Source organism: Pistacia vera, unplaced genomic scaffold, assembly GCF_008641045.1.
Source record: "Pistacia vera cultivar Batoury unplaced genomic scaffold, PisVer_v2 Contig188, whole genome shotgun sequence".
Classification (NCBI taxonomy): Eukaryota; Viridiplantae; Streptophyta; class Magnoliopsida; order Sapindales; family Anacardiaceae; genus Pistacia; species Pistacia vera.
Window position 1 is genome coordinate 1,451,822 of NW_022195981.1, and position 72,089 is coordinate 1,523,910.

The window sequence follows — 72,089 nt, forward strand, 5'->3', positions numbered from 1 at the left end:
ATATATCAAACATTACTTCAGCAACATTCAACAGTAAAATCAGTCAGCATCAACCACATCAACCAAATCTGTATCACACCATCTGAACTGAGCAATTTATATAACCATGCCATTTTAATTCCTGCATTGAGCTTCAAGCTACAACAACTACACAACATCAGCAACTCAACAAACCAACCATAATAGCAGTCAGATCAGTAGCCAGGTTTTTAGCAAAAAAAAAAAAAAAAACCAGTGCACTTCATGACTCAGTTGCCAAGTGTACTGAAACCACTATAAGCTTTTGTTTTAATTCCTGAAACTATGAGATAGAAAGAGCCTTTGTCAAAACATCAGCAATTTGTAACTTGGACGGAACATATTGCACTAGAACCTTTTTGGCTAATACTGGATCCCTTATATAGTGGGCATCTATCTCGATATGCTTTGTTCTAGCATGAAAAACCGGATTTGCTGCCAAAGCTCCTGCACTTATGTTATCGCACCAAATTATGGGAATGGAGTTCAACTTCACATCTAATTCAGAAAATAAGCTATTCAACCATGCTAATTCAGTTGCTATTTGAGCTAAAGCCCTGATAGTACAACCACCTTTTGCTTACGAGAACTCCATTGCACTAGATTGGGACCAAGATACACACAATACCCATTTGTGGATCTTTTATCATCCAAATTACTACCCCAATCCGCATCAGCATAACATTCAACACACAATGAGGCAGCTGGTTTAAAAAGAAGACCATGGAAAGAAGTGCCTTTAATGTATCTCAACACACGTTTACAAGCTTGCCACTGAAATTCTGTTGGAGCTTGAAGGAATTGGCTTAGCTTATTGACTGTAAAGCTAATGTCAGGCCTTGTTAACGTTAAGTACTATAATGCTCCAATGGTGCTACGATAGAGACTAGGCTCCTTAAATAATTCATTATCACCAACAAAAAGTTTTGTCCCAACAGCCATGGGAGTAGGACAAGAATGAGCATCTTGCATTTTTGTCTTGATAAGCAAATCAGTGACATATTTGGACTGCCTTAAGTGAATTCCTTCATCTGTTCTTGTAGCTTCCAACCCCAAGAAATATGTGACTGATCCCAAGGTTTTTAGTGCAAATTGATCATTTAAATCAAGAACCAACGTGCTAATGGAAGAGTTGCTGGATCCAGTTATCAAAAATGTCATCAACATAGATAAGCACATAAAGAACTTGGCCTGGCTCTTTGAGAATGAACAAACTGGAGTCAGAAACTGAATTTTGGAAACCTTTTTCCAGTAATGCTTGCTTCAATCTGTCAAACTAGGCCCTTGGAGCTTGTTTCAGGCCATACAAAGCTTTATTAAGCTTACAAACATGTAAAGGACAGGTTGAGCTCTCAAACCCAGCAGGTTGCTGCATGTAAACAATCTCACTCAATGTTCCATTCAAAAAGGCATTGTTTACATCAATCTGCTGTATGTCCCAGCCATAAGAAACAGCAAGCGTAAAAATAATGCTAATAGTGCATGGTTTAATGACTGGACTAAAGGTTTCAAAATAATCTAACCCAGGAGTTTGCTGAAACCCTTTTGCTACCAACCTAGCTTTATATTTTTGTAAAGTACCATCAGCATGAAACTTGGTTCTAAATACCCACTTATTTTCAACAACATTCATATCAGAAGTTTTAAGAACAAAAGTCCAAGTATTGTTCCTTAAGAGTGCATCAAACTCATCTTACATAGCGTTTTTCCACTCACCACTAGCCAAAGCTTCAGGTATGGAATTAGGTTCTGGTTGTATGACTAATGATTTGGAAGAAAGGAAGGTTGTGGTTGTTTGTTCAGCAGTCTTTGAACGAGTGAGCATAGGATGAGTGTTGGAAGATTGAGTCTGATTTAGTTGTGACTTGTGAGGGCAGGTTGGTGCTGGTTGATGTTGATGAGAGTGGGCTGGTTCTTTTTGCTGTTGGTGAGAGTGGACTATTTCTGTTTGATGTTGGTGAGAGTGGGCTGGTTCTGTTTGATGTTGGGAAGAGTAAGCTGGTTCTGTGTGATGTTGGTAAGAATAGATTGTTGAATTTTCGTTGGAGGGTGGCTGATTAGTGTGGCTTTGTAAATTAGGGACTGAAGTATCCTAATTAATGTGTTCTATTTGAAGCTGTGATGATGTTAGATCAACTACAAGTGGACAAGAGGATAATGTCCCTGGGTTGGTTGACTGAAAATTGGAAATATTTGCTGGTTTGTAATAGGTGAGATCAATTGCAAAAGAATAGTTTGTGGGTAATTTATGAAGGGCAGATGGAGAAGTGTGTAAAACAGTTTGAGAGGTGGTTAAGATTTGAGACCTGTCTATTTTTGAAGAGATATTATCATGCGTTGGAATGATTGATTTGTTGAAACTATCACTACAAGGATCAGCTACAGAACATTCATGATGGAATGAGGATTGTCTGCCGGAACTGTGATCAGTTGTAGTAGGCATTACAGTGAAAGGAAAATGTGTCACTGGATCATCAGGATTGACATGGCTGACTTGTTCTAAGGATTTTTTTGAAGAGGACATACCAGGAAAGTGAGACTCAAAACCCTTCTTAAATGGAAATTCAGACTCATTAAAGTGGACATTTGGAGTGATAAACATTTTACCTTCAGAATTGACACACTTATATCCTTTGTGAATAAGACTATAACCAATAAACACACATTTGGAAGAATGAAAACTCAGTTTGTGTTTATTAAAATCTCTAAGGTAAGGAAAGTAAGCACATCCAAAGGTTTTAAGAGAAGAATATAATGGTTTTGATGCAAACAAGACTTCATATGGTGACAGAAAATTCAATACAGATGTAGGCATTCTGTTTATAAGGAACACTGCTGTATCAAATTCAAGCCACCAATAATGCAAAGGCATGGATGCATGGGCTAACAAGGTAAGACCGGTTTAAGCAATGTGTCTATGTTTTCTCTCACTTTGCCCATTTTATTGATGAACATATGCACACGAATGCCTAAATTGAATGCCGGTAGTGGTGAGATAAGAAATGAGACCCTTATATTCTCCACCTTGGTCTGATTGCAAGCATTTGAGCTTGCAATTAAACTGCCTTTCGACCAAGTGATGAAACTTGACAAACACAGAATAAACTTCAGCTTTTGTTCTTAAGGGAAATAACCAAGTGAATCGACTATAATCATCTATAAAATGGACATAATATCTATATCCCTCTAAGGAAAGGACTGGAGATGGACCCCAAACATCATTATGAACAATTTCAAGAGGATGAGTGGCTTTAGAGTGAGAAATCGAGAAGGTATTCCTATGAAGTTTACCTAATTTACAAGCATCACAAAAGGGTAACTGTGACATATGACCAGCAGATTTTTTTGCATAGAAGATAGGATCTTATGTAATGATTCAGCATGCGGATGTCCTAATCTATTGTGCCAAAGTGATAGTTGATTCTCTGAACTATTGCTAACTTGAAAAGCACATGATGAATTATGCAATGAAAATGTATCATGAAATGGAGTTGCATTATGTAAAGAAGATGCATTACTGGTGATTTCATTCAATTTATCACACTGCTGAGATAACAAGCAAGGTAATTGCAACAAAGTTTTATTTAAAGATGACACATTACAAGACAAAGATGGTTTACAAGAATTTGAGTCAGTGACCTCTGACTTACAACTGTTTTTAGAAGACTGTATTTCAGTCATAGTACAACTGTTATTAATCGAACTAGCCTTATTTTCTTCATGTAAAGTAGGTCCTAAGGATGTTTTTTCAACAGCAGTAAAATAAGTTTGAGGAACTGAAACAGACTGACTACTAGATGTAACAGCAGGTGATAGCAAAGAAGGAGAACTATATGATGACAGGTTAGATGGTATTTGCAACTGATACAGCCCAGCCTTAAGTCCTCCCTACAACAGAACTGTTCTGGAAGCTTTATCCTTTACAGTGCAATAATCACAATCAAATTCAACAACAACATTATTATCTTTGGTAAGTTTTGAGATACTAAGTAAATTTTTTGTAATCCTAGGCACACAAAGCACATTTTTTAAGTAAACACATTTAGATTGCAAGGAACTAGGAAGCAAAGCAAAGCCAACATGAGAAATGTTTAGAGACTCACCATTGCCTACTTGTAATTGATCATACCATCATAGTTACGGCTGGCTGTTAACTGATTTGGATCTAATGCAACATGATCAGTTGCACCAAAGTCCATATACCAGGTTGGATCAGGTGGTGAGTTGGAAGTGATGATAGTAGGCTGAAATGAGTTCCTGTTTGGAAATGATGTAGCTGAATGGGCAGCAAAAAAGGCTTGGTTTGGAGGTTGCATTTGTGAGGGTTGTATTTGTGCTTGGTTTGGAGGTTGCATTTGTGAGGGTTGCATTTGTGGATTGGGAACCCTGAAGCCTGGCTGTTGCGTTGAGTAAGAGAATTGCTTTTGCTGATCAGACTGATACTGTTGAGACTGGTGATTGTGGCTTCCATGTTGCTATGTATGATGGTCATAAGAACTATTTCTAGGACCAAACATCTGACCAAATGAATTAGTGTTAACACTGCCAAGATTAGCACCAAGATCTTGAGAAAAACCATTAAACTGCTGTGGTGAATTGAAGTGAGCTGAGGTACCACCTGTATAACTGGTATTAAACTGTGGAGAAGAACCATTATAGTTGAATGAAGAGCCATTGTAGCTGGTGTTATAACGATGATAGCACTGAATGGCTGTGTGTCCCATTTTACCACAAACTTGGCAAATTTGTTTGCCTCTCCCATTGTTTCTGCCCCTGCCTCTGCCATTTCCAACATATCCAAAGGGTCTATAGGCAGGTAAATTTGAAAGCTGACTTATAACCTCAGATAAGAAATGAGGAGAATTCTGATTTATTGGCAGACCTCTAACAATCAATGGATAGCTCTGTGATGGTACAGACAAAGCATTCTGTAGCGGAACATTATGGTTGACTGATCCAAAAAGTCCAGATCCAGTACTTCTAGAAGAACCTTCAACAGAATTTAAATGTCCTAACGCTGAGTTGTGACAAGGAAGCTGAGACTTAGTTAAGTTTGGATTAAGTGATGCCACATTGTTGAGCAATTTGGAAAGTCAGGAGAATTAAATTTCTCAAGTCTCAATTCATATTTCTGTAGCAGGAATTGAGCCTCTTGTAAAGTAATTGAATCAAACTTGGATTCAATCCTAGAAGTCAGATTGACGACAATCGCATCAAACTCTGGACCTAATCCATCTAAGACATATTGTAACACTTCTTCATCTGAAACAATCTGACCACTGGACGATAAACTCCCAGCAATTCCTTTCATTTTCTTCACATATTCACTCACACTCAGATTGCCTTTTTGTGTGGTTTGAAGCGAGTTTTTCAAATTCAAAGCTTTGGCTTTAGAATCAGCCAAGAACTCGTTTTCAAGTGTGAACCAGATATCAGTAGAAAACTTGCATTTCGACACTTGACTAAACATGCATTTAGAAATTGATGCTAGGAGCCAGGTTACAAGAAACTTATCAGTCTTTTTCCAGATTATATACTCCAGATTAATCTTCTCTTTTCCTAGGGTTTCCTTAATTTCACTTGAGCTTAGCTCTTTCAAATCATCATCACAAGCAATAAGAGGTTCTGGACATGGAATCAAACCTGTTAGGTGTTCTTCAAGATCGTGAGCTCCTACTGTAGAGAGAACTTGAGACCTCCAAAAACGATAATTGTCTCGGTAATTATCTATAGTCAATTTTGGAGTGATGACTTGAAGACTGGAACTGAAAATTGAAGAGTGAGCACTGGTTGAGCCGTTAAGCATCTTCTCTATACTCTTATTTGACAGATTGTTACCAGGAACTCTAGCCATTGATGTTAGTCCTTTGGCTCTGATACCATGTAAATCTCAAAGAAGAATAGATGATGAAAGAGAGAAGAATCTCAATTGGTTTTTCATTAACTAAAATCAGTTACAATCAACTCATGCTTTATACTCCAAAACGAGCTTAAGCAAAAATAAGCTGAAGAAGATAAGCTAAAAGTAAAGTTGCTGAAGTGTCGTTACAAACAATGTAAAAACCATCAAGAGCAAAACGACACCATTACAAGCAAAGCAAAAGACAAATTACAAGAAGACCCTCAACTCTTTTCACCAAGAATCACTAACAAATGCGTAAACATGAACAAGGTGGGGGATACCGGGAAAAATCTGTTCACCAACGAGAAAAATCTGCGAAACAAAGAGAAAGCATAAACTTGCTTTTAGACTTGCCAAGAACCTAATAGCAGTAGATGATGCGTTGATTGCAGAACTCATGCCACCAATGTCATCACCTGATGATGATGAACAAGGAAATATTCGAGCTAGAGCACCGATTGAAGAAGATTCTAAGCCAAACCCTTTATTTATGGCAACTGAAAAAGGAATAGTAAAGATTGTCAAAGAGATACTTAAATTCCGTCCCCAATTAGTTGAGTATAAGAATCATCTAAAGCAGAACATATTGCATGTGGCCATTAAACACCGTCAAAAGAAGATATTCGATCAGGTGAAAATGATGAAGATACCAATGACAAGGTTAGTCCGAGGGATTGACAAAAATTTCTAAACCATTTTGCACCATGCTGCAAACACGAGGGATGACACTAGAGAAATTCAACCTACAGGACCTGTATACGAACTGCAGGATGAGCTAAAGTGGTACAAAGTAAGCCCATCTTTCTCCTACTTCAAGAATTTTAATCATGTACGGCTAAACTGTGTCTTAGGGTATACATAAATATCTATTCTATTTTAAATTTTATTTCATTATTCGAATCCGATAATTAACAATGAAATTTTAAAACAGTAAAAATATAAAATTTTAGAGAATATAATTGACAATACCCATTGTATGTACTCTAGTTTATGCATTAATTACGGTGGCAGTGGCAGATTTAAGAACCAATACATGTTGCTATATGTTTATAATTGACAATACCCATTGTATGTACTCTAGTATATGCAACGTGTATTGTCTGATGATACTGTTAAGATCAAACGCTTATTATCAGAGCAAAAACTATAACTATTATAACTATTAATAAAGATGCAACCTCATAGTTTGAGATGACTCGATCCACTAATCTCTGTCACAAATGTAATTTTATTTCTTTTAACTATTTGTAATCAAAAATTTGATTATGATCTTATTTACCATAGATGTAAGGACAAGAAATTGGGTCCACGAGACCAAGCTGGACAATTACTTGACAGTGAACACCTGTACACTGATTTCAGTCTCTTCAGATCATAAATAATGGCGCCTCGATTGTTGAGATTTGTCTGTATCCGTTGGATTGATATTATTTCCCATGGTGGGATAAAAAAGATCTCATCAAGCTTTTGATTAAAATAGTATAGAAAAACCATTTCAATAGTTTGTCTCCTTTCTCCTCACTCTCTATTCAAGGAAGATAAAAAAGCTTTCACATTTCCAGGTATTTATATTTACAAATTGTTTATAGATTACTAATCCTTTATGATATATACAGGATTTTTAGTGGTTTTATAAACTCTGAATTTGGAAGAGTTTCACATATATTGCCTTAATTATCAAGATTTTGTTTGATAATCCAGGCGAGCTTAGTCTCAATGTTTTTGTAACGAAAGAGTTGATTGGTTGTTGGCAGTGATTAGCTGAGCCAACCCAAACTGATGGAGTAAAAAGGTTGGACATTGGCATTCTTGCGTTTCCGAAACTATAGATTTCTGAGTCAACATAGAATTGTTAAAGAAATATCTAGAGTTTTTTACTGTTTAGATTAACAAGTATTCTGCTCTTTTTCCAATTTTAGTTGGAAGTCATGGGATGATGTTAAAGAAATTACAGTGTTCTTTTTTTTTTATTTATTTAATGTTAAAGCACTCAAGAATGGAGCTACATGGGTGAGTGGGGGCACCGACCCCATTTTTATAGACATGGATGATGCCCCCACTGATCTCATATAGCTTATTATATATTTATAATTTCGTTAAAGTTTTCCTAAATTATTAGCATTTAAGTGGCATTTTGGAGGTCGGATTAAATTAGATTAACTCTTTGGAATATATTTAGACTAGATTTAGATATGATTGGATTGTACATAGTGTTGCTGTCTTGTGTTTGGTATAGTATGAGATTAGAATATATATATATATATATATTATCTTAATTTCAATAATAATTATCATAAAATATTTCTATTTATAATTACTTTATCTATATAATTACTTAATTATAATTAACTTGAGTGAGAAATATATTAATTATTAACACGTTAATTTCAATTAATGAATTAAAATTTTAAATAATTATTTTATANTTTTTTTTTTTTTTTTTTTTTGTTATTGGGGGTGTTTGGACTATCTTACGTGCACCTCGATTAATTCCTCAATCCTAGAAAAAGCTTTCGAAACAGGGCAAACCCTATGGTCCGTGACCAATAATATTGACAATCGTTCTTATGATTTGAACTTGGAACTATAGGGGGAGCAAACTCCTTGATCCCAAACCTTTAACACTCGGCCAACTCATTGTTGGTTTTTATTTAATTTTGTTAATGTTTTCTTTTAACTTATTAATACTTATAGTAATAAGTAATAGTATAATATGCACTCCATTGGTCGCAATTGTACGTTAAAATTAAATTAATGTTAATTTCTATATATCATCAATTACTTTTATGTTATGTTAATTTAAGCATTCTTTGATATACATATGTATTAGTCTATTAGAGACAAAATATTTGTAATTAATTAAATTTTGAACAATAAACTATAAACTTAGAGGACAACATTAATCTTCCCTGTAGGTGGAAAAAATTCATACGTTATATATAATATAAAAAAAATCGTAACTTGGACAAGGAGCCCCCTGCCTCCCAATGGGATTCTTTTGTCCCCATAGATTAGGACTAAGGAAGGAGGATGTGATTATGGACAATCCTATTCCATTCTTCCTAAAACAAAGCCAAACATTGGGATATGACAATTTTTAAAAAATTACCAAATCTCACCTTTAATCCCATGTCCTGAACACAACCTACAATAATAAATAATTATTAATAAACTACACACTACATTAGCTCTCATTCTGCAACCAAAACTTTAAAATTACAAATAAACGTTAATATATATATATATAATCAAATATTTTTTTGTTAGGTCAACCATTACTTGATATTTATATGTATTATTGTATTAAAGATATTTAATTAATAATATTTTGAACGATAAACTATGAAAATAGAAAATTATATTGATTTTCCAGTAGGTGGACCCAATAAATAATAGCACCCTATATATGTAAACTTAATAAGAGAACAATTTTGCAAATTTTTTGTTGGATGATTCTTCATTAATTCTTTTCTACGACAGGGATGGCGACGCCTTATCAGTTGGCCCTGGACGAGGAGTGGGATGAACTGAAGAATTTCTACGACAAAGAACGTGTTTTTGCTGTGACATTTCTTCAAACAGCCGCCGAGGACAATGTATTTCACTTGGCAGCGTTCAGCAAAAGTAAAGAACCGCTTGAAAGTTTCCTTAAAATTGCTGAAGAGGATCCTATGGCAGAGTATGCATATTCGGCAAAGAATATCTACGGAAACACGGCTCTTCATGAGGCTGCCGCCGATGGTAACATTGAGGCGGTAGAGCTCTTGGTGAAACACGATAAGAAGCTCCTTGAGGATAGAAATATAGAAGGCGAAACCCCGCTGTTTAAAGCTGCTGCATATGGGCAAACAGAGGTGGTCCGTTATTTAGCTTCAGAATCAGAGTGGAGAAAGTTGTGCAAAGCTGATAGACATTCACCGCCACAGAGTATCGCGTGTAGCTAACCGAAGAGAAACCATTGAAGTGACTGGGGCCTCCATTCTGCATGCTGCCATCCAAGGAGAGCACTTTGGTCTCTCTCTGATCTCTCCCCATGCCATTTAGCTAGTTTATTTTTGCTTTAAATTGAAGTATTCAACTGGTGTCTGATGTGCTAATTTCGGCACAGAAACGGCTTTTGAGTTACTGAAACTGGATAAGTCGTTAGCAACATTAGAGGACGGAAATCGCATGACCAGTCTTCAACTACTATGCCCTCTGTTTTCAGAAGTGGATACCGAATGAGCATATTGAAAAGACTCCTCTACTTTTGTACGTACTGCACAATTTCCACGTTTACACTAAAATATACAGTAACTGTTTGAATTTAATATATCCTCTTTATATTTTTCATCCTAATTGGTTAATAAAGAAATATGCGAATAGAATTCTATCCAGAACTTTTATAGAGTGATTAATAGAGCAATAGTTCCAACTCTAGGGTATCTCGTTGACTAATGCTATGTATACTTTATTTTCTGAAATTCACAGGTCCTCTGATTGATGCAAAACGAAGAATAGGGTTGCCAATACTGAGAAGAATCTTGAAAGATAAGAGAAAGCATAAACTTGCTTTTGAACTCACCAAAAAGCTAATAGATCAAGATACTACGTGGCTGCAGATTGTTGATACAAGATTGTCCGAAGGAGGTGAAGGTGAAGGTTCAAAACCAGGAAATATTCAAGCTGACCAGGTAGGAGAAGGTGAAGGTTCAAAACCAGGAAATATTCAAGCTGACCAGGTAGGAGAAGGTGAAGGTTCAAAACAAGGAAATATTCAAGCTGACCAGGTAGGAGTAGGTGAAGGCTCAAAACCAATCGCATTATTTCTGGCTACTGAAAAAGGAATAGTAGAGATTGTCAACGAGATACTTAAACAAACGCCCCAGTTGGTCGAGTATATCGATGATAAGAATCGGAGTATATTACATATCGCTATCATGCACCGTCAAATGGAAATCTTCGATATTGTGAAAGAGATGAATATACCAATGAAAAGGTTAGTCCGAGGGATCGACGTATGTGACTATACCATTTTACACCATGCTGCAGACATGACCAATGATAATGCAGATATTCACCGTGGTCCTGCATACCATCTACAAGAAGAGTTAAAGTGGCACAAAGTAAGCATCGTACAAATCTTTACCACCATTTTTTTTTAATAGAGTAATGTGATTGTTTATAGGGTTTATAACAAAATACCCCTCAGATATAATCAAATAACTAAAATTCCCTTGTGGTTGAAATAATAACAAAACCCCCTTCTCCCATTAAGTTATTGGTATAAAAATAAACGATAGAAAAGTAATTTTGTAAATATTTATTAACTCATCATGTTAAAAATTATAGTAATACTCTAACGGTTTACTAACGGCATGAAAATTTTGGTTATTTCTGAAATCTCAAGAGAACATTTGTTATTTGATTAAACCTCAAGGATTGAGGAAAACTCATTGTTTATATTCAGAATCTATGATTCTAACATAATCTATTAAATGATCTTTATAATTTTTATCGGAAATGTTAATGTGTTTTGTAAGAGCATATGATAAACTAGAAGAAGATAAAAAATTGATTATTTAAGGCATGAAAAGGCTTATTTATTTATTTATTTCATTTTGTTAATAATAAAGTGCATTGGTATCACAAAATATTCACCTCTTCAATATCACTTTGTTTAGTAATTTTTTTGATTTATATCTAGAAAAAAAACATGATACCTTCTTTTTATTGAATCGTATTTTCCGGTCTCTTTTACAAGTATCATAAGGACAAAAATGACTATTTACAACAAAAATTAAATAAAGTAAACTTAGAGATAAAGTGCATGTGTTGCAAAAATTGGAGACAATGAAGATGAAAGTCTATTGGATGTTTAGGAGACCAACATAAGGATTGGTAGTCTTCTATACATACAAATTTAATGATGAGTTAATTAATTAAGTCTTCCATGGAATGTACTCTTATCTTTTCTTATATTTGTGCATATATGCAGCGTGTGGAGAAGCTAGCGCCCACCCATTTTGCCGTGTTCCTTGTAACTGCAAATGATGACAATAAAGAAGACAAGAATTGCAATTGCAAAGAGCTGTTCGAACTGAAGCACAATAAACTACTCAAAGAAGCACATAAATGGGTAAAAGAGACTTCTCAATCATGCTATGCGGTGGTTGTTCTCGTCGCCACCGTGGTGGTTGCAGCTGCCTATACTGTACCTGGAGGTTCCAATGATAATGGTTATCCAGTTTTCCTCAACAACAAGTTCTTCTGGGTTTTCACAGTCATGGACGTTGTTGCTTTAGCTTGCTCCTTGACCTCGGTGGTAATGTTCTTATCTGTCCTCACTTCACCTTTTAGTTATGAAGAATTCCGTCAGAGGCTCCCTCGAAAACTTACGATAGGCTTCTCCTTACTCTTCTTTGCATTGACTACAACAATGCTTGCATTCGCGGCAACATTATTGCTGATCGTTCGTTTACAAAAGCCACGTTGGACCTCCTCTCTCATTTACACAGCTGCATTTTTTACGGTCAGTATATTTGCACTCACGCAATTCCCTATGTATGTTGCATTTAAGGCAACTTTTCTCAAGTTTTACAAGTGGATTAAGAAGGTTCATCGTAGTAAATGGTTTAAGAAGCGGCTGGCGACCAAGTTTCAATGTTATAAGAAGAAGCTTCTGATGAATGATGTGTTGTCCAAGAAGAATGATGATCTAGTATGACGGATTTAATTTATATAAGTTGCTTGAAATGGTAAAGGAGGCTAATGTGTCACCAATGCAAGAGACTTTTATTTGAATTTAATAAAAGGCTAGTATATTTATTAATTTCCGACTGAATATTTATTAATGGTGTGTGTCTTGTTGATCATGCTTGATGTTGCTAAATAACTTGAGAGAATAAGTTGTGTGTTTTCAAGGTAGTTTGCCAATTCAACTTACTTTTTAGTCTACTATTAATTAAGTTAGCATTTGATAGGGCAACAAACTTTTTTTTTTTTTTAGTAAATGGAAATAGTATAAAGAATGAAAGAATGAGACCCCCAAAAAGAGAGTCTCTACCAGAGCTATTTCTCCCATAGACTAACTTGTGGAAGGAACTGCAATTCGAGGACGATGTTTGTTGTAGATTTTCGCAAGTGTACGAAATCGTGCAAGTAATAAAGTGTAAAATTACGGATATCGAACCCAAGGGAATTACTATTATCAATTACCAATTAAACTATCCTATCACTATTTGATCAATCGAAATTGTATCAAAGAAAATCTAAACTAAATTAACAATTGAAATTAAAAAGAAAACTGAATAGAGAACAATTAAAATAAACCTTTGGGTAAAAACAAGATGACTAGACCTAGGGCATAGACTTCACACCAACTCTTATTTATATATATCGATCTCTTATGCTAATTTTATTAAGCTCTTCCTATAGGTCAAACTCCCTTAATTTTCAATAATTTTCTCTTGAACAATTATCAAATTAAACCCTAATTACTAACGCGAATTATCTATAATCGGATTTAAGCAATTGGAGATCATTACGCTCTATGGAGTTTACCAAAACCTCACAAGTCACGGTAACCTATCTCTAGCGTTCGCTCAACCTATGGTTTTACTACCGTAGACCAACTAAGTATCATCTCTTGATCTCAACCTAGTCCATTAGTTCATTCAATTCTTGGGCCCTTAAGAATCAAAAGCATTAGGAATAATAGTAAAACTTAGGAAGAATTCTTAATAAACATTAATAATCATATATCAATACATAATCAAGAGATTGGGCTACATCTTAGCCCTAGAGAATAAATTTAGTTCATAATAAACATGAAAGAAACAATCATCTTTATTAAAACAATCATCATGAGTTTATAAGAAAACAAGAAGAACTTCTTTATATTGTCAATCAAAGCTCCAGAACTTCTGTTACTTCTCTTCTTTGCAGATTTTTCCTCCTTCTCCCCCAAAGAATCCCTCAAATAATGCTAAAAGACTTCTATTTATATCCCACAAGGGTTAGGGTTTTATTTTTCTTAATTCTATTTGGTTTAGGACTCTTAACCTTATACTCCTACCTAAAAACGGATAACCAGTTTTAACTTCTGTGACTGTGCCTCAATACTGTGCTACATCATAGTAGCTACTGGAAAAAGTGTGCCGCGGCACTATGCTGCGGCACAGTAGCTACTGGCCTTCTTCCCACATCATTCCACTATTTTTCAAAGATAGTGATTTTTGAACTCGATAACGATGAAATTTGGAAAGGTAGTAAACATATGAAATGTAGCGCTTTGAATCAAATTTCCAACAGTCCAAGAATCGTCTTAATCTGAGTTCTACAGCTCAAGATATTCTCAAAATACCAGGGCATGCTCAAGTTGGAACATAATCTAGAATCTTCTCTTTACTTCAACTTCCAAAACTTCTTCAATTCAACTCTGATTCTTGATCCGTTTGTTTCCACTTGTCATTCATTCCGTTGCCTAATTCTTCATCTGAGCATAACATTTAAGCACTAGTAGCCTGAAAAACACTCAAAAACACCTGTGATCCCGTAAAAGGCAATTATGAAAATATTAAGCAACTTTACCAAATTAAGCCTAATTTACCACAATTAATCCCCAAAAACCACTAACTAAATTTGTATTTTCAAGCTCTTATCAATGTTTTCCTCACTCGCTTCTACAACCTCACTAAGAAATATTTCTGAATCCAAAATTTTGTGTTCGCTCTTAATTGCCACAACCCTAGTCCCTTAACCAATGCTCCCGACCGAGGGGAGAATAGTAGAAGGGCTTATCGCAGATGGGCTAATAATGATCAGCGGAAAAGAAAGAAGCAGCGATTTGAGCCCAAAAAATCTTATGCCTAAGTTCCTGATCGCGATTGCGACAAAAGTCAATACACTCCTTTGAATGCCTCAGTGTCGGCTATTATGGATAAGTCAGAGGAGGCCAGCTTGCTCGGAGAGCCAGAACCCATGAAGAATCCTTCCTCAGCCAGGAATAGCAAAAAGTACTATTGCTATCATCGGGATAATAGGCATCACACCGATGAGTGTCGGGCTCTCAAACAAGCAATTGAATACCTCATCAAGCAAAGGTACTTTAAAGAGTATGTTGATGGTCCGACTCCCGTTTGGGAAAGGGATCAAGAGGAACAAGGAAAGAAGCGTATTATCTTTGGAGGACCACACCTCGCAGGAAACTCTCGAGGTGCCAGGAAAGGTATGCTCGAGAAACTCGTCATGACCCTGTGAGTGTAATGAGCATGGCGCCGTGATCCACTAAGGTTCGCAGGGAAAAGGAGATCACCTTCTCTGAGAAAGTCATAGTGCGATTGCATCATCCCCATGAGGATGCACTCATCGTCATGCCTGAAATAGGTCGGTGCGAAGTCCACAGAACGTTGGTGGACAATGGAAACATTGCAAATATCCTGTTTCAGCGAGCTTTCAAAAAAATACAATTAGACGAGGTAGACCTGAAGCCCGCCTCCATCCCTCTCTACGGTTTTACTAGGGATAATCTGATTCCTAGGGGAACGATCTCACTCCTGGTCACATTGGGTGAGACCAATGAAATGACCAAAATGACAGAATTTTTGGTGGTAGACTGCTGTGAAATTTCAAGCCAGTCACCTTCATCTACCATCTAAAAATTAAGTTCTCCACTCTAACGGGGATTGGGGAAGTAAAAAGATCTCAACGCGAATCTCGCAACTGCTACATAAGAGCAGTGCAGATGACATGCAAGGAAAAGGAAAGGCCAATAAGCATCCCAAAGTAGGCTATGACGATCAGCAGAATCGAGCCACAGCCCGACCCAGTAGATGACAACATGGATCCTTGCATCCAGGAGTGCCCTCATAGTGGGCCAATTGAGGACTTGTATGAGGTGTCAATCAATCAAAATAAGCCGACTTAAGTGTTGAGAATCGGGAGTAATCTCAACCCTCAGCTCGCCAAAAGCCTGACAAGCTTCCTCAAAGAGAATGTCAATGTTTTTGCATGGACTCATGTTGATATGATTAGGATCAACCCGAATGTCATATATCATGCACTCAACATTGACAGTGCAGTCAAGCCAATTCACCAGAAAAGAAAAGCCATAGACCCGAAGTGCTATGCTGCCTTGAAAACTGAGGTAGATAAGCTCATTTTGAATGGGTCCATTTGAGAGGCGCTTTACCTAAGCTGGATTGCAATCTGGTCTTAGTAAAGAAGCCCAATGGCAAGTGACGAACCTGTGTTGACTTCACTGACCTTAACAAAGCCTGTCCGAATGACAATTTTCCATTACCAAGGACCGACCAGCTTGTTGATGCCACCTCCAGGCATGAGCTGCTGAGCTTTATGGACTCCTATTCGGGATATAATCAGATCCTAGTGTACGCACCTGACGAAGAGCATACCTCATTCGTTATAGATCAGGGACTGTATTGTTATAAGGTCATGACCTTCGGCCTAAAAAATGCTAGGGCAACTTACCAGTAGCTGGTTAACCGTATGTTTTCTGAGCAAATCAAAAAGTCAATGGAAGTTTATGTTGATGACATGCTGGTTAAGTCGCATGTCGCTTCAGATCACATAGCACATCTCGCTAAGATGTTCGATGTACTCCGAAGATACAGGATGAAGCTCAATCCACTTAAATGCTCATTCGGAGTATCTTCAGGAAAGTTTATGGGGCATATGGTTAACCAAAGGGGAATCAAAATCAACCCCGAGAAGATCCAGACTCTCCTTGATATGAAAAGCCCGACCAATTGAAAATAGGTTCAAAGCCTAAATGGGAGGATAGCGGCTTTCAGTCGCTTCATATTGAGAGCAATAGACTGTTGCTTGCCATTTTTAAATATACTCAAGGCCAACAAAAAGTTCAAGTGGACTCCAGAGTGCGAGCAGACTTTTTAAAGTATAAAGAACATCTTAGAAAGCCACCTCTCCTATCCAAGCCTCTTCCCAAGGAAATTCTACTCCTGTACCTGGCCGTCTCTCAACATGCGGTTAGCATAGCTCTCATTCGGGAAGAGGGCAGAGTTCAATGGCTAGTGTATTACGTGAGCAAGCGACTACTAGACACCGAGATATGGTATCCAAAAATAGAGCGATTAGCTTATGGCCTACTGATCGCCTCCAGGAAGCTACAACCCTATTTTCATGCCCACACAATCCATATTCTGACCAACTACCCTGCTTAGGCAAGTTACTTAAATGGGAAATGGAATTGAGTTAGTTCGATCTGCATTACAGACCGAATGTAACCATCAAAGGGAAGGTTGTTACCGATTTCATTTCAAAATTCTCGTACCAGCCCAATCGGGAATCCGAGCAGCAAGCCAATGAAGTCATCTAAGAAACCATTTAGAACTTATCGACCTAAAGCTTCTACGTCGATGGTTCCTCGAATAGAAAAAAAAATTGGGGCAGGTTTTCTCCTTCTTAGTCCTGAAGAGACTCGCATTCATGGAATCCTTTGATTTGGGTTCCAAGCTATGAACAATGAGGCCGAATACAAAGCGATGCTCGTTGGTCTATGATTAGCGAGCAAAATGGGATCCGATGCGATCAGTATTCACAACAACTCCCAGCTGGTTGTTAATCAGATCTTAAGATAATATCAAACCAAGGAAGAAAACATGATCAGGTATCTAAAGAAAGCTAAGGCCGCATTCGAGACTTTCAAGCACTTCACAATCAAGCAAATCTTGAGAGATAGTAACTTTATCGCGGACGCCTTGGCAAGAATAGCCTCATCGCTAAACTCAGATGTGCCAAAAAATATTCCAGTTTGATACATAGAGATTCCTAATATCAGCTCACCCGAAAAGACCGTAGCTATAACAAAATCAATCTCCTGGATGACTCCAATCATTCAGTATCTTCGAGATGGGACTCTGCCCAGTGACAAGACAGAGGCAAACATCCTGCGCACGAGAGCTGCTCGTTACACGCTCATCTGGGATCAGTTTTACAAGCGAGGCTTTAGCACCCCTCTTCACTGATGTGTAACCGATGAAGAAGTAGGCTATATTATAAGGGAGATACATGAAGGGATCTGCGATAATCACACCGTCGCATGATCCTTCGCCAATAAAATTGTCTGCCAAGGGTACTATTGGCTCCTACTTCAGGAAGACACTTTCAATTTTGTGAAAAAGTGTGACAAGTGCCAAGAGTTCGCGAACATCTTGTGAGCTCCTTCCCATCAATTGATGACAATGACCAGCCCTTGACCATTCTTTATGTGGGGAATTGACCTTATTGGGCCCATGCCAGCTAGAAAAGGAGGCATCAAGTATGTGGTGGTCGCGGTAGATTACTTCATCAAATGGGCCGAGGCTGAGCCCTTAGCTGCGATCACCACCAAGAAGCTCAAAGACTTCGTCTTCAAGAATATAGTGTGTCGTTACGAGATTCCTCATACACTCATCTCTGATAATGGGAAGCAGTTTGACAATGAGGAATTCAAGCAGTTTTGCGATGAGTTGGGGATCCATAAAAAGTTCACCTCAGTCACAAGACTGCAAGCCAATGGTCAAGTTGAAGCTATCAACAAAACCATCAAGCACATACTAAAGGCCAAGCTTGGCACTACCAAGGGCAATTGGGTCGACGACCTCCCAAACGTTCTATGGGCATATAGAAAAACTACGAGAACCTCTACTTTAGAAACACCCTTCTCACTAGCCTATAGCTGCGAGGCTATGATCCCAGTGGAAGTAGAGACTGATTCACTTCGGAGAGACCTATTCAATAAAACAGATAATGAAGCACTTCTACGTGCAAGTTTAGACCTAGTTGAAGAACACTACGACAAGGCTTGGTTAAGGATATCATCCTACCAGCAATGTGTGAAAAGATTCTTCAACTCTAAGGTTAGGAGAAGAGACTTTCAGGTCAGCGACTTGGTTCTGAAAGAAGTCCTTCTAGGTACAAGGGAACCGAGTGTGAGGGTGTTGGGACCTAATTGGGAGGGTCCATACCGCATCACTAAGGTAATACGATCGGGAACATATCACCTCAAAAGGCTTAATGGTTTCAAAGTACCGCGAGCTTAGAATGTTGAGCATCTTCGCCCCGAACTCGCTTTTAATTTTTCAATTCTTTTACTTGTAAAATTTACCTTGTAATCTTTATGAATAAGATCGTTCTGCTCTATCTTGAACAAATATTTGTGTCATGTTCTTTTGAATGATCTTGTGCATTACGATATTTTTACAAGTTTCTTGATCAGATGTATAACATTAGTCTCATGAAGTGCTAGAATTATAGAAGTGCTATCACAAATGGCCGAAAATACTCCTTTTATATATGATTCAAATAAGTACAGTGCGCAACAGAAAATATAAAAAGAAAAAGTTGTGTGAAAGCAGAAGAAGCGATCATTGGTCCCCACCTAATCAGCTGTTGGGTCGTTAAGGACGTATGCCTCCGGCTGGTCATCTGTCGGAGGAGGCCCCTGTCCCTCTTCCTCCTCGGCATCTTCAACCTAGGTCATGGAAGCAAGGATGTCCTAAAATTCATTCGAGAGGTTGGAGAGGTACATCCCTGGATTCCTTGGTCGCAAGCTATAGATGGCCTATAATGCCCAGTCAGTGGCCTTCTTCTCGAGTTCAAGATTTTGCCGCTTCATCTGATCAGTTAATGAAGCGACTCACCCATAGGACAACTCGAGGTCCATCTCCAAAACTCTCTTCTACTTCTTAGAGTTTTCCCACAGTCGAGCTCTGTCTTCTTCCGTCTTTATGGCACGCTCAGAGTCTACCGTCAGCTCCTTCTTTTTCTCGCCACACTCTTTGGTGAGTCTAGCCATTGTTCTTTGGAGCTCTTTGTTCTCCTTGCCTCTCTTCTCAAGCTCAGCCTTCTGGAAGTCCACTGTGTGAAGGGCAGAATTTCTCTCTACCAAGTACTGATTCGCTTGAATACGAATCACCTTCGCCTCTACGTCCAGAGCCACGAAGTCCTGTTTTAGCTTGGTATTCTCTTCCTTCAACTCATGGAATCCTCCAGCAGAGTCTAGATCAATCTTCTATTGGGCCATATGCAAGGCAATAAGGGACTGCATAAGAAAAGAAACAAGAGTTAACTTCCATTTTCTTGAGAATCATAAAAGTTAGAAAAGCCTCGGCAAGAACAAGCAGTTTTACCCGGCTTTGCAGCTGAAGCATAGTGGCCACCAAGTCCACGGGTCAGGAAGCCATGAACTCCTCAAAGGCTATAGCCAGTTGGCACTCCAACAAGGTATACACCATCGGTTGCAGATGCTCTGGAAGTTACCCCATGGAATCCAGCACAAACATGTCTAACCTTAGAGGAACTGGCATCTCATCAACCTGTTGTTGGTCTGCTCTCCTTTGGGAAACCACGACCTCCCCCTCTCCTCTACGCGAGCTCTCGAGGGCCTCAAAAGTGCCTTGTGCGCTCCTCGGGGGCACCCTTGAGCGAAAAGCCAGGTCAGGCTGCGATCCCCTTGACGACACCCTTAAGTCCTTCGGCTCGGACTCTGATTTCTCCTCGGCTAGTAGCTACTTCCTCTTCTTGGTTTTCTGGCCCATGGTTTTCTACTTAGCGGCGCGAGTAACCGTGGGCTAAGAAGCTTCCCCATGTCGCTCTGTGGGTGTTCGCCTTTTAGCGCCAATCTGTATCCCTCCTGTAGAGATATCGCTAGGGATCGCCTCAGCTGGCTCAGTCGAGGCGACCCGAGGAAATATGAACCCCCTAGTCCTCGTCGTCAACCTTGGAACCCTAGGTGGTGTGGCCCTAGGTGGCATAGTCGCTGCGCGCCATGAAAGCATGTTAGCGAAAAGGTCATGTCAGGCAAAAGAAAGGGGTTCTAAGTGTGAAGATACTTACGGACTAAGGGTTCTAAAGATGCTTCCAGATTAAAAAAATTGTACTTTAGGTTGGCAGTAGTCATGAGCAGTCTCGCATAACGATTCTACTTGGGTAGGCGACCGAATGTCACAATTCGGTTAAAATCTGTCAAAGCTGTCAATCTGATCGTCTTATTTCCTGCAAACAGACAATAAGTTCGTTAAATACAAGTGCTGAAGAAAAAGGAACAGTTCACAAATTAAAGGAAATGAAAACATACTCGGCTCCCTAAATTGGCAAATGTTATCATACTCAAAAAAGAAAAATTTGGTCTCATAGGCCCCGATGTTACTGGGGTAACCAAATATTCCCCCCTCGATGTTAGATCACTTCGAGAGGTAAAAAGAGTCCTTATCTTTGCTCTTCTTCAGATAGTAAGCGCATGCAAGCTCCAGCGCTGTCAGCTCACCAAGACCATTTTCGCCACATGCGATATACATAGCAACAACTATCATATACGCATTAGGCGTCAATTGTAATGGCGCGACCTCGAAGTGGTTGAGGATCAATCTAATGAAAGGGTGAAAAGGTATCAACGCCCTACATTTAAAGATCTCCTCAGAGATCACGACCATTCCCTCTGGGGGATTTCGAGCTATGTATGTCCTATGCTGGTAGACGTCCACGCTAAGCACATACTAGTTCACTGTAACGCCCACATCGAGGTACGTAGCTTTATGAATTCCCTAATACCCTTAGTTGAATTTTTTTAAAGTTATCTTGAATAAGTGTGAAGAAAATGCCTTAAATTTTCATTAGGGGTAAAATGGTCTTTTCACTTATAATTAGTTTAAAAAGTGGGGAGTGAAAAGAGATAGAATTTCATGGAAAAGTCATTAAAAAGAGGACATTATTGTAATTGACTAAGGGACATAGATGAAATTTCATAGAAAATGCAAGGGCAAAATGGGAAAGTAGAAGTAATAAATGAGATATTTGGAGTTCATTCTTGAAAACTCTATCATTCTCTACTCCCTCACACGCCACTTTCATCTCCAAATTCTCTCATTTTCTTCATCAAATTTCCAAGGCAATTTAGAGGATTTTTGGTTAGATTTTGGTAGATATTCAATCCTAAGCATCCAAAGGTAAGAGTTCTTGCAATATGATATGAGATTAATTTTTAAAGTGTTGAATTCTTATAGTTATATGCTTAGGGTCTAAGAAGGAGAGAAGATCTACCCAAAGAGAGAGTTTCTAGTGTGGAACTACCCAAGATCAAGGAAAGTAAATCCAACCCTAAGTTTGATTTGAGTAAGTTTGTAGAGATTTGTACATGTATGTATGTGCTTATGTTTTTGAGAAGTTTTGATGAGATTGATACTTGATGATAATTAAAATTCAGCCATGAGAATGTAGACTTTGCCTATATGGTGATTGATGGAAGTTTGGTTGAATTTAGAAAGAGTTTGAATAGACTTTATGGAGTGAATTTTCCTGGCCAGGTCTAGTGTTGATTTAAGGCAGTTTTGCTCCAAATATTGGTGGCTTGAGAAATAAGTAGAAGTGTAGCCAAAGTAGAGTTTGAGTATGCATGCAATTTGTTTGATGAAAATCCTAAGAGAAAACATGTTACCATGGTTGCCCTGTCACAGCCGTGCCTTTCTGAGTAATTTTTGGGCATCTTAACGATTGAACTGGGTTGAGACCTAAACATAAAAGTTGTAGCCCTGTCTCTAAGCTTTAAAACAAGACCAAGATCATAGAAATCTGATGTGTATAACTCGAGATATGCCTTCTTAAATATGACCTATGCAGAATGACTACCTCAAAATATTTTCTAATAATCTATGATTGATTTCAAGTATGGGAATGTTGTTGGTTAAAAAATACTAGTTCTCTAATGATATTTTTATATGCCATAATACAATCTCACATTCTCACATTTGCGTGTAGAAAGAATAGTAAAGAATGAGCATAGTTCCATGCACATACACATGGATGAGAATAGTAAAGAATAAAGAAAAAGAAAGAAAAGAATTAAAGGTAGAAGTATTATCTAAAGAAATATACTTAAAGAAGAATTCAAATCTGAAATTTTACTTAAAGAAATGTAAAAAGAAAAGAGAAGTGAAGGTTGTTGCGATGGGGAACCCATGAGTGACAGAGAAGAATAGTCCCACATACACGCCGCCTTCAGTGAGCGGCCTTAGAATCAGAAAGAAGTAAGTGTACAGTTCGTTAGAAGTGTATGTGGATGAGAACTGTAACAATAGAATTTACCTACATGCACACCGCCTTTAGTGAGTGGCCACATGTACCCACTCACATGGCTAGGGTTCCAAATCCATGCCTCAACCGAGTCCAATCAGCATAAAAAGAAAGAATAGAAAGAAAGAAAGAAAGAATAGAAAAGAAAGAAAGAATAGAAAGAAGGAAAGAATAGAACAGAACAAAAGAAAGAATAGAACAAAACAGAAAGAAAGAAAGAATAGAACATAGAAAGAAAGAACATAATAGAAAGAATAGAACACAGAAAGAAAGAACATAATAGAAAGAAAGAAGAGAAATAGAAAACAGAAAAGAAATTGCTTTCTTTATGCATTTATACACATGCATCATAGCATTCATATTATTCAAAATTAGTTTCTCCAATTGTGCTTACATGTTAGTAAGTGAGAAACAAGAATAGACAAAGAACAGAGAGAAAGAACAGAAAAAGAATAGAGAAAGAACAGAGAGAAAGAATAGAAAAGAACAGAGAAGAAAAGAGAAGTGTGATGTGAGGAAAGAATTCAGAATATGAGCAACGAAGATAGAAGGGTAGCATAGCGGGTTTACTTACTGAGCAATTAGCGCTCACCCTGTTGTTTTCAATGTTTTTGCAGGTAGTAAATGAGATACGATCGCTTGGAATGTCAAGATACGAAAGGGTCGGGCAATACTGTCGAGCTTCTTGAGAAATTTATTTACACTATGTATAGTTTTGTATATATAAAGAAAAATTGGGCCCATTATTTTATACTCATCTACATGTATATTTTCGTAATATATATATTTAGTGAGTTTTACTGTTTATTTTAAGAGTATACTAGCTAGAGAGAGAGTCATAACATCCATTGCTTTCTGTGTCTCGTCCCGGGTGGCCACTGATAAGGTCTCTTGCATGGGACCTACTGGGGCGCTCGACACCTGTGAGCTCGTCCCCTCACCTACTCTAGTCGCTGAAGTATCCATTGCTCCTAAAGTCTAAAAAAGGGGCGACAAGCAGAGATAACTCAGTCTTTGTATAGTATTCCATACGATAAAGTGGAAGAGCAAAAGAAACCCTAATGTATCTTCCTTAATCCCTAGAAAAACCCTAAAAAACCTTGAGGAATGGGGATTCATGCCCTAAGTTTTCACTTTTTATAAAGAAAAAAGCTCTCCTCTCACCACTGTTTAGAAATACGCACCATAAAAGCTTATTAGGCAGTTCATACCCACCATTACCACAAAGTCAAGCTAGTAACAAAATAATAGAAGAAAACGAAGGAGAAGTCCTCCTTACCTCTTGACTACTGGGAACGAACTTCCTATCATAACAGAGAGGGTGCATAAACTGGAAGAAGGGCGGATTGATTTTGCAAGAGTTTTATTTTTTCTCTAAAAATGTGAGTTCTGTGATAAAACTTGAGGCGAACTTGGGGTTGTATAGGGAGAAAAAGAGATGATTGGTTTCCCTAAGCAAGCGATGCTTGGGCGAGATACGTTTCTCTTTATTGATTGCAACCACGTGTTGTTAATCTGCAAGAAAAAGTAACCTTCACGCTTCGTGAATGCCAATCAACGCTTCCCTCCATTGGAGCAATCAAGCATCGGTGCGGTTACCTCCTCCACATTAAATGCACCATCATCTGCATTTAATGCTCTGAAAGGGAATTTCATTTCAGCATGGCTTGCTTTTAATGCGCATGGCTGCCACTTCTTGCGTAATAGACACGTCTGTCAGAATAAAAATTATTTTATTGACTACACTAGCTGTCAAACGCAACAGATAACATTTGAAGAGTTGTTCGAGTAAAACACTCTTCGTCTTGTATCGGTTTCAAGACGATGTGATTCCTTGCTTTTGGTAAAAATATGCTAAGTATTCTCAAGTCGCGAGCTACGGATAAGATTCAAAGCATGTCGGTATGACACTGAGTAGGGTCTGACCCAGGTCGCTGAACCTGTGGGAGAAGGTCGCCTCAGGTCGCTTGTGCTAGTCTTAGAGACCTATGCTGCAAACTCCTTACAGCTCGATCAAGCGTCATTCGGGATAAGTCAAGTCGTGGCATAATCATGAAGTTCTCAAGGGTCAATCCTTAAACCTTAAAAACCGGGGAGCTTTTGTTATGCCTAAAAAGTTAGGGCTGACGTGGACTCTCGTCAGCAAGGGCCAATCAGAGTTCAAGGAGGCTTTGTGCCGTCTAGACACTACCACATCGCTTAAGGACGAAAGAGGTATGGTTATTGTTAGTGCGACAGGTGAATGATAGGCTTGTGAATGGCTAGGAATTGTCCACCTGCCCAAGCCTTACGTAATTTATGGATGTCTCTCATGTAGACAACCAATGGGAAGCGGGTTAGGAATTGTACCACACCTGCCAGACTGTAGGCTTATGATTATTACCTTGAATCCTCCAACTATAAATAAAGGGCTCATCTCTTATCTACGGGATTGGCTTATCTTTAGTCTTAAACAACATACATTCTCTCTTTGTCTCTCTACATTCTCTCTAGGTTATAATTCAGCTTGTTGTACACGACCTGACTATAATCATCCATTAATATGACTACAGTAGACGTCGGATTCGCTTTTGAGCATCTGAACCACTTCAAAAACTACTTCTTATTTATTTTCTCACTGCATATTTTCATATCACATGTAATTTCTAAGCTCGCTTAGCACTTTGCACGTTTGAGTCGTTGGTGTCAAAATCAAGCATCAGCACCCTCCTAGATTTTCTATTCAGCCCTGCCATAACATCATATTGGTCCACCCAACAAAAATCCATCACTGTACTAAACCCTAACCAATAATTATGAAATACCGTCACCTGACTGTACTGACTCTCCAAACTCCTCATTATTGATGCCTCCCGCAACGTATCTAATCCCAAACCTAATTTTTTAACAAAATTGATCTCATTCCTATAAATCTTATCAAAAAAATCCGAATAAACCTTATAAAAACCTTTCCCCGAATCTAAATACCCGTAAAAGGCGGTGTTTGGGAAATAAGAGAAGAGATTGGGGATGACGAAGTTGGATCCGGAGTTCGACGACGAACTGAGGTCGGGAGAAAGAATCTAAGAGCGGTGAGAATTCTCTGGTCGGAGAGGACCTCATAAGCATGACCAAGTTCTTGGAACTAAGCAGTAGCTTGTCAGGGTGGCGTTAGAGGGCTAGCTTCTTGTAGGCCGATCAGATTTTGTCCGGTGAGCAGCCCTTTGAAGATTTGGGTTTATCGGCGTTTTATGACACTTAACTATTTTTTTTTTTTTTTTTTTTTGAATTTGGGTTAAATAAATTATTGTAATTAATATAATTAATTAATTATTAAATGATGATGTGCCAAGTGATAAGTTGCTACATCACATGCCAATCACTTTACATGGGTTTAACCCGCTATAACGGTATGGGTAGCATTTCTCTTATAAGTAATACTACATCAAGAACCCTTTTTCACAAACTATCTCTTACAACTCTAATGTGATAGCTCATAATTGATCAGTTCACAATGACCCATGTAAGACCCGTTGTAAACTGACCAATTACGAACTGTCACGTCAGGATTGTGAGAGAAAGTTTGTAAGAGAGGATTGTTGGTGTAGTATTATTCTTTTCTAATATCAATTAGACTGAACGGTGTTTATTTCTTTGTTCGTTTTTTATTTTTTTTAACATATTTATAAATTTGTGAAACAAATTCATGATCGTTAATTTATATTAATCTAGTAACTTAAAAATAGTTAACTTAACATCTCATCAAGTCATTGGATCAAATTGATTCAATAGTTAAGAATTTGTGTCACAAATTTATATTGAAATGATTATCTCTATATGATTTATTGGTCCATGTAATTAAAAATAGTAATAAAAGTGGTGTTTATTGAGGATTTGATTGGAACATTTGGTATTGAAACTTTCATTGTAAGTCAGGTCCCGACTAAGAAGATCATTTTAACACCAATATTATTATTATTATTATTGAAACTCACTAAAATTGTTTTTCGAATTTGATTATTGAAACTCACTAAAAACAATTTTCAACTGCCAAAATTCAATATCCGACAACTATGTATTGCTCAACTAGATTAACAAGTTTTTCAGATAAATAAATTCTAGGTCACATTTAACATTCTCATATAAGTTTATATATATTAATGAATAAAGGCATTTAAATTATTTAATCAATGTGTTTGTTAATAATTTTCAAAATTTGAATATAAGTTAATAATTTTCAATTTTGTAAATAAGTTATGAAATTTAACTTATTCTATTCAGTGTATTTATCTTAAAACAAGATATAATATGAAAAGCAAACAATAAAAAAAATCTAAAACTACTTAAATTCATCCAAAACAAATAACTGTATGTATGCAGTTAAGCGTGCGACAACTCTATTTTTATATTTTTCTATTAACAACTTTTTTGCTAATATGAAATTATTTAAAAATAAATAAATGATGAAAAAAAAGGGTATGAATGATTTGATATATCATTAAAACTTTAATTTGGTGACCAATTGGTCCATATAATTTTAAACTGAAACTATTTTATTAACTTAACACTATATTTATATGTTTTAATTTCTTCCGATGTGTGCCCTTAATACATGCAATATAAAAGAACATTTTGTTAATGATAATTATATATTTCTTATTAATTTCTAAATTTATAAGCCTTCCGGTCAATGACCGTATAGCTGATGATGATGAAAAGAGGAGTTGTTTTAATCCCTTCAAAGGTAATAAATGAAACTTTACTTTTATGATTTAATTTCTTAGTATATGTGCCTTCAAACATATATGTAAAAAGAAACCTTTGTTAATGAAATGTACTTTTTATTAATACACAAACCCTACAGGCTTTCATTTTGGTGATGATGTAGATGACAAAGAACATTGTTGTTTTAATCTCTTTAAAGGTAACAGTTAAGAATTTACCTTATTTATTTTTAAATAAGAATTTGACTTCTGTTCCCTTTTTATTTACTTTGCTACATTGTATGAATCATGTAAATGCCATAAACATGAATAGGATGGTGGATATTAGGAAAAATCTGTTCACCAACAAGAAAAATCTGCGAAGCAAAGAGAAAGCATAAACTTGCTTTAAGACTTGCCAAGAGCCTAATAGCAAAAGTTATGTCAATTTACTTTGCTTTAAGACTTGAACTCTTCCCAACAATTTCATCACCTAAAAAGCACCGATTGAAGAAGATTCTAAGCCAAGCCCTTTATTTATGGCAACTGAAAGAGGAATAATAAAGATTGTCAAAGAGATACTTAAATGTTATCCCCAATTAGTTGAGTCTGAGAATGATCTAAAGCAAAACATATTGCACGTGGCCATTAAGCACCGTCAAAAGAAGATATTTGATCATGTCAAAAGGATGAAGATACAAATGACAAGGTTAGTCCAAGGGATTGACAAAAATGGCTACACCATTTTACACCATGCTGCAAACATTAGGGATGACACTACAAAAACTCACCCTGCAGGACCTGTATACCAACTGCAAGAAGAGTTGAAGTGGTACAAAGTAAGCCCATCTTTTTCCTACTTCAAAAATTTTAATCATGTATGGATTAAAAAATGACCCGTGTCCTCAGGTATACATAAGTAAATATCTTTTCTTTTTTAAAATTTTATTCATTATTCGAATCCGATAACTAACAATGAAATTTTAAAACAGCAAAAAAATAAAATTTTAGAGAATATAATTGAAAACCCCCATTGTATGTACTCTAGTTTATGCGTTAATTACGGTGGCAATGGCATATTTAAGAACCAATAAGTGTTGCTATATGTTTATATATGCAGTGTGTAGAGAAGGTGACGCGGCCCCACTACCTCATGTTGCCTGATTCTAAGGATAACAAGACTTGCGATGAACTCTTCAATATGAAGCACAATAAACTACTCAATGAAGCACAGAGAAAGGTAAAGGAGACTTCTCAGTCTTGCTTTGCAGTGGCTGTTCTCGCCGCCACCGTGGTGTTCACAGTTGTCTATAATGTACCTAGAGGTTCCAATGATAATGATTATCCAGTTCTCCTCAGCGACAATTTATTCCAGTTATTCGAATTGATGGTCATTGTTGCTTTTCTCTGCTCCTTGGCCTCGGTGGTAATGTTCTTATCAGTCTTCACTTCACCTATTGGTTATGAAGAATTCCTTCACATGCTCCCTGGAAAACTGACAATAGGTTTCTCCTTACTCTTCATTTCATTTTGTACTACAACGATTGCATTCGCGGCAGCATTCTTACTCACCTTACGTTTCCAAAAGCCACATTGGACCTACATTTTCATGTACACTGCTGCATTTATTTCGTTAAGCATATATGCACTCCCGCAAGTCCCTATGTATTTTACATTTAAGGCAACTGTGCTCAAGTTTTGCAAGTGGATTAAGAAGGTTCATCGTAGTAAATGGTTTAAGAAGCCGCTGGCGACCAAATTTCAATGTCATAAGAAGAATGATGATGATAGGCGTAGACTTCCAGTATGAGGGATTTATATAAGTTGCTCGAAATGGTAAAGGAGGTTGATGTGTCACCAATGCAAGAGATTTAATAAAAGGGTTGTATATTTATTAATTTCCGACTGAAAATTCATTAATTGTGTGTCTTGTTGATTCTAAAGTGTTGTTGCCAAATTGTGTTTTCAAGGTAGTTTGCCAAGTCAACTTACTTTTTACTTTTTAGTCTATTGTTAATTAAGTTAGCATTTGACAGGTCAGCAAGCTATTAAGTGATTGTTGAAATATCAAATTCAACCGAAGCTTCTAGGGCTAGTTTAATTGGGAGTGATTTGTCAAATTATATTATTAAAATAGGTTTTTGTAGACTTTGATATTTGTTGATCTCATTTGATTGACAATTTCCTACCATTTTAATATTTTTAAATGTTTAAATAAACTATTAATTATTTATTTAATGAATTAAGTTTTTATTTAAATTTATATTGTATATGTGAAGGGTATTTTTTGTAATTGACTTTCCAAAGGCGTTTTAAATCCTAAAAGCTGCAAAATCCTATTTTTATAATTTTTTTCATAAAATAGATTATTATAACGTGTTTCTTAAAAATATTTAAGGTGTTAAATCTATTTTCTGGAGGTTATAGTAGAGGGAAGTGATTTTTAGCTCCCATTATTTTTGTCTTAGCCCTGTCTTCAAGTTTAAGTGAGGATATAATTGTAAATTCTAATTGATCTGATCTCATATTTTATTGTTAATTCTGATTCATTTAAATTTATTTTTAATTCTTTTAAACTTTAAAGTAAAAATATAGAAGAAAAAATGTCAAAGTAAAAATATAGAAGAAGATGAATACATTTTTTTTATTACGATTATCCCCACTAAACTTGAAGATAGGGGCTAAAGACAAAAATAGTTGGGTCTAAAAATCACTTCCCTATAGTAAAATTCAAAACCTTATATCTAAAAACTGAAGTATGACATAAAAGCTTTACCTTCAATTCAACAGTTGTATAACATAACAATTTCAAGAATTAAAGATGTTAATAAGTGAAGCCTTATACGCTATCATTTTAGCTTAAACTCATCCTGCATTTTTGGCCATTGATCTCCAAGGAATCTAATGGTTGAAGACTTACTGCTAGTCAACCATATAAAACTGAACTTCTCTCTCATTTGCGACAGTCTCTTTCGATCAAATTACTCCCTTAAAACTGCTCTGCTAGGGTTCATGTATAGGGCTTTTGCTTTTGTGTAAATCAGTGGTTAATCCACCCATCAAAGTTGTGTTTCTTTGTAGTGTAGAGAATCAGGCTTAGAGTTCTCATTTGGGTTATAGATTTACGGGTATAGAAGTGAAGTCTGTGTGATTCTTGTAACAAAGGGTTCGAAGGAAAGATTGAGTGGTGTGTTGTAATCTTTGGTGACAATAATAATAGTGCAGTGAGCCTCCATATTCTGGAGCTCAACGTGGACGTAGCTTGTTCAATCTTGAAAAAGTGAACCACGGTAAAAAGATTGTGTGTTGTTTTGTTTCTGTTCTTTGATCTGTGTTGTTTGTGTTGGATCTTGATTAGGCTAAGGGAGACTCATTTTCGGTCGATTTTAAAAGCGCCAAAAAAATATTATATGATCAAGTGTAAGATAAATTGGGTTTAGAAGCTAAACATCTGGCACCAAAAGGATAAATTACATCATCTTCTCTCACTGTTTTTTAATGTTTTGAGAAATTTTTATTCCTCTCGAGACATTTTGTTGTAAATTCTCTTAAACAAATCAAGCAAACATCAACCAACAAACACACAATCAATGCAAACCAAACAGATTCAACACACAGTATTTACCGTGGTTCACTTGTTCAATATTGAACAAGCTACGTCCATGTTGAGCTCCAGAATATGGATGCTCGCTGCACTTTCTATTTCAATCAAGAACGGTTACAACCCTCAACCTCTCTCTCTTACAAGATTTCAACCAAGATCAACCAGGATTTGGAACAACAACAGTAAACCTACAATCTGAGATAAGAACACTACACCAGGTTCCCACCCCACTAAGAAACACAACTTAATGGATAGATTTCCCATAGATTTACACCCACACTGCAAACCCTAATCTTGAACCCTAATTTGTAACTCAGAGAGATATCAAAACAGAGAGGAAAAAACACGTTAGTTCAAAACTGAAGAGTCATCAGCTTTTATAGGTTTGACTCAACTTAAGTCTTCAGTCGTCAGATCTGTTCTCAAACCAACGATCAGGATTGAGCGACGGTTTAAGTCACAATGGTGTCGTTTTGGACTTTCTTGGCTTAAGTTAAATGGTGTCATTTTAAGGTTTCACATTTAACACATTTAAATAACTGAACCGTCGGTATTTGTTCTTGCTCTGACCGCTCTCTGGATCGCTCTGAATGAACATCATAATTACCATGATCATCAATGCCATCAACGATATCATTATGATCAAAAACAACTGGAAGACCTGTTAGTTTAGGAAATAGAATAAATCAATTGTGACAGTATATTGTTATGAGAGCTAGAAATATGGTGGGGGGTATGGACAGAGAATTTTCTCCCATGAGGTCGCGCAGTATCCACTTCTAAAAGCAGATGACATATGAGGTAGTAGCTGAAGACTTGTAATGCCTCTGTCCTCAATTCTGCTAATGATTCATCTAGAGTAAGTAACTCTAGAGTTGTTCCTGTGAGAAAATTAGACAGTTAACAAGCAATTGTATTACACTAAGTTCCTATAAGTGGACATATGATTACAAATTAACCTCTATTAATTGGTTAATATCCTTTTTCAGTTCTTACTATAGTAAGGAATATCCATTACCAGAGTCTATAAATTAATACTAAAACTAGTAAAGTACGCCATCAACTCTATGCATAAAAGTGCATATTGCATCTACTACGTATATAGAAGAAAAAATGTCTTATTCTTGAAAACAAATTTTATCATTAGGCACATTGGGTCTTAGTCTCAACTCATATTTGTTAAAAAAAATACCTTATTTCTCTCGCAAAATAACCCAACACATGAATCAGTGTGGCGATAGCATACTTTTAGATTACACACACCATTAATATAAAAAGGAAATTCAGATACATAAAGCTACAGAATAGAATATCAATATTTCTTCTTCTTCTTCACAGTAAGAACCTTCTGAAAGTCCTTGAAAAAGTCCTGCATAATACCTAGAAACTTAGCTAGCTTGAGAGCCGATTCATGCTTATTCTTTTCCTTCCGGATTGCATCGATGGCTGCCCATACTGTGCATGAGTTCTAACATTGGTGCTTTCGTTCAGAGTTGGGCTGCGAAAAAGGTTACCTACAGGCTAGATTAAAGTCTAGTGTGCTCTCCTTGGGAGGGGGTGCTACATCGAATAACTGATAGGTGAGTGAAGCCGCACAAAGCGGAAAGGGCTAGCGTTGGGTCAGTGTCGATAAAGTGAAAGTCACCGTGGACGTCGGCTCTTGAAGGGGGGTGCAATGTTAGGATCTCATATCGGGATCTCACACTCACCAAATGTGGTACTTAATCTTAAGGGCTCTTTCACCTATCAGACCTATCTTTCGGGTTGGGCTCTCTCTTGGGCTTGAGTTCTAACACAAGCTTTCAAGATTGGTTTCGTAGAATTCCTTGAAGCCTTGACAGTCCTTCGGTGAGGCTGTTTGATAAGGCTGTTTCATTCTTGATGGATTTTCGAGCTGGAACTACTTCATCCTTCGTCGCCCTTGATCTCTAAATCTTTTCTCTTCTCTCTTTATCTCGCTTGTTTTAACACCACGGGTTTAGGAAGATAACAACTGTTGTGTTCTCTGATATTCCATAAGCTTTTATGAAGAAGTTTAATCCTTGTAAATGAAGAAGTGTCGTTACTTTACTTGAATAAATGATAAAGCTCATTGCTAATAAGAATATAATAAAAATAAAGCACATTATGGTAAAAAGATCATTAGTAATTAATTTACAGTAACAAGAATACATTAAAAAAATAAAGCTAACTGTCACATTTTCTGCGGAAAAAGCATTATAATTTGTTCTCCATGTCTGTGGGACAGTGAACACAAACCCACAAGTAAAGCAAAGGTGGTGATCAAGCTTCTCTTTTGGACTCTTAAGATCTATTTAGAAGAACTAGAATTGTGTATATCTTGCTTAATTAATTCTTTTCAGGCCTTCCCAGTTGTTTTCTAGGGTGAATTCAAGAGGAACGGGTTTTTTTTTTTTTTTTTTTTTTTTTGTGTCTACTATATTAAGCTGATTCCCTCTTGAATTCATCTTAAAAAACAAACATAGGAAAAAATAAATAGTGAACACAAACCCACAAGTAAAGCAAAGGTGGTGATCAAGCTTCTCTTTTGGACTCTTAAGATCTATTTAGAAGAACTAGAATTGTGTATATCTTGCTTAATTAATTCTTTTCAGGCCTTCCCAGTTGTTTTCTAGGGTGAATTCAAGAGGAACGGGTTTTTTTTTTTTTTTTTTTTGTCTCTTGTCTACTATATTAAGCTGATTCCCTCTTGAATTCATCTTAAAAAACAAACATAGGAAAAAATAAATAAAGAAAACCAACAAACAAAAAATGAATTGGTTATAGCCAATGTTTTTAAACCCAACCTGGGCTTTGATCCGGTCAAGCACCGGTTCTTGAGTTGGGCAGTCCGATATGCCAAACAGTAAATGTTTTTTGCTTAATTAGTTAACATATAGTAGGTTGAGATAATATTTGCAATCACATAAAGGTTCTCCTATTTAAGTGAAAATTGCATATATATTGCACAGAAAAACCAAATAGTAAATGTTCTTTGCTTAATTAATTAACATAGTACATTGAGATAGTAATTGGAATCACATAAAGGTTTTCCGAGTTAAGTGAAAATTACATATCGTGATAATTCATATAAATTTATTTATGATTTATCATACAATTTATACAATATAACTAATCAAAGATTGGAGATTTAAATTGAGTGGATTATTGGTTAATTTGATAATAATGCGTAAGTAACATAAATTATTTCTGGCAGGTTACGTAGAGTGCTATAAAATTTATAAGAAGTAAAGAGGAAGTACATAAAGTTAAAGTGGTTTATGTTCTTTACTTGATTCATTGATAAAGAAATAGTAGAGTGAATGACAATTTCCCACCCACGGTTTGATTATAAATATTCTCAAACTGCCAAAAATATCTCCAAAACCAACCGAAGATAATTTCCATTGTGCAGTTAAAGTTTTTTCTCCTCAAACATATATCTCCCAGCAGGCTATTTGTGATGTGCCTCTTGATCTCCTCTCTCCTCACTCTCTAATGCATGGAGAACTTCAGTTATAGCTAGACTCAAGTGATTTCAAAAAGCTCTCATACTTTCAGGTATATATATTTAAAAATTGTGAAAAGATTACTAATCTTTATGATATATATAATATTTTCTGTTACTTTTCAAGATATTGTTTAATAATCCAAATTGCTCTCAATGTTGTCTTTTGGTAATGTTGGGTGGCTATTTGAAGTGGGTTGAGCCTAGTCAACTACTGTAGTAAAATGGTTGGATATTGGCATGCTTGTTTTCTGAACTAGACATTTCAAGTCAAAATCGAATTCTTAAAAATCTTGAGCCCGGACTTGAGGAAAAGTTCTAGTTTTAAATACCCAGACCACTTCTACCCGGGTTTTCGGCCCGAGTTTAATTGGTTGAAAAAATAAAGATCTTTTTGAGATTTTTCTTACATATAGGGGGCAGGAAGAAGATTTGTTAGGAGACTATTTAATATTTTTTTTTTTTTCACATAAGCCAGTGGTAGGTAGTTTTTTGAAATTTTAATTTATAAAAGCTGTTATGTAGTTTTTAGAAAGTTAAAGCTATTTCCTAGAGGTTACAGTAAATTTCAAAACTTTATACAAAACAAGTCAATTGTCAACACAAGCCGGGCTTATATTTAAATTTATATTGGTCATACTGAAAACATTAGTAAAATTAAAAAGAAAATTTGATGAAGAAATGTATGATAAGTGACAAAAATGATACATTATGAAATTATTTTAGCAATGATAACTCTCTATCTTTCTTTCTTCATTAATTTTGACAATTATTTTTTTAAGAGAAAGTGGTTCAAGAGTTAGAAAATCAAAATAATTTACTAAGAGAGAGATTAGTTTTGTAAAATTAAATTATTTTGACTAATAATAAGAAAATATTGATTTCAATTAATAAATGTTAAAATATTATTTTTATATACATTTTTTAAAATCTTATCCGGTTGTAGACCAAGTGATAATCTCTTTGCATTTGTTCCTGCTAACACAAATACGTTATTTAAATTGAAAATTTATATAATTTAAATAAATATTTTCAATTTTTTTTTTTATTTCACTCTTTTATTCGTTTTGTTTCATGCATGATTGAATTTCATCCTAGAAGTAATTGCAGTATTAATAACGCACTATTATTAAATTTAATCAGGACCATATATATTCACCAGTGGATTCATTACGTTAAACTAAACTGATATTTTACAATTTAGATACAATGGTGTATATATAACACACATCCAATGATATATATACATGGTCTTAACAAAATTATATCAAAACATAAATTTATGCCTACAAAAAACATGTTAATTAAGAAGAGTTAATTAGTGAACCCAACTCAGGTTTAGGTCTACTAGGGATTAATCCTACAGTTTAAAATACTGAGATATACTCCCTTTAAAATAAAGAAATGGTGGCAATTTTTTATTTCTTTTGTTATATCATTATTCAATTAATATTTGAACAATATCAAAATGAAGGGTATTTAGATTTTTAAACAAAAATGTGGTCACAGTTGATAGGTAATGTAAACGTTTGTGAAATTCGAGGTAAGTTCTAGTATTTTAAAATGTAGGAACTAAACGATAGTTGATAGAAACCTTTGGTAGATAAATTCATTCTCTCTACTGATAGAGAACTATGGAGATAGAGATCAGACTCCATAACCTGATAAAGTGACTAGTTTTAGCTACTATAGAAAGGTGGAAAATACATACAAAAGTAGAAGACTCTGTTGATCCATGCGCCCATTCGATACCCATTTTTGAAAGCAGAGGGTATAGTTGCTAGCAGGAGAAGACTGATACAACCATTTTCATTGTTGGCAACGATTCATCTAGCTCCAGTAACTCCAGAGCCGTTTCTGTGCAGAAATTAGAAAAGAACTCAGCACACATGACATAGCAGTAGAATATATCAATTTAAAGCAGAAGTAAAGTAGCTATATATATGGCAGAGAAAGATACCAAAATGCTGTCCTTGGATGGCAACGTGCAGAATGGAGGCATCAAGCACTGTAATGATTTCTCCTTGATTCGCAATAGCTGAATTGTCGTCATGAACCACTTCCTTGATTTCTCGATTTCCAACTGGCGGATAGGAGGCATCAGGTTTAGGCTCTTTCCTGATCAATGTTTTTTTCGGTGGATACTGTCTTTCAGCTTACCATCTGCTAAAGATTTTGAAGCTAAAAAATTCACCACTTTTGTTTTCCCATAAGCAGCAGCTCTCAATAGAGAGGTTTCGCCTTCATTATTTTTATCCTCAAGGGCCTCAGAAGATAGATGTTCGTAATCTCCAACTGAGAGCTCGTTAATGTGATTCACCAAGAGCTTTACCGCCTCAATGTTCCCATTGGCGGCAGCCTCGTGAAGAGCTGTGTTTCCGTAGTCATTCTTTGTCAAGAAGTCAAAAATTGTCATAGGGTTGCTTTCGCCAATACTAAGAAAACTTTTAAGCGGTTCTTCACGTTGGCTGAACACTACCAAGTGAAATGCAATGTAGCCGGCCGCCGTTAGAGGAGTTGACAAAGCAGCAGCTGGTCCTTGTTTTTTATCCAGATCTTGGGGCTCGAAAAGCTCTTCAAGCCTTCCCAGTCGTCTTTTAGGGCTGCCTGATAAGGCCCATAACTTCTTAAATTGTTGTCCGTCTTCATTCTTCAATTCAAAAACTTCCCTCTATATAGAGACAAGAAAAAATTAATGAATAATCCAACAAAAGATTTGCACATTTACCTCTTATTAATTTTACCAGCGTAATTCGGTTGTATCTCCTACATGTTTGGGCAGACAGCCAAATGTTGGGTTATCTTGGCTCGATTTTATATTTGTTCCATGTAAAATTGTATGCTTTCAAGAAAACTATTTAATGAAGAATACAATTGTAAATAGAAATAAAATTATGAAAGTCCTATTAGTAATTAGAATATGAATCCTATTAGAAAAATAATATCTCAAGGTTATTAGAGAATGTGAAACCACATAGTATTCAATGAAAGGGTTATTAAACACTGTCAGGGTCAAAAATCGTCTTGAGCTTGACGAATCCCAATAACGAAATAAACATATCATGACCCAAGACCTTAACCCAATCCCGATTGGGCCTACGCTTAAAACCACCTTACGAACTACCCACTCTATGAGTTGGGCTATCCTATAAGTTAAGCTAAACTGGGTTTCAGCCCATTAGCCTGTAATAGTCTATAAATAGGAAATCAGAATCTCATTCTATTTCCTCTTCAACTAAGATTCCAAATCTTACTCAAACTATTAAACTTGATCCGATAAGGTCAAGAAATCAGATCTCTTTCATGATAGGGATTATCTCCCAAAATAGGAGTTAGTGTCCTACTAAGATTACAAATCTTATTTAACTATTAAACTTAATCTGATAAGGTCAAGAAATCATATTTCTTTCTTGATAGGGATTATCTCCCAAAAAAGAGGACTCAATGTCTTACTCAGATTCCAACCCCTTGGGTTCACTATAAAAACAGAGGCTTGCCCTCTCATTAAAAGGCAATCTCCCACAGTCAATCTACACTATTCAAAACCATCTATTTGCTCCTAAAGTTCTTGCTTCCAAAAACCCAACGCCTCGGCCGTAGTCCTAGCCTCCAACAAGACTCTTAGTAATTCTTCATCTCCTTAATTTTTATCAAATAATCTCTTTCAGCCTCGCTGACTTGAGCGTCGGAGTGCCTACAGAAAACACCACCTCGGTGTTTTCCGAGAGCTTCATGCTTGCCCTTTTATGTATACAGGTCTAGTGGATTGTCAGTAGCCTCAACCTCACGGAATTAGACCCTATTTTATGATAGTAAATTTTTTGCATCTACAGTTTGGCGCCCACCGTGGGGCCTTGACAATCATCTGCCAACGACGACTTATAACATGGGAGGCGATACGAAACTCCTTTTAACTGACAATGTTAATCAGAGAATCTCATCACATTTGAATGACAATGTTAATCAGAGAATCTCATCATGATAAGAATTTTTTTTTTCTTTGTTTGTTTTATCTATTCACATGTTATATTATATCTATTTGGCATATCGTAATTTATTTTATATTATATCCATTCAGTGGGTAGTATAAGACTTTGAAGCTCATATTATTGTTCTAAATTAATAATAGAATAATAATGTGTCAGAGTTTAAAGTGGTGTTCCTAAACCACTTGATTCATTGACTTTGCTTCAAAAATCTCTCTTCTCTAATCCTCTGTTCAGATAAGGCAATAGCTTCTGTCTCTAACCTCTATGCACGCGCCTTTTGACTTCAATCATCAAAGCACCAGGTGGTCCACAACGTCATTAGAGCTTTGCAATGCATTACCCGCCACAAAACTAGTCAATTTGTTCATTCAAGAAGATGCCGCAATACGCCAGCATCTGTAGGACCTCCGCTCAATTAGAAGGTAACTCAAACTCGACCAGCCTTGATCCAATCCCAATTCAACTTCACAAAGATTTGCCACTACTTTGAAACCCAAAACCCATCCATCTGTTCTCATAAAATCGCCCTCACAGCTTCTCCAATCACACAGTAAAATCCTAAAAACACAGTAGTAATCCTCTCAAAACACCTAAAGTCATCTACTAAACACGAAGAGAAACTCCCTAAACAAAACCTGCTTAAGTGACGCCACCCCACTCTCGCCTAATCTCCTTTCCCCATCGTATTCCAAAACTCCAAACTCGAACCACGCCCCTTCCCAACCAATACATGTCAACTCAAACCACCTTCACATCACAATCTCCAGCACACTTGTCACAAAAGCCCTTACGCTCCCCGCTATTTGCAAACTTTTCACTCCCCACCACTAAATAACATGAGTAGTCCGCTCAATGATATTTGAGTTTGCACATACAATATCAACGTGCCCATTCAGATCAGCCCAAAAGTGAATCACGGGCCCACTCAACTTCAACTGGTTTAGCTCCGACATAGAAAGTAACACCCCTCTCTCCACTCGGTCCAGCAAGCATGGGTGGCAGCACTTGAAAGGGAAAGGTATGTGTCATTGTCTCCTTTTAACTACCACTCTATTTGGTTAAATCTTTCTCTATTCGGCCCATTACTTAAATACATGCAGCCCATTTTTCCATTTAGCTCACTCTTTATTCAGTCCATAACATATGCACATCATGTATATTAACTCTCAATTTGACTATTTGCTTAAAACATGCATGCCATGCATGTCACTGCTCCAGCTTCAATTGAATGTTTTCAACTACAAAGTCGGTCACGCCGACTGGGCCATATAGCCCTCAAAGGTTTCAACTGTAAGTCGATCACGCCGACTTGACTGCAAGCTCCATACAAGCTCTACTTGGCATACACCATCGGATCGACCCTGCCCGATCCATGGATTTACACCATCGAATCGGCCCTATCCGATCCACGGATTTACACCTTCGAATCGACCTTGCTCCATCCACGGATCTACACCTTCGGATCGGCCCTGCCCGATCCATGGATTTACACCTTCGGATCGACCGTGCTCGATCCACAGATTTACACCTTCGGATCGACCCTACTCAATCCACGGATCTACACCTTCGGATCGGCCTTGCCCAATCTACGAATTTACACCTTCGGATCGACCCTGTTTGATCCACAAATTTACACTATCGGCTCTACCCTGCCGATCCACGGATTTACACCTTCGGATCGACCCTGCTCGATTCACGGATTTATGCCTTCGATTGGCCATGTCCGGTCCATAAAGCTACACATTCAGTCGGCCAAACCGGTTAAAGGGTTCTTACACCTCAAATCGACAAGTCATCGACCCAATCCACACAACGATCCATTCGACCTAATGAGCTGCTATCACTAATCCGCTCAGTCAGGGCCAAAAATCATCTTGGGCTTGACAAAGGCCCAATAACGAAATAAACATGTCACGGCCCAAGGCCTTAACCCAATCCCGATTGGGCCTACGCTTAAAATCACCTTACGAACTATCCACTCTATGAGTTGGGCTATCCTATAAGTTAAGCTAAATTGGGTTTCAGCCCATTAGCCTGCAATAGTCTATAAATAGGAAATTAGAATCCCATTCTATTTCCTCTTCTACTAAGATTCCAAATCTTACTCAAACTATTAAACTTGATCCAATAAGGTCAAGAAATCAGATCTCTTTCATGATAGGGATTATCTCCCAAAATAGGATTTAGTGTCCTACTGAGATTCTAAATCTTATTTAAACTATTAAACTTAATCTGATAAGGTCAAGAAATCATATTTCTTTCTTGATAGGGATTATCTCCCAAAAAAGAGGACTCAATGTCTTACTAGGATTCCAACCCCTTGGGTTCACTATAAAAACAAAGGCTTGCCCTCTCATTAAAAGGCAATCTCCCACAGTCAATCTACACTATTCAAAACCATCTATTTGCTCCTAAAGTTCTTGCTTTCAAAAACCAACGCCTCCGCCGTAGTCTTAGCCTCCGACAAGACTCCTAGTAATTCCTCATCTCCTTAATTCTTATCAAATAATCTCTTTCAGCCTCGCTGACTTGAGCGTCGGAGGGCCTACGGAAAACACCACCCCGGTGTTTTTCGGAAGCTTCATGCTTGCCCTTTCATGTGTACAGGTCTAGTGGATTGTCAGTAGCCTCAACCTCACGGGATCAGACCCTATTTTATGACGGTAGATTTTTTGCATCTACAAACACCATAGAGAGAGTATTAGAAACTGAGATCATTTCCACTCTTGGTATTGGATTGAGCGTAGTTAAAGATTAGCATGTTTTTGCTCTGTTTTATGTACTGGGTTTATGATTTTGTGTGCTTTTGTATATTGTGTTCATGAAACTATAATAGATTTCTCTCATCCGTGGATATAGATGGGTTATATCGAATCACGTAGATATTGTCTCTTTTTATATGATGTGATTTTAATCTTATATTATTCATCTCAAATCGCCTAACACTAAATAGTACATGTGTTTTGCTTAATTATTTAAAAAGAAAAGAGGAGTTTATCCTACATCGAATTGTATCTCCTCATCCAAATAAATTTTTGTTTACGTAGATGATAACGTATAAAAAGTAAAAACGTGATGTGAGATTTTCTATATGAAGATTTCTAGTTCTTCCGACTGAATCAGGGCCTTAATAAACAAATTATAAACTTCATAATAAAAAATAATATTATGAAATATGTAAATTAAAAAAATAAATGTTAAACAAACCAGAATGGTATAATTTATTAGATAAATTTATTTGTTTATGTTGTCCTTTCTTACCTATATCAATTGTCTTATCATGTGAATGATGTGATATAAATGCTTCATCTTGTAATATTATTTGTTTAAATCTTTGAGTCTTATTATCACCTACACTGATTCACCAAACCTGAAGGGTGTTTATTTCTTAAAGGCAAACCATTTTTGTTTTTTTTTTTTTTTTTTTGTTTTTTGGGGGGTTAAGTAAAGCCAAACTTCACTAAGTAATGTTTGGGATTTTTGCCAACCGCCTGAGGTTTAAGTTAATTAATTACAAAAATCAGCTAAAATATTGAAAATAACAAAAGATACCCTTAACATTAGTGAGCTATTATGGCTTTTGGGACCTGACATTTTACAGAGCGGTAAAATTTCGAATGTCGCTCTAAACTAAAACACAATAATAATTTTTTTTTTTTTTTTGGTCTTGTACTATCATATAGCTTTGTAAATACCAGAACTTCCTCTACCCCGCCCCCACCTTTTCTCCCTGCCCAGCAAAAACAAAAAACCAAAGAAAAACATCAAAATCAACGCAGAGCCATCACTCACCAAACTCCTTTAGAAGAGCCAAATCTACTTCAATGAAGAAGGGAAAGCAAGTTTATACAAAAACCCATAAAAATCCAAATTAAAGTCAATCTACAGCCAAATAAACACCTACAGATAACCTTTGAAAAAAAAAAAAAAAAAAAAAAAAACCACATCAACACCACCTAAACCCCAATCAAGTAGCCGAAAATAAATCAATCTCAATAATAAAACCAAAACACAATCCGCAAATGGGGCTTTAGGGATAAGAAGGGCATACGATGTAACTTTTGAAACTTAATTTTTACCCATAACTTGCAAAAATTTCAAGTACACCCTCTATTGTTAGATTTTTCCATTAAATTTTACAGCTGACTGATTTTGACCAACTCAATTACAAATATACTATTTAGAGTTGACCATTGTACCGCAAAAGTGTCATGCCTTAAAAGTGTTTATAGAAGAGTAAAGGACTTTTTCTCACACAAATAATGGCTTGATGGCATTTTTCCACTCACCTTTTTTTAAAATGCCTCTTTACTATCTAAATTTATATTTCGTTTGTTATTCAAAACAATTGTCGATCGATTCTGACATTTTTTTTACTCCAAACGATCATCATTTTCTTCCTCGATCATTACTCACCGAAACCCTTCAAACCTTATTTTCAAGGAACCCGCCAATTGTTGGTAATCGAGTGATTAGGGTTTGTTCAACTACCCCTCCTAAGTCAAATTCTGACCACCAAAATCTAACCTATCACCACCAAAAGACTCACCAGTCTCCCCTCTTAAAAAACTCCAATAGTTTAGATCAAGTTTGCTCTCCGTTCACCATCGAATATTTGGATAATAAAATAATATTTTAAACGTTACGTGGGTAGAAAAGTGTCAATAAGTCATTATTTGGGTGAAAAAAGTCAATAACTCTTTATAGAATAAAAAATAAGCTATTATATATAACATTTTGTATAAGTCCTTTAATAATTCGATTTTGACTCGAAATCCCTGTTTTCCGAAATACATGCATGCCAATTGTCAACCACTTGAAATTTCGCAAAATCAGTTGGCTTGGCTCAGCCCAACTCAAATACCCACTCTTTAACTCTTTCATTAACTTGTCAGGACGGCACTGGATAAATAATAATAACTATTACCCCATTTACATTTACGACAACACTGATTGCAAACTGTCTTAGATTAATTAAGAAAATCTTGAAAATTAATCCTTTGTGACTGAGAAACTCTTCTAAATTCAAAGTTAAAAAAAAAAAAAAAGCCGCAGAAAATATTATATCATAAAGAATTAGTAATCTATTAATAGTATGTATATAAATATACCTGGAAGTGTGAGAGCTTTTCGATTTCACTGAGTCCTGCAGTGACTCAAGTTCTTCAAGCGTTGGAGAGAAGTTTTCGAATTTTTCAATTTCTGTGATATGGAGATTGGAGGGGTAAGAGAAAAAGAGAGAGACAAAAATGTTTGGATTGAGGAGTAGATAATTGCTTTTTCTTACCTATTCTATTTATAAACACTGTAAATGATGGAAAAGAATAAAGGGAGGATGAGACTGAAGGTGGGGATCAGAGGGTGTCAAAGCTTAAGGTGCTCTGATACCATATAAACACAATAAGGATCGGAAAACTTTAATCTTACATTGTGTTGCTGATGTTTATTTATACAGCTTATCATCGGTAAATAACAAAAAAGTATAAGAGTTGCTAAAGTCTTTCTTTACTAATTCTATTTTAATTTGACTCGAAATTCCGAAACAAAAGCATGCCAATGACCAACCATTTCACTACATAAAACACCCACTCAACACTTTCATTACGACAACACCGAGAGCAAAACTCTTTAGGATTTCTAAACAAAAATCTTGAAAATTAATGCTTTGGTTGGGAAACTCTTTTCTAAGTTTCAAGTTTAAAAAACTACAGAAAATTTTATATCATAAAGAATTAGTAAACTATATATTAACAGTTTGCATATAAATATGTAAACCTGGACCTTTTCGATCTCACTGAGTCCTGCTGTGACTGAAGTTCTTCAAGCGTTGGATTAAAGTTTTCAATTTCTCTGATGCGCTATAGGACGGGTAAGAGAAAAAAAGAGAGACAAAAATACATATAGCCTTCAGGGAATGAGATGTTAGGAATTGAGGAGTGAAACTTCAACAAATTAAGAAACCATTTATAATTAAAAGTTTGATAAATATTTTTTTAGCACATGATATGAGGACAGGAATGTGGGACCAGGTCACCAGGGTCCAGGAGGCCCAGCAAATAAAATTACTTTTACAGTGAAAGTGTATGATGGTTTATGGTTGAAAATTAACGAGCCTCGAATCTCGATGAAGGGGGATTTTCTGGATCCATTGGATTGACATTGTTTCGCAGATGATATATGCAACTGTTGCCCATATCTCCATTCTCTAATTCAAAAACTTGGCTACGGAGACAAGAAAAGGATTTACGAAAAATCCACAAAAAATTTGAAAAAAATTTCTCTTCTTAATTATTTCAATATTTCAATATCTTACTTAAAGATTTATTAATTTTGCGAAGTTCCTTTTTTTTGTGAAGAAAGCCAAATCGTATAAGTTATTATCTTTCTGAGTCTATCTTCCCAAATAATATTTGTGATTATGGTGTTTGATTCATCATCTACCAAATCATCCTTGTATTTACCTGTCAACACCATTAATTAATCACATCAATTAAAAATATTATGTATACATTATTGCTCTGACGCAAGATAAATTTTCTATAGGAATTTAAACGCAATACAACTGCCCTCTACCGAGCTCTTAATGACTATTCGTCTATTCAATCATTCAAGAATACTGAAAAGGTACGATGAACCAGTAATTATTTTGTCACCTTGTGCAAAATGAAGACGGGAAGAAATTATAAACTGCATAAAAATGATGTATATTTAGTATTACTCTTAGCCTTAATCCCAGACCCAATTCTCTAATTGTTGACGACAATTATGACCCTTTCCGCAAGAATCTAGGACATTTGTCAAGAACCACGGACACATCCTCATTTGAAGTAAGGGCTTTGATCTCCGTAGCTAAACTGATGAGGAAATTTGGGTTCTTGTACACTTGCTTACATATAGATGCACGTGAAGAGACTATCTTTGGAGCAGCAAAGGGAACATGCTTCTTTGACATGGGAAGTTTGAGCGGCCTCAATTTGTGAGGAAGTGGCAGTGGCAGAGGCCTTTCTCTAAATAACATTCCAGGTTTTTGGGGAATTCTTCCCTGAAATAGAAACGATATCGCTTCAAGCTCTTCTGATTCACAAACAGTATCATTGTCTTGTTCATCATCTTCACTTTCATCTCCTCCTCCTTTATCTTCCTCGTCAAAATCAAAGTATGTGTGAGATAGGCCAGTGTCACTGCTTGGTTTCTTTAAAAACAAGTTAACCCCAAAGTCAGGGGGAAGTTTGGTGCGCCGCAGATTGCGCAAGTTCTTTGGTACTTTCTTGTGATGAGTTCTTTTACTTGACTGTGCCATCAAAGTTACACTTCTACTTCTTGAGAATTTTGTATCAGCTAGCACCATGGAATACAAACTTATGGATGAGAACATACAATTCATTCTCTTCAATTGAACGAACCATAAACTGAAATTTTACTGGTGTTGCATATTTTCAAATTTGGACTATATTGTATTTGAGAGTCTAACACTACTTTCATCGAACATTTGGTCTACCATTCATCCCCTCGCTCAACATTGTAGGTGCGCCATTATTGTAAACGAAGGAAAAGAGATGAAGCAAATGATGAGTGAACAACACAAAAACAAGATGATGTGGGAGGGCTGAAGACTATTCAAACCAGTGACTAACTCGTGTTAGTCTTCTATAATTCCTTTCCCCTTGCCATTATCTGAAGTTCAGAGATCAAGTGTAAACCATCATGTGCTCTGACGTGACGTGAAATTGTTTTTTTGTGCGAGCATTAGAAGCTGGCCGAGAGCCCAAGGCCAGGTGAAGCAGAGCGGCTGCGATTGCGAACCGTTAGGTTCAGTGTTCTAGTGACGTTAACGAGTTTACAGAGTAATAAGCAAAGGAGTAAAGTTAACGAGTGAAGAAGAAGACTTTAGGAGCATAATCAAAACGGTGTAGTTTTGATTCTTATGTGGCAAAATCAACTGTATTGAAAAGTCACTTGGTCAACATGCTCCCTCAAAACAAAGCAACTCTTTTTCTGCCACATTTAATCTTATCTTATTTTCTTCAACTATTTTCAATCTTCTCTTCTTCTTCTGACTTAACATTTCAATCTTTTCTTCTTTCTTCTGACATAACAATAACACTGGTCAACACATCCTACAGTTCGCAATTGGTTTGGGCAGATGAGCCTCGTTATTAAATATGCAAGACTAAATTAAACAATTGCAAGTTACACACCATATTTATGAGAGAAATTTAATGAAAAGTGTTTATGAGTATAATATTATTTTTATTATATATAACTTCACTTAATATATAGATAGTACATATTTTTCTTTGGAAAATATGTAGCTCTCAATGGGTCTTATTTGTCTAATTATGAACTAACTAATTACGAATTGATTAATTGTAAACTGACATAGATAATTGTAAGAGAAAGTTCATAATATTAGATTGTGAACTACTCTTTATTGGTTTTATTTTTAATATATAACATAAATAATTGTTCTTTTTAACAAAACCTCTTTTTTAATTAAAAAAATTCAATAAAAAAAACATAAAACATATCAATTTAGTTTAAAATTATTCAATCATCCTAAAACAAATCAATTTATATATTTGAATTTTTATAAAAAGTTTGTACTTATAAGATTATTAATAATAGATCAATAATAGTAAATTTACAAACTCACACATACAACTTAGCGTGCATTAAAATGATTGGATAACTTAAATTATAATTTATGTATAAAATATTTCATAAATAAATTGATTATTATGCCCTCATTATTCCACATCTGATATCCCATTACTATTTCAACAACAATGTCAATTTCCATCTTGACATCGAGTTAGTTGGGTTACCCCACTTCATTAGAAAGCAAAAAAAACCTTTAACAATATGCCACTTACAGACAATTTCAATAACATGCATGCTCTTGATTCTAACACTACCATTAACGTTTTATAATATGCCACATACAGACAATTTCAACACATTGTTGGATTAATAAATAAAATCTTAAAAACATTAAATAAAGAGGAATAAAATTTGATGTAAAAGAATCTTTAATAAATGTTGCAGGTGTAATACAAAGAGGATAAAACAAGGAAAGGATAAAAATCCTCCACATTTCTTCTTTCAAAACCTTTTTTTCTCACATCTTTGCCCCATGGAAGCTGCCACACTCAAGCCCAAATCCTCTTCTTCTCCCCGCCTCATGAAGAATTGCCGAAAAAGGTCCTTTTTTTTTTTCTTAATTGTTACGCCTGAGAAAATAAAGGGCTGACGTGGGAGAGTCACATGAAGGGTAACCTGCTCCCGTCAGGGCAACACGCACACGTCAGACCTGCAAAGTAATATGGAGCTCACACGCGTCCAATTCCCTGCAATAAATCGTGCGAAGTCAGCTTGGAAAGAGGAAAATGGGACGTAAAGCCGGATTATATCCTGACAATCACACCAACCCATGGATTTAATGATGATTATACGCTTCAGTTTGATATAAAATGACGAAGACCCCTTCATTAAGGGGATTCGGCCATTCTTTGCATGAAAAAGCTCTCTCTCTCTCTCCTGTAAAAAACACTTACTTTTCATAACTCTTATGTATGTCAGTCCGCTTCGCGACCTGACTCACACCAACATCAATACAAATCAGTGGACGTAGGATTTGCTACCTCAGCATCCGAACCACTTAAAAAATTCCCTTTGCATTTATTTCTCTTTATACATTTCGCTTTCATGTGTATTTAACAGCCAATCAACGGTACGCACGTGGCAATTTGGTTGGTGCCAAAAACGAGCATCAACAGTTTGGCGCTAGAAGGAGGGCGAAAGATTTAGTGTCTACCCTTCATCAGGAGAATCTTTGACCTACTGGTCTCACAGCTACAATGGCCCGCCAATTTGAACCTGAGCAGGTGAACCAGCATGCTGAAGGAGTCCCCTAGGCCCAGAGGGACACCCCTTCCAACATACCTCCAGTTTCGCAAAATGCCGCTGGGAATACCCCAGCAGCTCCGCAGCTGGACCCTGCTATCAGAAGCTACCTAGAGAGGTTTGACAATACTCTCCAGACGGTCAACCAGAGGTTGGACCGTTGGACCAGGGCATGTCATCTACGACAGCCGGAGCGGTACAACCGCCAAAAACCCCTGCAGGTCTCGCGAAAGCGCGGCAAAGGGCAATAGCCCGTGCCGCGAGCACTGCAGCGCGTAAACGCAAGGGTCAGCAAGTGGCAAAAAATAAGCCTACGGGCTCCCAAGGGCCAGCGAATACAAAAGGCGCCCCAAGCAGGGTGTCGGCAAAGCTGAGACTCGGTGAAAAAGTAAACCCCGAGCTGTCCCATGCCACGTCGCAGGCAAACCCAAGCGAAAATGCTGGGCGCGATGATTCCGATCACCACCAGCAGAACGATCCCGATCGTTCTCATGCGGGTGGCCCCCACACCTCGCGGGGCGGTTCGTACCACCGCGAGGGTCGTGAAAATGCCCCGCACAATACATCGCCTTCACACGCCTCTAGTCAGCGTGTGTCAAGCGCGGCTGAAAATACCGGCCGAGGCGAGGAGGGATCCGACCTCCGAACTCTCCTGAACCACAATCGGGAAGGCCGGGCTCGCATGGGTGAAAGCAACCCTGGGTTGGCTCCGTTACCACAAATTGAGGAGTTGCAGCGAGCTTTAGACAGGTTAAGGGAGCAGCAAAACGAACAGGCGCAGGTCGCCTCAACATCCCCATTTTCTCCTGAAGTGCTAGCTGCTCCACTTCCACCAGGGTTCAGAATGCCAGATATGTGACCGTTTGATGGAAACTATGATCCGCAGGATCATTTATATGAGTTCAACGACCTGATGGAGCTCCACCAGGTTTCGGACCTCGCGAAATGCCGTTGTTTGGTCGTGACGCTGACTTCTCACGCCAAACGGTGGTTAAGGTCGCTCCCAGCGGGATCGATCAGTTCGTGGCCTCAGATGAGCACGACGTTCCTGCGGCATTTCCAAGCCAACCGGAAATTTTCAATGCCTTTGAGCTACCTCAGCAACATAAGGCAAGAAAGAGACGAATCCCTGCAGTCTTACATTGACCGCTTCCACAGGGAACTCAACAAAATGGCACACGCTCCAGAAGAGTCCATCCGAACCCTTATAATAGCTGGAGTTCGCCCACAAACCGACCTGTGGAAAGAACTGCAGGCTGAGGACGACATTTCCCTCACCAGGTTCTATAACCTGGCAGAAAAGTATCTCCGGATAGAGAATTCGCTCGCGGCACTCCGCCGTCGCGATCGCGGCACTTCCAGCAGTACGCCTGGTCGGGGAGATAAGAGGCGAGCTGATCGCAAAGGAGACACTGACGATCAGCGAAAAGGGAAAAAACCCCGCTACGAGCAGAAAAAATCCTATGCTCCTGTTCCTCGTCGCGATCGCGACGGGGCTCAATATACTCCGTTGAATGTGTTCGTATCTGCAATCCTCGATAAATCCGAGGAGGCCAGCCTGCTCGGTGAGCCCGAACCCATGAAAACCCCTGCTACGGCCAGAAACAGCAAAAAGTACTGTCGTTACCATCGGGATAATGGGCACCTCACTGATGATTGCCGAGCTCTAAAGCAGGCTATCGAAGAGCTCATCAAGAAGGGGCACTTCAAGGAGTACATTGACGACTCCCCAAAAGAAAACCAAGGGGAACGAAAGAAAAAACGCCGTGATCGCAGCGGGTATGATAGTGTTAACATAATTTTCGGAGGCCCGCACCTCGCGGGAAACACGCGAGGGGCGCAGGAAAGATATGCTCGCGAAGTGCACCATGACCCGATCAGGGTAATGAATACTTTGCAGCGACCTCAGAAAGCCAGAAAAGAGGAACCAATCTCCTTCTGCGAGAAGGAGGCAGCTCGCTTGCACCATCCTCACGAGGATGCTCTGGTAATCACGCCCCTGATAGGGTGTCATAATGTCTGCAGAATGCTTGTGGACAATGGAAGCGCTGTGAACATTCTGTTCAAATCTGCTTTCGATAGAATGAACCTGGTCGAGGCCGACCTGGAGCCAGCCTCGATGCCTCTGTACGGTTTTACAGGGGATCACCTGATCCCCAGCGGAACAATCCAGCTCCCAGTCACGCTCGGCGACTACGACGAGGTGACTAGGGTTACAGAATTCTTGGTCGTGGACTGCCCATCTGCCTTCAATGAGATCTTAGGATGACCTCTGCTGAGAACCTTAAGGGCAGTCACTTCCATCTATCATCTCAAGATGAAGTTCCCCACACCAACAGGGATAGGGGAGGTAAGCGGATCGCAAAGCGCATCTCACGAATGCTATGTAAAATCGGTCCAAATGGCCGACAAAGGAAAGGGCATTTCGCGGTGTGCACCCCGCCAAGCTATGGCGATCAGCCGGATCGAGCCACAGCCTAGTCCGGCTGAGGATAGTATAGATCCGCGAATTCAGGAAATCCCCCCGAGCGGCCCGGTGGAGGATCTGTCCGAAGTTTCGGTTGATCCAAAAGAGCTGAGCCGGGTGCTAAAGATCAGAAGCTGTCTCAATCCTCAGCTCGCTTCCGAGCTAGTAAGCTTCTTGAGGGAGAACGTTGATGTGTTCGCCTGGTCGCATGCAGACATGGTCGGGATCAGCCCGAACATTATTTGCCATCCGCTAAACGTCAGCAGTGAAGCCAAGCCAGTTCGTCAAAAGAGGAGGGCGATGGATCCGGAGCGGTACGCCGCATTAAAATCAGAAGTGGAGAACCTTCTCCGGAATGGATCTGTTCGCAAGGCTCTCTACCCGACCTGGGTTGCCAACCCGGTCCTGGTAAAGAAGCCAAATGGCAAGTGGCAGACCTGCGTGGACTTCAGCGACCTAAACAAAGCTTGCCCAAAAGACAGCTTCCCCCTACCAAGAATCGACCAGCTCGTTGATGCCATCTCAGGGCACGAGCTGTTAAGCTTCATGGATGCATATTCAGGATACAATCAAATCCTGATGTACAAACCGGATGAGGAGCATACGACCTTCATAACGGACCGGGGGCTATACTGTTACAAAGTCATGCCCTTCGGCCTTAAGAATGCAGGAGCGACCTATCAGAGGTTGGTCAACCGAATGTTCTCCGGCCAGATCGGGAGGACAATGGAGGTCTATGTGGATGACATGCTGGTCAAATCTCAGGTCGCCTCAGAGCATATTACGCATCTCGCTGAGATATTTGACATACCCTGGCTCTACAGGATGAAGCTGAACCCTCTCAAATGTTCGTTCGGGGTATCGTCAGGGAAGTTCCTGGGATATATGGTCAATCAACGGGGCATAGAGGTAAACCCCGAAAAGATTCAAGCTCTGCTTGATATGGAAAGCCCGACCAGCAAAAAGCAGGTCATGAGTCTGAACGGGCGGATAGCGGCACTTAGTCGCTTCATATCGAGACTAACAGACCGCTGTTTACCATTCTTCAACGTCCTGAAGGCTAACAAGAGATTCGAGTGGACTCCCGAATGCGAGCAGGCATTCCGGAATATAAAAGAGCATCTTGGGAAGCCACCTCTCCTCTCCAAGCCTCTTCCACAAGAAATCCTGCTCATCTACTTGTCCGTGTCTCAGTCCGCGGTTAGCGCAGCTTTAATACGGGAAGAGGAAAAAGCTCAGTGGCCGGTATATTATGCAAGTAAGCGTCTATCGGATGCCGAGATGCGGTACCCAGAAATGGAGCGACTAGCTTTTGCCTTGCTGGTCGCGTCCAGAAAGCTGCGACCTTACTTCCATGCCCATACAATCAACGTAATGACAAGTTACCCTCTCAGGCAGGTCCTCCAGAAACCGGAGGCCTTGGGTAAACTGCTTAAATGGGCCATGGAGCTGAGCCAGTTCGACCTAAAGTATACGCCGAGGTCGACCATCAAAGGGCAGGCTGTTGCAGACTTCATCTAGGAATTTTCCTATCTCCCGAGCGAACAACAGTCTAGCGAAGTCGGACAAGAAGCTATTCAGAACCTGTCGACCTGGAACCTCTACATCGACGGGTCATCAAACAGGAAAAGAGCAGGTGCGGGTCTTCTCCTGGTGAGCCCCGAGGGGGCTCGAATTCATGGTATTCTAAGGTTCGGGTTTAAAGCGACCAACAATGAGTCCGAATACGAAGCTCTGCTTGCCGAGTTGTGACTTGCCAAAGAAATGGGTGCAACCGCGATCAGTATTTTTAGCGACTCTATGCTGGTCGTCAACCAGATCCTAGGGGAATACCAAGCTAAGGAAGAGAACATGGTCCGCTACCTGAAAGAAGCTAAGGTCTCTCTGGGGTCGTTTAAGCACTTTGAAATCACTCAGATCCCTATGGAGAGCAACTCTATAGCGGACGCCTTGGCAAAGATAGCCTCATCATTAGATTCTGAGGCTCTGGATAGCATTCCTATTCGTTTTGTCAGTGCTCCGACTATCAGCTCGAGCGAACAGGCCGTGAGCGCGGTTCAGTCAGATTCCTGGATGACCCCCATTGTCCAGTACCTCAAGGATGGGACCTTGCCTAGCGACAAGGTCGAAGCAAGAGCCCTACAAGTACGGTCAGCTCGTTTCACACTCATCGGAGATCAGCTGTACAAGAGGGGATTCAGTGTCCCTCTCCTCCGATGTGTGACTAATGAAGAAGCCGACTACATCATGAGGGAAATTCATGAAAGGATCTGCGGTAACCACGCAGCAGCTCGATCTCTTGCGAACAAGGTAGTTCGTCAGGGATATCATTGGCCCCGAATCCAAGAAGATGCGCACAACTTTGTCAAGAAGTGCGACAAATGCCAGAGGTTCGTGAACATCCCGCGAGCCCCATCTCACGAGCTTATTACTATGTCTAGCCCCTGGCCATTTTCCATGTGGGGGATCGACCTTATCGGCCCCATGCCAGTTGGAAAGGGAGGGGTCAAGTATGCCGTGGTCGCGGTAGACTATTTCACAAAATGGGTCGAAGCCGAGCCACTAGCCGCGATCACGACCAGAAAGCTGAAAGACTTCGTTTTCAAGAACATAGTGTGCCGCTACGGAATTCCTCACACCCTCATCTCAGATAATGGAAAGCAGTTCGATAATGAGGAGTTCAAGCAGTTCTGCGACGAGCTGGGCATCCATAAAAAATTTGCCTCAGTCGCCAGACCGCAAGCGAATGGCCAAGTTGAAGCAGTCAACAAGACCATCAAGCACACTCTGAAAGCCAAGCTCGGGGCAGCCAAAGGAAATTGGGCTGACGACCTCCCCGAAGTCTTGTGGGCGTACAGGACAACTCCAAGGACCTCCACCTCGGAAACTCCATTTTCGCTAGCCTATGGCTGTGAAGCAATGATCCCTGTAGAGGTCGGAACTGGGTCTCTTCGGAGGGACTTGTACAATGAGGACGAAAACGAAGCACTAATGAGAGCAAGTTTGGATCTGGTCGAAGAGCACCGCAACAAGGCTTCGCTAAGGATGGCAGCCTACCAGCAGCGAGCAAAAAGATTCTTCGACTCAAAGGTCAGGCGAAGAGACTTCCAGGTCGGAGACCTTGTGCTAAAGGAAGTTCTCCTCAGAACTAGAGAGCCGAGTGCGGGGGTACTGGGACCTAACTGGGAAGGTCCATACCGGGTCGACAAAGTAATCAGACCGGGGACCTACCATCTCAAAAGGTTGAACGGTTCCAAAGTACCCCGAGCTTGGAATGCCGAGCACCTCCGGCCGTACTATCAGTAATCCCGAACTCAGCTCTCATTTTTTTTTTGTTAATTTCTTTTTAAGTATTACTTTGTTCGCTTAAAACAGTTCGCATGTGTTCTGTTCGCATGTAAGGATTTATATGTAATCTCTTATGTAAATCATAATTGTAAATTGTACATATCTATGAAAAAACGAACTGCAATTGTAAAGAAAATATGTCTTCATTTATGTACAAAAAGTCAAGACTCGATTACAATGGGAACGACTCTTAACACTAAGGCTGGTCGGGAGGATCCTTCGAGCTAGAGCCACCTGCCTGGTCGGGTCCCTGGGCGGCCGCGGCAATCTGGTCGTCCTCCTCGGCCATGATCCGCAAGGTCGCCTGCCAACCCTCCGGGAGGTCGGACAAGTCCAAATCGGGGTTCCTTGCTCGCAGGGCGTAGATGGACCCGATTGCCCAGTCCGCGGCCTTCTCCTCCATCTCCTCAGACTGATTTTGCATTTCTACAGTCAGAGAAGCGACTCTCTCCCGACTCTCCTGAAGCTCGGCCTCAAGAGCTAGCCTTTCCTGTTCGGAGGCCCCCCTGTCTTCTTCAGCTCGCTGAGCCCGTGCGAAGGTCGCCCGGAGCTCCTGGTCCTTCTCGTCGATCTCCCTAGAGAGCCTGGCGGTTGTCCTTTGAAGTTCCTTGACTTCCTCCGCACGTCGATCTAGCTCCGCCTTCTGGAAGTCCACTGTTCGTAAAGCAGCGTCTTTTTGGTTCAGATACCTGTTCGCCGCTTCGAACGCTTGAGTTCTTTTCGCTTCAACGGACTCCAAGCTCTGCTTCAGCTTTGCGACCTCTTCCTGCAGGTCGCTTGTCCCCTTGGCGGCCCCCAGCCGCATCTTTTCCATGGACATCCTCATCGCGAGCAACGCCTGCGAGCAAGATATGAGTTAGATATAAACCAGAATGAAATTTCAAGTACGGCTCGTTTACCTTGCTCAGATGCTGGAACGACGTGGTCATCAGGTCGTCGCCCGTGTCGGCAAACTCGTCGTACGACTCCGACAGCTCGCACTCAAGCAGGCCATAGACAATTGGCTGCAGGTACTCGGGCAGACCAGTCACTGCCTCGCTTGCGGGCTCCTTGCCCGACCTCCTGGATTCCTGGCGCGACCTCAGAGGCTCTCCCTCAGATTCAGTCTCCGACTCTTCGGGCTGAATCTGCTTCCTCTTCTTCGACCTCTGAGCCGGAGCCTTCCGCTTTGGGCGAGCAGTTGGCGCCTGAGCAGCCTGTTCCGTCCTGGTCACCCCTTGCACAGGACAGGGCTGGGAAGCCGGGACTATTCTCACCGGCTGTGCCGGGATTGGACGAGCAGCTTCAGCCGCCCTCTCACTCCTCGATCTAGGAAAGACGAATGGTGCTCGGCGGGGCTGCCCGGACTCCTTTGGAGGCATCGTTCCTGCATTTAAGTTCGTTAGTAAACGAAATCATTCTACGACCAGAAAGGAACCAGTGTAATTTACCTTCTGGGGGTTCTAAAGACGCCTTGTCACTGAAGAACCCGTACTTCCACAAGTTCGCGGTCGTCACAAGCTTCCTCGCGTCCCGGCTCTCCTCGTCCAGTACTCCAAAGGATACGAGCCTGTTTGGGTCGGCGAGTAAGTCTTCGCTGGTCGTTCTGTTAACTGCAAAAGAAAACAGGTCGTTACTAATGATCATGCGAGCAGATAACGAACCCAGCGAAAGGAAACCTACTTGGGTCCTGAAAATGGCAGTAGCCGTCGTAAAAGAAAAAGAAGAATTTTGTCTCGTAAGCCCCCGCATTGCTGGGATAGCTATGTATCCCCGCGGCAATGGTAGGTCACCGAGACAGATAGTACGAGTCCTTGTCCCTACTCTTCTCAGGTAGTAGGCGACGCTGAGCTCCACCGCCGTTGGCTCTCCCAAGCCGTTCTCGCAGCACGCGATATACATCGCGACCGCGATGACATACGCGTTTGGCGTCAACTGCATTGGTGCGATCCCGAAATGATCCAGGACCGACCTGATGAAAGGATGGAACGGAATCCTCCCTCCACCCTTGAAGATCTCTTCAAAGATCGCGGCAAGGCCATCAGCCGGGCGCCGTGACGGCCTAGTGTGGTCGACGAACACCTCTGTGCGGATGTCGAACAGCCTCTTTATTCTAGCATATTCGTCGGAGGTGAGAACTGAGTAGACATCGAGAGCTGCGTCCTCGGGAGCTCCCCGCGAGGACGAGCTGGCTTCTTCCTCGGGTCTGGATGTTGACGGTTCCATTCCAGTCTGCAACATCGACAGACACGGTCATATAGGCCTTCATGCTTGTCCCGTGCGGCGGCAGGGGACAAACTCTTAAACCCTAACAGTAACTCGAGCCGCCGTACATGGCTCGAATCCAATGACGGCATCACGTCCCCGATGAAACACCGGGAGACCCGACGCCATCGCCCAATCAAGCGAATGCAAAAAAAGAAGGGGGAGAAGAAAATCTTTCCTTCTGTAGTGAGTAACCGAGACCGAGGCTCGTTTCAGTTGCTTGAGAAGTGCTGATCAGAAAAGAACGGTTTCTGGTTTGCAAAGGGCTGTCACTCGAAGCAAAAGAAATTTCGTTGACCCCATCTGAAAAATGTGAGTTTTTATATGGGTTGCGAATCGACGGTTACCACCCCTCGGAACCGAAACGACAGCCCACTCTCTCTCCCCGCATTAAATGCGCCCCACATCGCATTAAATGCCGTGATAATAGCCGTCGTTTCGAACGCGCTGCTCAACTAATGCTGTCAAAATGGTGTCGGGTCAGCACACAATGCATTTAATGTGTTTGACAAACGCTTCAGCGCGTGCAGAGCACCTGACAGTGCAGGACCTGATTCATTGAATTTCTAAGGCACAGAAGGGAGCGTCCATCGGATCCAGCTCGCTGAGATGAAGATTTTCAGGTCGCTTAGGCAGGGGATTACGCGAGATCGTGTTCGCCAAAAGTCCTATGCCGAGCTCATCCCATACAGGTCGGAGCGACCAAATCCTCCAATATGACTTAGTTTCCAAGGTTCGATCCTCAACCTCAAAAACTAGGGGGCTTCTGTTATGCCCGGGAAAACAAAGGGCTAACGTGGGAAAGTCACGTGAAGGGTGACCTGCTCCCGTCAGAGCAACACACACACGTCAGACCTGCTAAATGATATGGAGCTCACACGCGTCCATTTCCCTGCCATAAGTCGTGCGAAGTCAGCTTGGGAAAGGGAAAATGGGTCATAAAGCCGGATTATATCTTGACAATCACACCAAACCATGGATTCAATGATGATTACACGCTTCAGTTTGATATAAAATGAAGAAGACCCCTTCGTTAAGGGGATTCGGCCATTTTTTCATACTAAGAAATACTTTCTCTCTCCTGTAAACACATTTTGCTTTTTCCAACCCTTTTGTAAGTCAGTCTGCAGTTGCGACCTGACCCACACCAACATCAATACAAATCAGTGGACGTAGGACTTGCTACCTTAGCATCCGAACCACTTAAAAAACCCCTTTGCATTTATTTCGCTTTAGATATTTCATTTTCACGTGTATTTAACAACCAATCAACGTAAAGCACGTGACAATTCGTTGGTGCCAAAACCGAGCATCAACACTAATGAAGAATTTTCCTTTACGAACCATGGCAAGTAATTATTACAAAACCGTTAGCCGAACAATAATTAATAAACATTAATAATAAGCTAATACTAATTATAATGTTTCCAGGATACGTTTATGCTGACACATGGAAAGATTGACTTTGGCGAACCATTTTCACATGATAAATCGTTTGACATATGATATACAATTACCCAAATGCAATTCAATGTTCAATAACAAAATCAATGTTCAGAAATACTAAAAGCCAGATGCAATTAAATATTTTATTTAAAACGATAATGTATAATGACTATTCACATCAACCAACAAATTATATAAACTACGACACAAATATCCAAAATCTAAAGTTTTCATACACAAAAAAATCTTACAATGGCTGCCAAAGATTCAACAACACAAATCAGTAATGTTTTACAACTACCGGCAGATATAATACAACAAATCATTTTTAAAGCAACTCGAAGAAGCATCCAGACTCTATGTGCAACTCGAAGAAGCATGCAGACTCTATGTGCAATTCGGTTGATGTAAGTACTACTAACACCAGTGGTATTGATTACCTATATCAAAATACTATCACAAGATATAAATTACACTTTATTTATCTAACATTTTGTAGATGCAAATATCTTAACAAACAAGCAAATAATAAAAAAAAAGTACTGTGTAAAAGAAATATCTACAAGCAAAGATCCAAGCTACCAGCAATCACGACACAAAGACTTTCAATTCTAAAAAAGTTTGCAAACGTAGAAAATATACATGCTTTACTACTACTTGGAACGCACTTAGTCTTCATTGAACATGATGTACACACAGGTTTACCAATGCTGAATGTAGCATGCAAAACAAATACAATGCAAACACTATATCACATAGGTGTATTTTAAGGGTTTACTGCATGTAATGCTTGGCAACTCTATTTGTTTTTCTTTTTCTTTTTCTGGCATGTGAATAGAGTACACTACAAATTTATTTAGTGTTTCAACATTAAAGAAGGAGGTGTTTTGGTGAATACAGTACCATGGTTTAGGAAAATAGAAAGTTCAAGATATGGCAGTAACAAAAATAAATTCCCTTTTGGATGATAAAGAAGGAAGTAAATATAAGAATACGTATCAAATATACACAATGGTGATTCTTATACATAGGAAATCATTCATGTTCTTCTAGGAGTTCAAATCTTCTCCTTGCATCCTAGTTCCCAAATGACTCAAAGGGAGACAAAGAACTGACCAGACAAAAGAGTTAAGGTGACTTGAGAGTTTTTTTATTTTTCTTTTAGTTTATATATAATAGTGAAGGATTTATATGGAAGTTTAAGCTTTTCTGAATAATCAATAAATAAATTGTAATAAAGATTGACAAAGCATTAGATGTTTTACTGAAATTGTTTTTTATTATGCCGGTTTTACTTCTTTAAGTGGGATATATAATAGTGAAGGATTTATATGAAAGTCTAAGCTTTTTCGAATAATCAATAAATAAATTGTAATAAAGATTGACAGAGCATTAAATATTTTATTGAAATTGTTTTTTCACCAGAAGTATGCCGGTTTTACTTCTTTAAGGGGATTCAAATTGATGAATATTTGCTTACTAGACTGAAGCATTTTAAAGATTATCACTGATGGTGTAAGGCTTTACCTTAAGTTCTCACCTCAGATCTTGAAGTTTAGCTAATTGACGAGGTTCATGTAGAGAATTGTCATCCATGAAATTATTTTGTTTTGTTTTTATCTAATGCTTCTAGATCATAGTCAGTAGTTATTTTGGGGAAAATAAATTGGATTATTCACTTGTAACATTCCTGTCTCTCCTCAATATCTGATTTTAGTATGTCTGATTTGTTAATTTTTCTTGCATTAAATTTATGATTAGTGTTTTTATGATGCAGGGATTGTCAAACAGGAGGACAGGTGCGGCCAGTATAAATGCAGAAAGCTCACTCTTTCATTTGTGTTGTTGAATCTCGATGCAATGTAATAATTGCTGTAATTTAAAAATTAGCAGTTTTTCTTGAAATTATGAGTTACAGCTTGCATAAGGTGTTTCTATTAAAGGCATATAAATCTGTGTCTATATATTAGAATACTCTTTACCGGCTAAGCAATCTGATATTCTGTGCAGTTTTGCTCATTATATCTGCTTCATTAACTTTGACGTAAGAGTGGAATCTATTGACATGTAACAAGAACAGAAAACTTGAATATATTTTTTTCTTTTCATGAGTTTTGTTTCATTTCATTGTGATCGATGTTTTCTCAGTTAAACTCTTGTGTCTTTTAGAGCAAGGCAGATGGTATAAGCAGGTTTAAAACAGGTAAAATAAATCTTGTCGACTCTACATCTGTACTTTATAAGGTAATCTTTAGATTCTGATTTCTGTCACTTGAATCTACATCTTGGTGCTGTTTAATGCACTTTTTTTTAATGTGTCTGTAAAGCTATATAGTTTGATAGAACAAAAAAAATGTCAATTTTGACCAAGTGTGTTATCCTAGTGATGAGACTAGAATTTAAAGAACTTTATGGTACTAGAAATGTAGAAATCAAATAAAAAGAAAAATGAAATATTGAAAATGTGAAGTACTGTCAAAATCATTTGTATTGTCATGGGAACATGCTAATGCAGTTCACATGTACTGAGACTTATGCAATTTCCATTAAATTAAAAATTATAGAGAAAAGAATTAGTGTTTGAAAAATAAATATAAAAGTTTTTTTTATTCTAGGTATATTTCCATTATGTTCCTCATGACTTGAAACAATAATTAGCTTTCGCAGAATTGAGAAATACCTGTTGCATGCCAAATTATCAATGTAATTACCACTATGCACCTCTAGTGATGCTGATATTTTTGCTGAGTTTGTCTCACATATTGCCGACAAACTCTCTTCCGGCGCCTTGGCCTGGATTCGGAGGCAGCTTTATACGGTAATGTCTCGTGTTCTTTTATGATATTCTTCATTTTGTTTTTAGATTGTGTAACTAATTTGTATAATTTGCATTTTCGTAATTTTCATCAACTGTTGCTTAGATTGTGTGACTAGTTTATTATCGTATGAATTTGTGCTTGGTTGCTGAGAATATTAAGAAACTATAGTTTACTATATATTAATTCTTATTTTGCTGAATTCTTCCAGCTAGCTAGCAAAGCATAATTAGTTTTGCTGTACAATAGGTTGATTCAGTCAAACTTGATTTTCTTCTTTGAGAGCAAGCTTTAGTTGCTTATTTGGTCATATAATCCTTACGATTTGAATTAAATCATATACACAACTCAACCTTCTTCCCGATCAACGTAGAGAGCATTAAAACTACTTTCTAAAATACAGTGATTTCTATATCTTCTGTTTGGCAGAATATGTATAGTTGAGATAAACATAATTCTTAAGCGTTATATACTGGAAGCACTTATGATGACAGTTTTCTTATGCTGATTAAATATTTTGAATGGCCTTAGGAAAATGAACTTCAGAAGTTTAAAGACACATGAGTACATCAGTTAGACCTTAATTATCTTTACATGTAGTTTAAGTTTAGGAATATACAAGGATGCAATGCTCAGAGTAATTGTAATATAATTAAAAAAAAAAAAAAAGCAGTTGCTTATTTGTTGAAAGCAAGGTTTTCAATTTTCATCTTCTAGTAATGTTCTTGAAGACTTCACAATTTCTTTTAATCCTTTTCATTTGTGGTCTCTGTAAATGCAGCTTCACTGCTTTGGGGTTCTCTTAAATAGTTGAACAATTAATTCCTATGTCCTGATTAAAGACAGAGATGCCCTCATCTTCAATCTTGTTGCAGGGCTTCATTTGCCATGGTATGAAACTGCTTAACCCGGAGTAAGATTTACCTTGAATGAATCTACCCTATTGTAACCTAAGACCTATTTGTTCCCCCAATTACAGTGAGGAAACCCGTGGAGAGATCCTTTTTGTTTTGTATAAAGTATCCATCCTCCAATGCGAATCCATTAAATGTGACGGAGCTGATGTTCTTTTTGCTCGTTGTCCTAAGCTCTTTCATCTTTCATTGGAGGCTTTGATGAAAACCCGAAATGATGACGTTCGCCACAACTGTATAGGTGTGTCACATTTTCTAAGGCTGTTTTTTCTTCCTTTGTAGCAAATTCTATTTATTCAACTTGGTAATGTTATCTTTTGACCTTTCCTAACCCAGGGTGTAATCCCAAATACGCACCTCTGGTTCTGAAATTATTTTTGAACTCCCAGTGGTTTTACTCTATTAGAGGACTTTAGCGATAGTTACTAAAACCATAGCAAAGGTCAGTAATAATAATTATAGAAAAAGTCATAGATAATTTTAGAATCATATGGGTGTGTTTAAGATTACAACAAAAGTCTAGGTAGACAAGAGATAGTGGCACTTCTTTTTGTGATTTTTCTGTTGTAGGAGAGCAAGACTAAAAGTTCGATGGTAAGAGCTATTTCTAGTTAGGGTCTTCCTTTCAACTGTTTACTAGAAGTATGATAACAAATGGTGGCAGCAGAGGTAGAAATTGTATTAATCACATGTAAACATGATTGTAGTATGCCACCATTACTTCACTGGGAAGATGAAGTTCCCTGTAACATCCGTAATCAATATTTAACCTTCCAAACTTAAAAACTGCATAATTTTTTCCATAAGCAAGTGCTTTAGGATAACCACTTAATGAGTTGCCCAGGAAATGTCCCCAAACAGTCATAAAATGTCTAGAACTCTCAGAAACTTATGCTGAATTCAAGAGACTTCATGCTTTGATTTTGATTCAATCCATAAGGCTGAGTAGCATTCATGGTGACATAGCATGGATATATACAATCATCTAGATACTCATCTCCATAGCATCATCAATGTTATCTTCTCACAATGAACATATTTTAATTATATTTGCCCAGCACTCTTGATGATCCTGGCTCAGAAAGGATTTCTTGTAAAGGCATATGCCAATGACATATGTAGCATGAGTTTGGAGGAGGGAGATAACTCCATGGAAATAACAGAAGATGGAGAAGATCGTCCTTCCTTTAATGTTTTATTTGCTGAGGCCATCAAAGGCCCACTGCTTTCGTCGGACAACCAAGTCCAAATTAGCACATTAGATTTGATCTTCCATTTTTTGTCCTCGGAAGGTGCTCTGGGCAAACAGATCCAAGTTTTGGTAGAAGAAAACATATGCAGACTATGTTTTTGAAATACTACGATTGTCAGGTGAGTGTACTTTCATAATTGAAAATAGCAAGAGCTACCATTAGTTTGACTGTTTGTGTATTTTATCAATATCTGACTATTTGTGCTGCCTTCAAGAAGAGAAAATTATCTCTACTACAATCTAGATTTAACAAGTTCTATAAATTCTATATTTGTTTAGACAACTTACTCACGTTTGTTTTCTGTCTCAAATTTATGTATTTCTTTACTGAATCACAAAGGTAGAGTTCTTACATAGCAAGCTGTAGTTTGGGGTTGATTAAGTTCTACTGCACAAAAACCTATAATCTAATATTTTTATTTATGATATAATTTTTTAAAAGGCCAGATTATCTGAACTCACTTCTTCCACCTTCTCTGGCATCTTCTAAGATTAAGAGTCCGATGCCTCCATGCCTGCCCAATCCACTCAAGCGCAAACTCGCCACTAATACACTTCCCGAGAACGTAATGGTTGGGGTCCCCGACTCGGGTGTTCAAGTAATTGTTTCGATCTTCTTCTTTTCAGTGGTTATTTGATATTATCTTTATTAATTTTTGACAGAATTTGGGATAAAAGTGACTTAAGCTTGAGAAAATGTAAATTTTAAAGTTCTGTTTAGCTTCTGTGTTTTTACTAAGAGGAAAAGCGAGAAATTGTTGAGTTTCTTTCTTTTGTTCTGCATTAGAAGAGAGAGAGAGAAATATCGTCCATTTCTTGAGGTTTTGTGATTGGATAGTATCCCTTTTGGTCTTGTGAAATTTAATGTTGCATGTCCTAATATATCCACATATTATTGCAGATTTACAATGAACAAATCACATATTTGTTGGATCCAAGCCAAAGAAATCTTCAGGTAACAGAAGCACTCACATCCAGTAAAAGACCTACATAAATTCAGTTTTCCTTGACCTTGTTTTGCTTCCCCTTCCAGATAAGAGAAGATGTCAAATCTGGTGTTTATGTTGAAAATTTGACAGAGTATGTATGCACAGTGAAGGATGTCACACAACTACTGATAAAGGTTTGCTTCGTTTTTTCTTCTTGGAATGCATAGTGAGGATGCTTAAGGTGGGTTCCTACCATTTGAGACTTTTTAGAGAATTCCTATAAAAGAAATGTTGTATGATTCCTTGGCTAGTGCAAACATGTATAGATTCATTTTCCTTGTCGTTATAGTCTTGACAAATTTAATTCCATGTTACATTGACTATGACCTAATAGGTACACCCAACATATAGGAATTTTTCCTGGTGCTTGAATTTATTTTAAGGGTTTACTGCATGTAATGCTTGGCAACTCTATTTGTTTTTCTTTTTCTTTTTCTGGCATGTGAATAGAGTACACTACAAATTTATTTAGTGTTTCAACATTAAAGAAGGAGGTGTTTTGGTGAATACAGTACCATGGTTTAGGAAAATAGAAAGTTCAAGATATGGCAGTAACAAAAATAAATTCCCTTTTGGATGATAAAGAAGGAAGTAAATATAAGAATACGTATCAAATATACACAATGGTGATTCTTATACATAGGAAATCATTCATGTTCTTCTAGGAGTTCGAATCTTCTCCTTGTATCCTAGTTCCCAAATGACTCAAAGGGAGACAAAGAACTGACCAGACAAAAGAGTTAAGGTGACTTGAGAGTTTTTTTGTTTTTCTTTCAGCTAATATATAATAGTGAATGATTTATATGGAAGTCTAAGCTTTTCCGAATAATCAACAAATAAATTGTAATAAAGATTGACAAAGCATTAGATGTTTTACTGAAATTGTTTTTTACTACGCCGGTTTTACTTCTTTAAGGGTGATATATAATAGTGAAGGATTTATATAGAAGTCTAAGCTTTTTTGAATAATCAATAAATAAATTGTAATAAAGATTGACAGAGCATTAAATATTTTACCGAAATTGTTTTTTCACCAAAAGTATGCCGGTTTTACTTCTTTAAGGGGATTCAAATTGATGTATATTTGCTTACTGGACTGAAGCATTTTAAAGATTATTGTTGATGGTGTAAGGCTTTACCTAAAGTTCTCACCTCAGATCTTGAAGTTTAGCTAATTGATGAGGTTCATGTAGAGAATTGTCATCCATGAAATTCATTTTGTTTTGTTTTTATCTATTGCTTCTAGATCATATTCAGTAGTTATTTTAGGGAAAATTAATTGGATTATTCACTAGTAAAATTCCTGTCTCCCTTCGATGTCTGATTTTAATGATAAGAATGTTTCTATCTTTTCAATTTTTTTCCAATTGTTATTTCTAATTTTTTACCTATCCAGCTCTTTTCTTTTTTCTTTTTTGTGTAAAAAAGCTATTTTTTTTAATTCATTATCATGACAATTCTGTTGACCATACAAATTTAATTTGATTGTAGAAATTATCAATATGCAAATCTTTTTCGATATTAATAATTATTATGTCTCATATATTATCCTTGTTGATGTGCAGCGTGATGAAGTATCTAAGATGGGGAAGACCAACACACCAATTGAGCTCCAGGTTTAACTTGTTACCGTTATTTTACCTATTGAATTTCTTCCCAATACTTCATGTAAACCCCACGTTATTATTCCGATGCCCTAAGGTATGAAATTTACCTTTTCAAGTAATTTTCTTTTTTGAATGGAAGGGTAAAATGGTCAATTTATATGTATTTCGAGATGTGGCCATTATAAAGTGTAAAGGGTAAGGTCATTGAAGAGAAATGAGGGTAGAATGGTCATAAAGTTGATTGATAAGGTTAAATGGCATAAATGGTAACCAAGGATATAATGGTCTTTTCATACAAAATCATATGATTTAAGTGTCCATAAAAGTGCACCAAGGGTAAATTAGTCATTTACCTAATAGAATTGCTTAATGGTTAAGTGTTTTAAAGAAGTCAAATGGCATTAAATGAGTACTTATCTTTATGTTGTGGTGGAAATGACCAAAACGCCCTTATATGAAAAATTTATGCCAAATGACCTTTATATCTAACTTTTATTGACCAATCACATTAGAGTATCAATGGAATGAATATTTACAAGGTTTAAAGAGAGAGTAGTCGGCCTTGGAGACCCCAAATATATCATCTTCTTCTTCATCTCTCAAATCCACCATAAAAGCCACTAATCCAAGCTTTTATTCTCAAATTTTCTTAGGATTTCAAGTTGATTTTCAAAGGAGATCACCATCCACCCTTAAAGAACTTCAATTTCAGGTAAAGGGAGTTTCAACACCCTAGTTTTGGTTTTTGTGTGTTTTTTGTTTGTTTTTTGTTTTGTTTTTTCTCTGAATTTTTAGTTAAAAGAAAATTCATAAGTGTTATGTGTGTAAGGTAGAAAGGTGAAACTTTGGAGCCAAGAGGAGTACCTTTGTGCTTTGATCCTAAGGTAAGGAAAAAAAAATCTCCCTTGACACAATTGATAACACCTAGTTTATGAAACTTACATTATTTTATGTTAATATGAGTGTGAGGCTATGTTTTGGTTATGAGTTGTTTAAATGGTGTGTTGATTGGTGTATGTGTGCATATGGGGAGGATTATGCCAATTAAGAGATTTGTAGTTGGACGATGTTTTGGAACTTTTTGGTTCTGTAAAAAGGAGGTTTTTATGGCCTTTTCTACTTAGAATGATATGGCAAATATATGAATGTGCAAATGAAGGTGACATGGTTAAATGAATAGAATTCGGATTTGGCTGTTTTAAGACTTATACTGTACATGCTTCACTGAATCAGTCTAACTGAAGTTATAGATCCGATTGGTTGATCTTGAGTGTTAAAAATTTTAGAAACAGACCTAAAGCTTTTGTTTTTAGGCAAGAACCAGTTCGAATTGGAAGATATGGTAAAAATTGCTTGAAAAGTGATGAACTATTGGCATCCAACTTCTTAATGGAATTCCCATTTGTTTCTAATTCTAATAAACCCCGAATAAACTTAATACCAAAATTCCTTGAATTTTATGAGAAATTGAATGAATTAAGTTAAGAAGTTTAGTAGAAGAATATAGTATGTTGAGCATGGGGATGTTAGTCCATATTTTTGCATTCATAATGGTATGCATAGAGCTTATTGTTGTCTTATGAGAAATTTATAAAATGTTAAAGAATGAATTCCATGAGTCTCTTGAGGTATAAACCAAGATCAAAGGAATGGAATTCTTATGGAAACCATGAGTCCTTTGGGTGACGACCAAGAACAAGTAATGGTTCAAATGAATCTGATCGGATAACAAAACTAATGAAATCGTCAAGTATATAGACAAACACAATAAGCATGCCATGTACATGAATATTTCATAAGTCATTTATGTTCTATGTTATATTGTATGGTTATGTTATGACTTATTTTTTATGAGAAAAGTCCAAAATGTATGATTGTTTTATGAACTTGTTATGTCAAAGAATGAAGGTCATGTTTTGTAGGTAGGTAAAGTCCTAAGTAATATACTTGTATATGAATCTTGATAGTTTATAAATGGCCATATTCCTTACTGAGCAATTAGCGCTCACCCCACGAAATGTTTTAAAATGTTTTGCAGGTACGATTAAGGCATGAAGTTGGAAGGATTCCAAGGACGCTATGAGCATAAGGGGATGCTTTATGATGAGTATTGAATGGTTTTGCTAATATTAGTGTAGTAATTATGTTCATTTTCATAATGTAGTAATTATGTCCATGTTCTATAATGGAGTAATATGTTGTATTAATAAAGAAATCAATTGCTAGTAATTTATAAAAGTGTGTATGTTCTAGTAAGTATTACTATGGATTTCAAATTTACTCCAAGAAAGGAAACTATATTTTTTTTTATATACAATGAACTTATTATAGTTAAGAACAAAAATTAAACACATATATCTATATATATGTTTTAAACACAGTTTTTCTTTAAATAGGATTTTAAAATAAACTTCTTTCCTAGCGTGTGTTTTCTAGTTCTCATGGCCAAGGGATACTTATGAAATACCCGCTAGGGAGGGGTTTTACACTTCAGGTGATTGGTATACATTCACCAAAGTCCTTGGATTTTTTAAAGCAAATTTTACAATCATGAGAAGGAATTACAAGTCATAGAGATTGGAAGCGCTCTTTGTCTTATTTATGTATTAATAGAATTCTTTTTTGTGGTTCTTAAAATAAAAAAGAAATAACAGAAAGGAATTTCTCTTTGCAGGTTAATGGTGTTGACTTAGTGAAATTGCAGGTGGGAGGTTGCAATAACGAACCTGCATTCATGCAATGGTCCTGATTTTGTTTTAACTTAACTTTTCCCTAAAACTTGGTTGTTCTACCAAAAGTCCTAGTAGCAATTGTAGTTCTTTTGTCATGATTTTCAATGGCATATCATTGTCAACAAAATGCAATTGTTGGTAGATTTTAATATCTTAAGAATTGGTATTTGTCAGGTTCATGGACATCTCAAGAAGCAAATGCACGCTTAAAAGTGTTTTATTTTCCAGTTACAAGGTATGTGCCATACAGAGCACACTTTTTTTTGCATGCTAGATAAATTCTGAAATGTTTAATACAGGGGGGAGAGCATGAAATGATTATAAGAAGTTAATTCTAAAGGATGTGGAGTGCCTAACTATAAACTTTCAGTGTGTTGCTATCCGTCGTCTTGGGTCTTCTTCCAGATGCTGACTGGGTAAGTTCTAAATCTTATGAATTCAAAAGAAGTTGTGTAACACCCCGCTTGAGGTACTAGTTATTTTTTCTTCTTTTCTTCTTGCTTATTTGGTGGTTCTTGGTATTATTGTTTGGTTGACCTTTGATTGAGTGTTATGTTAATACTTGCCCTGAAATTGGTTGAAAATAGAAGAAGTTCAGTTTTCCAAGCTTCGCCGGGGCAAGAAGAATCTTCGCCGCGGCGAAGAGGTGTTGAACCACGGGAAGCTGCTGGACATTTTGCCGCGGCGACAGAAGCTCCCTCACCGCGCGACAGACCGACCAAAATGTTGTTAAGTTTAGATATTTTTTCCCTAAGGGCAATTTGACCATTCTACCCCTATTAGCAGGAAAGTGGGAGTAAAATGTAAGGAATTTATGGAGAATATGTTGCTATTGGGGTGTTTTTGTAATGAATCAAAGGATATAGATAATTCCCAAGAAGAGTAAGGGCAAAATGGGATGCTTGTCCAAATTTCATTAAGGAATTAAGTCATTGCAAACCCTTCATTCTTCTTCTCCATCGCCCTCTCTCCTCTCTGTCTCCTCTCAATTTCTCTTCTTTTGATCAAGGATTTTTAAAGGTTTTTGGAGTGATTTGGGGAAGAAAATCAACCTAGGCATCCTAAGGTAAGGATTCTTGCTTTGTGTGAAGTCTTGTGAGTTTTTGTATATATTTGAGTTTGAGGGTTTTGTTCATTTGTTTAAGAGTAGAGAGAATCAGCAAATCAGTGAAGGAAGAGTTAGTGATCTCTCCATAACAAGGTAAGATAACCCCAACCCAAGTTGAGATTTGGGAATTTTCTTGATTAGGGTTTTGATAGCACTTATGTATGTAGTTTATATACATGTTATATGCCATTTTATTGAGCTTAAATAGAGATTTCTAGTGCTTTGTGATTGTTTATACATTACAAATACAAGAATGAGATGTGGGTTGGAAAGGTAGTTTGGAATGGATTAGGGTATTGAGAATCCTTTTGGAAGTGTCTTTCTTTGGCAGGATATGTGGCAATGTGAGGGGGTTTCTCCCCATTTTGGATGGTTAGAAAGATTTGAATTTATGATTATAGTAGAGTTTTATTATGACTTGAGTTGTTTGATGAAATGCCTAATAGAGGTTTGAGTATGAGTAGTGACCTTAATTCTTGCAATATTGTATGTTGGCATTTCATAATCATTGTGGAGATGAACCATCCATATGCATTAATTGTGCTTGAGAAGTGACCTAAGAAAGAGTAGAAACTTTGTGTATGCACTTGCTCTATGAGTAGAGAACTTTGTGGTGCAACTACCTAGGGTAGAGAGAATGAAAGTGCTAGAATAGAGCGAATGAGAAGAGTATTAGAAATGGGTGGATGCTTTGATCATCACCCGACAGTTATGAGAATCGGGTTAATGCTTTGTGATCACCATCCGAATAGCCATTAGAAATGGGTTGATGCTTTGTGATCATCACTCGATAGGCATTAGAAATGGGTGGATGCTTGGTGACCCACCCCGGTTAGTTATTAGAAAGGGGTTGATGCTTTGTGACCATCACCCGATATTTATTAGAGATGGGTTGTGTTTTGATCATCACCCGACAGTGATTAGGATCGGTTAATGCTTGGTGATCATTACCAAGTCATGAGGAACGGGTAGGTGCATGTGGTCTCCATCCGATAGTTTGAAAACCAGGTAGGTGCTTCGTGAACCCCAGTCGATAGTCACTAAGAACAGGTTGGTGCTGTGTGAATTCCACCCGTAGTCATGAAGAGTGAGATGGTGCTATGTGAACGCCATCCGGCCGACCTCCGGTAAGATGGGGCCATGACGTTTAGTAGAAACAACAGAAAGTGTGAGGAAAGAATTAAGAGTAATACATACGGGGATGACAGATAGAGGGTTTTACTTACTGAGCATTATTTATGCTCACCCCATTATTTTCCTTTGTGGATGCAGGATCTAGGTGGTGATGCAGTCATAAGGGCGTCGGCAAGCGAGGAGCAATAGCTACACTGTTTCCCCTGTTTTGTCTTTTAAAATGGCATTTTTGTAAATGACGTTCTTTGTGTATAAAAGACGTATGACTTATAATAAAAAGGAAAAGTTTTGGGCCCATTTTCTATTGTTATTATGCATGCATTGTACTAGTTTACAGCAGTTGTTACAAGTTGATTGAGCCAAGTAGTGAAAATACAATTGTTTTAATCTCATAATGACTCACCTCAAATTCTACCCTATATGGACATACATCTACAATGTGGTCAATGTTTATGTATCATCTGCCACTTGATATAAATTCCCAGGGTAATTTTTCACATTTCTGATTTACACTAGGCATGGCTTCCTTTTATGGATTTGAGGCAGAAAAAGGGAGATAAGGCTCACCTACTGAAGAGATGTTGCTCAAGAGCAAAATGCTTCACTGGTAGGGTAATTGAATAATTTTTAAGTCACTACTATTCATGTACCTTCCATTCACTGGGATGTGATTTGTTTTCCTCTCATATAAGACATGTTTTATAAAATCTATTTGGTTGTAGATACTGATGATGGTTTTAATCTGACACCTTCTAAGGTAAGGAATGTAGTGAAATTTCCATGTGTTTGTACCATCTCATGCTGCAACCTGTCTTTTCTACCGTTTTGTTTGACTGTAAGTTGCTAAGGCCTCATTACCAAAGTTGTTTTATATATTGGGGCAGATTAGCGTATCTTTAAAAGGTCTAATGTATAATTTTCTTTCTAAATATTAATTTGGAAGAAAACATTTCTTAGTACTAATTGTTTCTACTCTCTGCATATGCCTACAATGTTCAATTCTCTCTCACCTAGATTTTCAAGGATGGCTACAGACATTACAACTAAACTTAAATAATTCTAAATTCAGTTTGTGGATGCATTGAAGTAATTATATAATCTTTTTGTGTTGATTTTTTTTTTTTTTTTTTTTTGGGTCAAATGTCAGTGATTTGACAGAATGATTTAGCACACCAGAATCCCATTTACCATAGCTTTGAAGAATTTTGGTGCAATTACTTGTAAGGAAAACAAAGGTAATTCTTATTTGCAAATTGTAAATATGGGGCTAGTTTTAATCAGTTTATTTGAATTGTTACACTATCTTCCCAATGGTATGATTTCCAAATTTGCAGATATCAATGTTGAAATTTATAG

The 72,089-nt window shown here is 37.8% G+C and overlaps 4 protein-coding genes across 4 annotated transcripts; 2 read left to right on the plus strand and 2 right to left on the minus strand.

Annotated features, from left to right (window-relative positions):
* Positions 1 to 9,402: 9,402 nt before the first annotated feature.
* LOC116127006 lies at positions 9,403 to 12,626 on the plus strand. The gene is made up of 3 exons (XM_031412670.1): positions 9,403 to 9,847; positions 10,391 to 11,025; positions 11,898 to 12,626. The coding sequence occupies exons 1-3, from the start codon at positions 9,403 to 9,405 to the stop codon at positions 12,624 to 12,626; spliced, it is 1,809 nt and encodes a 602-aa protein (XP_031268530.1).
* A 15,585-nt stretch (positions 12,627 to 28,211) lies between these two features.
* Positions 28,212 to 29,482, plus strand: LOC116127007. Its single transcript, XM_031412671.1, has 2 exons — positions 28,212 to 28,511; positions 28,793 to 29,482. The coding sequence occupies exons 1-2, from the start codon at positions 28,212 to 28,214 to the stop codon at positions 29,480 to 29,482; spliced, it is 990 nt and encodes a 329-aa protein (XP_031268531.1).
* A 7,082-nt stretch (positions 29,483 to 36,564) lies between these two features.
* On the minus strand, positions 36,565 to 39,726 carry LOC116127008 (sex-determining protein fem-1-like). The gene is made up of 3 exons (XM_031412673.1): positions 39,649 to 39,726; positions 36,945 to 37,455; positions 36,565 to 36,641 (listed from the first exon to the last, which is right to left on the minus strand). Exons 1-3 carry the CDS (start codon positions 39,724 to 39,726, stop codon positions 36,565 to 36,567), a joined length of 666 nt encoding a protein of 221 aa, XP_031268533.1.
* A 5,810-nt stretch (positions 39,727 to 45,536) lies between these two features.
* Positions 45,537 to 46,121, minus strand: LOC116127009 (pentatricopeptide repeat-containing protein At2g01860-like). Its single transcript, XM_031412674.1, has one exon. The coding sequence runs from the start codon at positions 46,119 to 46,121 to the stop codon at positions 45,537 to 45,539; it is 585 nt and encodes a 194-aa protein (XP_031268534.1).
* Between the last annotated feature and the right edge of the window lie 25,968 nt (positions 46,122 to 72,089).

What these genes read in the sequence shown, in the direction of transcription:
- LOC116127007 (XM_031412671.1), top strand. Translation starts at nt 28,212, where the DNA reads ATGGCAACTGAAAGAGGAATAATAAAGATTGTCAAAGAGATACTTAAA. An exon ending in AAGAGTTGAAGTGGTACAAA is followed by an intron (nt 28,512 to 28,792) that starts GTAAGCCCATCT and finishes TTATATATGCAG; the next exon opens with TGTGTAGAGAAGGTGACGCG.
- LOC116127009 (XM_031412674.1), bottom strand. Translation starts at nt 46,121, where the DNA reads ATGGTGCTAGCTGATACAAAATTCTCAAGAAGTAGAAGTGTAACTTTG.
- LOC116127008 (XM_031412673.1), bottom strand. Translation starts at nt 39,726, where the DNA reads ATGTCGGAGCTAAACCAGTTGAAGTTGAGTGGGCCCGTGATTCACTTT. An exon ending in TGAATGGGCACGTTGATATT is followed by an intron (nt 37,456 to 39,648) that starts GTATGTGCAAAC and finishes GTCTCTATATAG; the next exon opens with AGGGAAGTTTTTGAATTGAA. An exon ending in TTCAAAATCTTTAGCAGATG is followed by an intron (nt 36,642 to 36,944) that starts GTAAGCTGAAAG and finishes ATTTCTGCACAG; the next exon opens with AAACGGCTCTGGAGTTACTG.
- LOC116127006 (XM_031412670.1), top strand. Translation starts at nt 9,403, where the DNA reads ATGGCGACGCCTTATCAGTTGGCCCTGGACGAGGAGTGGGATGAACTG. An exon ending in TAGACATTCACCGCCACAGA is followed by an intron (nt 9,848 to 10,390) that starts GTATCGCGTGTA and finishes TGAAATTCACAG; the next exon opens with GTCCTCTGATTGATGCAAAA. An exon ending in AAGAGTTAAAGTGGCACAAA is followed by an intron (nt 11,026 to 11,897) that starts GTAAGCATCGTA and finishes GCATATATGCAG; the next exon opens with CGTGTGGAGAAGCTAGCGCC.